This window comes from Crocuta crocuta, unplaced genomic scaffold (genome assembly GCF_008692635.1).
Source record: "Crocuta crocuta isolate KB4526 unplaced genomic scaffold, BGI_CrCroc_1.0 scaffold269, whole genome shotgun sequence".
Lineage (NCBI taxonomy): Eukaryota > Metazoa > Chordata > Mammalia > Carnivora > Hyaenidae > Crocuta > Crocuta crocuta.
Window position 1 is genome coordinate 417,820 of NW_027533257.1, and position 72,089 is coordinate 489,908.

The 72,089-nt window shown below is 35.7% G+C and overlaps 1 protein-coding gene across 1 annotated transcript; it reads left to right on the forward strand.

Moving 5' to 3' along the window:
• The first annotated feature begins 9,891 nt into the window (after positions 1-9,891).
• On the forward strand, positions 9,892-34,384 carry YIPF7 (Yip1 domain family member 7). Its single transcript, XM_077746519.1, is given in 5 exon segments — positions 9,892-10,007; positions 19,310-19,485; positions 26,894-27,039; positions 31,392-31,573; positions 34,083-34,384. Coding segments are annotated over 5 exon segments (783 nt in total). The 3' UTR covers positions 34,246-34,384.
• The last annotated feature ends 37,705 nt before the right edge of the window (positions 34,385-72,089 follow it).

A 72,089-nucleotide genomic window follows, 5' to 3' on the forward strand; every position in this document is an offset into this window, starting at 1 on the left:
TTAATCTGTTCTCTGACTTTGACTTTGAAGACATGTGTGATCTTGTGAGGAAAATTTAAGTTCTAAAAAATCTATTCCATTACTCTATTTAGTGGGCATTTATAAACCACAATATGTTGCAGTTCTACAGAAGGGAATGGATGAAAATGAGCACTACTGTCAACCTCTCTAAGTTGTGGGCTCCCACTCTTTGCCCAAGACCTTACCAACACTGCACATAAGTCCTGGAACACAGGGAAGGTTTGTATGTGAAATACTGGTAAAGCTTAATATCCAATAAGAAAAATACAAACAGTAGTTCTTCTATTGGGTTTTTATACTCCCCTGGATCATCAGATTACTCAGTGAAAGTACTGTGGGACATGAAGAGCTCTATTCCCCCAATATACATTGTCACTAAATACCTCTTGTCTTTGGTACTACCAACAGCCACATAGAGGGGAGACAGTAGTTCCTAGGATGCATCAACCATATTAGCAAGAACTTCCACCTCAGTGCTGCTGCAGCAACTCCTCTTCATGGTATTCGGCACTGAGCCTCCTTCTCACTAGACATAGCCTTCTCTAACTATGTATCATTATGTGAGCAGGTGGCCGGAGTTTTCCCCTGGCACTTAAAAAAGCAGAATCCTGGTATGCCTGGTAGCTAAGACTATTGATTTTTGGCTCACACTTAATGAGATCTAGCCCCATATCAGGCTCTGCACTGATAACATGGAGCCTGCTTGGGATTCTCTCTCCCTCTCTCTCTGCCTCTCCCCCACTCACGTAAATATTCTCTTTCTCTCTCTCTCTCAAATCCTCAAAAATAAATAAATAAACATTGCGAGGAAAAAAGCAGAATCCTTACAGTATTGGCATGGCTATTTTTTTCTTCTATTATGTATAAAACCTAAGGCTCCAAGGATCTCAGGAATCCACCTACTTCTTTTCATACAAATGACTGTTCTCCTGCATGACAGGAAGAATGTGATAGAAGTCACGTTTCTCACTGCAGACTCATCAAGTTTATCATAGAAATTCTGCCCAGATTCTGGCAGTAGGCTGATTCCAAACATCACCTTTTGGGATTGTGGAGTATTTATCTTTTTCTAAACCTACAAGAGTGTCTTTCTAGAAATCATGAGGCAACTTTCTAGCCTAGTGCCATTTTAAACTAGAGACCCAAAACATTTTTTGAAAAGAAATGAAATTGCATTCAAAATATTGCTTTGTCAATAAGTACACTAATTTCACTAGCTCAAGTTTGTGAATGAAAATATAAATACTTCAAAGCACAGAGTTGTTTGTGAAAGGACACCTTTATACCAAGACAATGCTTGACTAAATGTCTACTAAGTTAAAATTTTAAGCTGTAGGTAATTAGTGAGGTCCTAGTGCCAAAAGGTGGAGCTACTGTTTTATGAAATAGAATTTTTATGTTAAGAATTACATTTAAATACATATAATATTTCGTCATTTTTTTCAAACTGCTGCAACTCCTTTCACCCACTCAGTATGTTGGAAACCTTGAAAAAATCTAATGGTACAATTGCAAAGGTATAATTATGGCAGAACATGGGAAGGATTTTACCTTTCATTGCTGAAAGAAATATGGATAAAATATGCTTCCATCATTACTGATTGATATCTGAGAGAGTTTAATCAAACTAATAAGTGGCATATTGGCAAGAAAGTCCATTCTTAGTCTTTCTGTCATTAAAAATTTTATTTCTTTATAAAAAGTAAGAGATAAATGTTGAAGTAATCTTTCTTGTCTAATCATTATTAGTCTACATAACAGATACCCGTCACCTCTTTTTAGTGAAATGGATCTTTTTCATGTAGGTTTATGTAATAGCAAAGAGGAATTCACTAAGAAATATTTATATGGTGAGTGACTGTAAATATTGAATAGAAAGTGAATATAGATACCTGCTATTCTCCAACTTTATTTCCACTTACAAGCGTAATCATAACAGATAATATTTACTATTTACTCCACACTGTGTTAATTGTTCCTGTTACAAAAACCTATATAATATTCATGTTTTATACACAGATTTATTTATACTCACACATATATACTAATGTGTGTTGTATATATGTGTTCATTTTGATAATTTAGGTATATTATAAAACATGGAAAAATAAAATGAATTTGGTGGTATAGAGCTAAAATAAATAGTCCCTAACCGGTAGGTATAAATTCTATTCTTTTTTTTTTTTAATGTTTTATTTATTTTTGAGAGAGAGACAGAGCACATGCATGAGCGGGGTAGAGGCAGAGAGAAAGGGGGACAGAGGATTTGACTCGGGCTTCTTGCTGACAGCAGTGAGCCCAGTGCAGCACTGGACCTCACAAACTGTGAGATCATGACCTGAACTGAAGTCCAGCACTCAACCAACTGAGCCACGCCGATGTCCCTAAATTTTATTTTTATTTTACACATGAGAAAACTAAAGATCCATGTGGTTAGATACCTTGTGGAGGAATTTATGTGGAAAGATTTCCTATAAAAATTAATTTTATTGGACTGCTAAATGTATACAAATTGGATTTTGTTATTGCATTTTAAAATGATTTTATAATAGTATGGTTTCTATGAATGTATAACTCAACTACTATTCATATCAACTTTCATAATTTCAGTTGCAAATTATGTTTTTGCTAATGTTTAGTTATTACCAAACTAAAAACTTCGTGAGTTCAGTAATAATTCTGCTAGATTCCATTTTTTCTCAGACAAAAGTCGAAGCTAGCAAAAAATAGCCAAATTGGAGCACAACAATAAATTATGACAACATTAATGAGGGAAAACCTTGTAGTTCTATTGTCTTGGCATAGACCACATTGAGCTCTTTAAAATTCATGCATTGGAACAGAACTTTATGTCCATTTTCATTTGACTATGTAATATTCAGGGCTTCAGTTTCAGACTCATAAAATAGAAGCAGCATAGTCTTTAACGGGAAGATGATCAGAAACAGATCTTACGTAGTATTAACAAAAGGAGCATGTAGAGAATACTGACCAAAAATCTATTTTCTAAGAGAATAATGGAAATAAACTTTTTTTAAATGGAGGTCTGCTTGGTAGCTTTTTTAAGGGCCCAACTCTTGGTTTTTGGTTCAGGTCATGATCTCATGGTTTGTGAGCCAGCTTGGGATTCCTTCGATCTCTTTCTCTCCCTTTGCCCCTCCCTTCCCCATGCCCTCGCTCTCTCTCTCTCAAAATAAGTAAATAAACTTAAAAGAAAGTAATGGAACACAGATTGTATTGTACTGTTTTTGCCTAATAGTAGTAATTTATAGTTACAATGGAATCATTGTACATTAAATTGCAACACAGACTGCCAAAATTAAATAATTGAGAAACACTGGTAACAATCCATTTCTTTGTCCTCAAAGATAGAAAATGATGACATATTTTTCTCATCTTCCATTGGCAGCTGTGTTCGGCTGAAAAAAAATTTTTGGAAGTTGTAAATAAATGTCATTTAGTGTTTCCAAAAAGGTACATTCCTAACAACGGTATTTTAGACAGCCACAGACAGTCCTTTGGGAGAAACAGTTTGAGGAATGAAGGAAAACAGGGCTGGATGTGAGAATTTATGGTCCAAGCTAGGTTCTGTCACATATTTGGTGTGTGACTGCACAAATCACTTAGCTTTCTGAGCCTCTGTTTTTATATCAAAGGATCAGAGTAAGAATGTCATAATCTTATGTGATTCTTAGACTGATACACACCATTAGAAATACTGGACTCTAAGTATGGAAATTTAAAAGTAGTGATTGTTCATCCATCCAAGTATTTATCTTCTAATTTAACACATATATGTTTGCCTAATTGTTAGATACAGGATGAATTGTTTCAGGTAAAACTGTTGGTCAGCTCACAATCTATTTTAACACCTAACAGATCACCAGAAACAGAATAAGAAATTAGGGATGTATATTCTCCTTATTCCCACTGTTAATTGCAGTCAGAAACAACAGAAGAGGTCCCCCCACCCCAGTTTTGGCAAGTCACTGTGCCATTAAAGGTACAATTTCTATAGTCTTAATTATGTAAATTTATTACCATTTATTAATCTGCTACTTTAAAAGAGACATCTCACTTTTTCTTTTTTAATTTTTTTAATGTTTATTTATTTTTGAGAGAGAGAGACAGAGACAGAGACAAAGACAGAGATAGAGAGAGCACGAGCAGGGAAGGGGTAGAAAGAAAGGGAGTCACAGAATCCGAAGCAGGCTCCAGGCTTTGAGCTGTCAGCACAGACAGTGACATCATGACCTGAGCCAAAGTCAGACATTCAACCAACTGAGCCATCCAGGTGCCCCATTACATTTTCAAGTAATTATAAACAGAAGTCTAAGTGGGAGAACATGGTGTCTTAAACTACAGTGATAGCAGTGGACATGGAGACAATTGGTTAGTGGAAGATATATTTTAGAGGTAGAATCTGTAGTATTCGTTGAAGAATTAGATGATTTTGGATTTAAGTGAGTAAGTGGTTTGCAGTTATTTCTTGGAATGGAGAAGAAAATATTCAGTTGGGGAGTGTAGAGATTTTTTAAAAAGCCAATTTGGGTAAAATTAGTTACGGCTATGAGATAACAAATAGTTTAGGGCTGTGAATAAAGGTGAAGGCTGTGTATGGTTTCAGGAACTGTCTATTCAGAGATGGTGTATAGGGCCAGGGAAATGGATAAAATCACCTTAAGAGAGAATGTGGAGAGAGATGAGAGGAAAGGGAGGGAAGGATGGAGGGAGAGAGAATGGGAAAAGAAGAAAGGAAAGGAAAATAATTGCAAGCAGAACATAGTGATGTTTGCATCACGTGAAAACTCTTATTCATATCATCCCAGTTTTTCGATCACTCAGAACCCAGACATAATTATTTAAATAGTTGAATTAAAATAATTGATGAAACTGTGGCTATTTGTAATATTGATTTAAACATTCTTTCTGAGTACCTGGGTGGCTCAGTCAGTTAAGCATCTGACTTTGGCTCAGGTCATGATCTCACAGTTTTTGAGTTTGAGCCCCATTTTGGGCTCTCTGCTGTGAACACAGAGCCCATTTAAGATTCTCTGTCTCCCTCTCACTCTCTCCCTCTCTCTCAAAAATAAATAAACATTAAAAAAAAATAAATAAAATAAGCTTTCTTTCTATATATTGGAGACATCTATGTGTGTGTATATGCATATATATATATAGAGAGAGAGAGAGACTATATACGAACACTCTATATATTAGATGATTCATTAATGGAAAAAAATAAATGCATATTTTATGCACATACAACGTTACATGTATGAGTAGCTTCAGAGTATTCTGATGTATGTATTAATGATTCATGGATGCAGTTACCAGGAGAATGAAGTCATTTGGTTTATGAATGTTTCATAGCTTATAGTTCACTTGAAGCTTAGATTAATTTCATTTTTATATGCCATTTTTGGTCCATGTATTTCTGCAGTTCATTTAAATGATCAAGCCGGTTTTTCATGAAGGAAAACTGACTTGAAAAGCACAAAATCACAAAATAAGTTTAAAATCTAAATGGACCAAAATTGAAAATGTTATCTTTGGTAAGCTTGTCAGTGACTTTGTATGTCAGAAAAAAGAATACATTCTGAGTCCTTGTGGTTATAGGAAGGAACTTGCGTTCTCACACAAAGAACTTTGAAAGATGGAATAGAAAGTTTGATGATCTAAATTTGGCTACTATATAACAATTTGGCCTTTTCTATGACATCAATACATTAGTATGAGAAAGTTGTCAGAATTCTGATGACAGAAATCATCCTCAACTGTTATCCCTCTCTTTTCCCTCCTTTTCAGGGGAAGTTGAATTCTAACAAATCTTCTTTCCACAAATCTTTTTAACCTGTTCAGTCCTAGCTCCATGTAGAACAACTTATCATTTCCCCAGAATGAACTTCTATGCCAGCTTCAGCCTTGACCCTTCCAATTCATCCTTTCCTCAGCTGCTGAGAAGCTTCTACCAGTTCTCCCATGCCCACTGCTGCTCTAGTCCACGCCACCTGTACCTCATGCCTGTGTTACTGCCACAACATCCTCCTAAACAATTTCTGCAAAAACTGATCATATCACCCCATTGCCTAAAATCCTGCAGCGGCATCCCATTTCACATTTAATAGAATCCAGAGCCCTTACTCTGCCACTATATTTGCCCTCTGCCTCTGCCACTGACGTCCATCTCCTTCAACTTTTCTCTGATTCAAGGTCACTACCATGTGGCCTTCTTTCCAAACCCCAAACTGCAAAATTCCTTGCCATCTCAGAGAATTTGCTTTAAATCTTCTTCACATAGTCTTTCAAGTGGCTTCTTTCTCAACAACCAAGTCTCAATCCAAATGATCTTTTTAAGAAACCTTCACTGAATACCCAATCCCTCTCTGCTTTGCACTCTCCATTTTAATAGCATATGCTAACTTCTTGATAGACTTCAGTTGATTCCTGAAATTATCCTGGATAATAATGTGGGCTCTGGGCTTAGCCTACCAGGTTTCAAACTTTGGCTCTTCCACCTCTTGGCTTCCACCCGGGAAAGGTATTTAATCTCTATTTCTTTTTCTCTAAAACGGGATAATAATACTTCATAACCTTGTTGCAAAACCTAAATGATTTAAACCTGAAGTTCATAGAACAATGCCTTTCTCATCATTTTATTTATTGTAGATATAGTACAATCTATACTAAACTTTATCTCTTTGATATACAGAATCGGTTTAGTTCGTCCACTTCTGTAACTGACATCTGGAACACAGTCTGGTGCTAAATAGTAGATCCTCAATAAATGTGTGAGCTACTGTTACCCAAGTAGAGACCTAGTAAAGGGCAGCTCTGACCAGAGAAATTCAAACTCCAAATGTTTTAAAATAGTGTGGGAAAGGGGTGCCTGGGTGGCTCAGTAGGTTAAGCAGCCAACATCAGCTCACGTCATGATTTTGTGGTTCATGAGTTGGAGCCCCGCGTCAGGCTCTGTGCTGACAGCTCAGAGCCTGGAGCCTGCTTCAGATTCTGCGCCTCCCTCTCTCTGCCTCTCCCCTGCTTTTCTCTGTCTCTCTGTCTTTCAAAAATAAATAAATGTTAAAAAATTAAAAAAATAAAATAGTGTAGGAAAAATTATTTAATTTACCATTCTTGCCTTTGGCTCTAGTTGAAAATTTCTAACTGCCAAATATAGTCACCCTTGAACAGCAGATTTCAATTACTGAGATCTGAATACATGTGTCAGTCCTAAAAAAGGAAATCAGCATGAAGATGATAATAGATAGATAATGAACTTTACCTCCAACCATGAAGTTGATATTAGAAACAAAATCACCAGGTCCAGATGAGACTTGGGAGTATTAGCCAGGTTACCTGGGTCAGAACTAGGGAGAAGGCTCCTGGATATGACCCACAGATATAGAGTGAAACAACTCAAGTAGCTTCTCAGAATGGAAATGAGTCTGATGCTTTTGGGTGGTCAGGATTGGCACAAAAATGGGACAGAACATGCCCTATAAATAAGCACTACTGGATCACATTAGTATATGTGGGATCTGCTGGAGAAGTAAGAAAGAGGGAAAAAGTCAGATTATAGGTAGCTTCCTAAATGTTGTTTATATAAATTGGTTCAGATGTGGGTAAAATTGACAACACCCGATTTTCAGATTGTTGCTAAGACTGCTAGTTAAGGTATGTACCATATATTGATTTTTACTGCATATTATTAGGAAATCATGACTAGGTTAAATATATTATAGGCTATGAAGCAGAAGGAGTATTAAAGCCTCTTGTTTGTCTCAAATTAATTATCTTAAGTCAGAGTTTAATGGGACATGCACACAGGAAAGCTGAATCTACATTTTCACTTTATCAAATTGTATAGCCCTATACCATTGACTGTGTTTGTAAACTTTAACAAGTTCTATAAGATACTGGATACTTTGTTTGGCCTTTGGCAGGCTTTTTTTTTTTTTTTTTTTTTTTTTTTTTTTTGGCTTTTGCATCTTCTCAGAGTGTCAGAGTACAAATTTAGAAACTTATATATAGAGAGCCAGGAAGTCATTATTTCACGAACTGATTTGTTATAAATTTCTCGAGTAAAACCACATTGCTTGGAAGACCTCTCGACATATAAAATACAAAGGTATGTGTCTAATCCTTCTGAGAAACTTGGCATTTAAGCAGAACATGAAGCTGAGTTACGTAAGGACTCTAATACCAATAACCATGTTACATAAAGTGTTGCATATTATGAAATCTTAGTGTATCCTCCTGTGAAATTACTCTCTATGCTTTATATTAACGTGTGTTCATGGACTGAGAAAGTTATGCTATTAAATTTTAAAGGCTTTAGATATAAGTTGTTAAAAGATTTAATATTCTTGAGTCTTGATTTTGGTTTACATAATTCATAGCTACTTTTATACACATTACTAATGAAAATTTTTGATGTATTAAGTCAGATGTATGAACTGCTACATCTAATTTTAGAAAAGCTTTCTGTATATCTATCAAACTGAAAGAATTTGATATATTTGACAATCACTTCAATATTTGTGATTAATGAAGCTCTTAGAGCTAAGGCTGTTTTTACAATTTCATTCAAAACTTATTAATAACAGTATTCTATAAATTACTATATTGTGTGAATTGCTCTCATGATATTTAAATTCACTTCTTTGAAATAAAATGTTTTTTCAGAGAAAAATAAAGATTAAAATGTTGAGTTGAATAACCATATCTGTCTACTTGAAAAAAATCTTCATTCTGTAATTTTCATCCAAAGAGCCACTATTACCTTGCTATTACTTTCTTCCCCACCTTTTTCTCCTTTCAAGTCTTTCTATCTCCCTCTGGTATTTCTAGCCATTAGGCCTAAATTAAGATCACACACTCTTCTTCGCTCCCTAAGTGAGTAGAAACCATGTAGAGAGTGTGTATAGAAAGACTGATTCCTCCCGTAGCAGAACTGAGCCTTTCTCCCTCTCACTCAGTCAGCCTTGTAGCTGCAGGAAAGGCAGGAGAAAAAGAAAAATGTTCCAGATACATTTAAGGAATTGGAAAGTAGAAACTGGTTTGTAGGATTTGGGTTTTGTTTGCTTGTGTGTTTGTTTGTTTGGTGCCGGGGGTGGGGGTGGGGGTGTTGTTAGGAAAGCTGTTAACACACTTCAAAACTCTAGGGAAAATGAAATTCAGAATTATCAGCCATTTGCTTTCTGGCTTTGCAACATGTATGCATGCATTTAAAGTGAGGGACTAACATTGTTTAAGGGAAAACCTTCTAGATGTATACCATTTTTTTTAGCATTCAACGGTCAGATTTATTATTTTTTTAGTATAGTTTATTGTTAAGTTGATTTCCATATAAATACCCAGTGTTTATCCCAACAAGTGCCCTCCTTCATGCCCATCACTCATTTTCCCCTCTTCCCCACTCCCCATCAACCCTCAGTTTGTTCTCAATATTTAAGAGTCTCTTATGGTTTGCCTCCCTCCCTCTCCTTAACTTTTATTCCCCCTTCCACTCCCCTATAGTCCTCTGTTAATAGATGTATACCATTTTAAAACTTTTCTCTTTTAAACTGCTAAAATAAATAATTTGATGTCAAATGCTAGTTCTTTGACATCAAAATCAATTTGGTCAAAATCACAGTCCTAGTGAGCGAAAACCTCGGAAAAGTTCATTGAAGATTCACATTTTGTAAAAGACTTTCTAAATACATTTCCACACCCTTCTCCAATACTTAATTTAGCCCATCCAAAGAATACATTACTCTCTAATAGGAATCCAGCCATAATAACATCATCAGTTAATCCTTGTAACTATCTGAAAAGAAATTTCATTGACTCAGAATTCCCAGTAAAAAAACATTCCTATTTTTCAGGATGTCAAACTTGGGACAATTTGACTCCGATTTTTACCAATCTAATTATACTATTGATAATCAGGACCAGAGTTCTGAAGATTCTAATGCCTATGGAAATATTTATGCATCTAGAGGGTAAGTATGCTTTCATTTTAAGAAGACATAATATTTTAACAATGGAGGGCTTCCTTAGGGAAAGCCAAAGCTCTTTCCAGTATATCTTGGTAAAATACCCAAGAAGAAATGTCAGGAAAGGTCAAGGAAATTAATTCACTTCACCGCAGGTCCATTTATAGGTGGGTGGCTTGTCTCCTGTTTTCAAAATATCACTTGACAGGGAGCCTGAAGACAGGCCCTGGACAGAACAGAAAACATTGTCATTTTACATGATATTTTCTGGACACTGATCAAGAAATAGATTTTATTTAATTAATAAACATTTATCGAGTGCCTTTTTGTATCTTAGGAATTAAGAAGGATACTATGAACACAAAGATAAAAAAAGAAGTCCATAATCTTTTCCCTCATAAAATTTAGGAATTTATGTTGTAGAGAGGGTAATTATATATACAATTATAATACAGTGTGAAAGCTCTTAACTGGAATTAAAATAAACATATTTTAGATTGTTAATTATTTGAGTTGATAATTTAACTTGAGTTGAAAATAAAAAAAGACTAAGAATTTAGTATGTACCCTTCACTAACTTAAATAGGACAAAGGCATTTAGGGGAAGAAGAATTTGGTTCAAGTTCTGGCTCTAGCCTTTGTTCTTTGTGATATTGGGAAACACTTGAACTTCCCTGAGTGTCATTAACTAAATAAGGGCATTAATAATACCTACTTCATGGAATTACCATGAAGAACAGTTGTGATAATCTACAGGAAATTGTGTTGTATTATAAAACCATAAAATAAATATTAGGGTTTTTTTTTTTCTGTAACTATAGCTAGTCACATCAACGGACACTTTATTGTCTAAAGTCATTTAAACTTAACGGTATATGTTTATAGAGTTGCTTCTTAGGATGTTCTTTTGTGAGTCTAGATTAGTGAATTATAAGAAGGGTCAGGCCTTTCAGCTTTCAAGATAACTAACGGTTAGTGAACTCTTAGTGTGTGTTAGGTACTGTTGTGAGTTGTACATAAGTTAGCTCATTGGATCCCCAGACAGTCCTGAGATGAGTGCTGGTATATTTCCCCACTTTACTTATTTTTCCCCAGTTTTACTTATGAGAAAACAGGGACCCAGAGAAATTCAGGAACTTTTCCAAGTTACACAGCTAGTAAGAAATAGAGTTTGGATTTTAGTCCAAGGTTATTGATTAGACCCATAACTAAGGTGAGCATATAATTTATTATAAAATCAAGACATTTTAAGGGTAAAATCCATGCCATAAATAATAATGATGATACAATAGGATTCAAACTGGACTATCTTAGGTAAACTGGGATATGTGGTCACTATTTCATTCCAACAAGTTTAGGCCAAATATAATCACATAAGAAATATTTTTAGTTTATTAATTCTTGAGTGTATTTTTCTAAAAGCAGATAAGTACCTTGAAAGATCCAGATGAAGGAGGAAAATATAGAATAAATACAACAGGTAATGGTAACTCTTCTATTCCAACTATGCCCGGGACAGCTTGGAAATTGTTTCCCCTGGCTGGTCACTCCTGATGACATAGACAGATAGGTGCTGTTTTCTAGCTACTTCCTGCCGAACCACTACTCCAAGGCAATAGGGAAAGGTATTAGTATAAAATGTTTTTGAAACTGTAAAAGTTTAATATCTGGAGTTTTATCTCATTCACATCCCTGTTCTATGTTATCCAGCTTCAGTCAGGTTACCATAAGCATTCCTTAATATGAAAAGCAATCTATACCACTCCCTCCGTCCCTCTCTCTGAACATTATCAGGCAAATTAAGATATTTTTAAAAATATTTATTAGAAAAATAGGACAAAAGAATAGAGTTGTAGAGAATTGGCTCTATCATTGCAGAATCTACAGAAAAAGAACTTGATTTTCTTTCATTTATGATTTACACTTTGGAAGGCCAAGAAAAAGTATTTGGTGTCAGAAAGTGTTAATTAGGCAGAGGGAGTCACTTGAACATTAATTAAGGTGTTACAGGATGCTAACTCAAAATACATAATCCAAAATGAGAGCTATCTAACAGGATTTTTCTGCTCTGTTCTCCTACTTTAGTAAAAGAAACTAGTCACCTTCTGTTTATTTTCTCCCTTCTCTTCTCCAGTTGGAATAAAACACCTGGGTAGTATCTATAGTCTACATTTTCAGACTAAACTGAAAAGCCCAATAAGAGTGATATAAAGCTTTCTCCTTATGCAGGGACTCCTGGACCACAGCTTTCTTCCTGCCAACACCACCCAATTTTCTTTCTCATTTGATTACACATATCAACATTGCCCAGAAATCAAGATGACAAAGAGATGGAAATTAACATAACCAAATGAGAAAACTCAAGATTATATTATATTAGGTTGATGGCCTGGCCAGCTTCAGTTGCTTAGCATTTAAATCCAAGTCCTGATTTTGCTACAGTAACATTTAAATTCCAATCCGCACTGCAAGTCTCAGGAATTAGAAAAGGGCATATTAGCTATGGTAGTTTTATGAGGTACATAAAACATGGAGTCAAGTCAGTGACTTACTAGTGTACATCAAACTCCAGAGATTTGATCTTTTATTCATACAGTGAATAGTTCAATTAAAATACACCCCAAATCACAGTAAAGATGCTGACCATTCTGGCAAAAGACACAGGAATCCAGGGGATAGTTATAATCAGTTAGTCTCCTCTCTGTCTCTGTTCACCCCTGCCCCCATTAATGGGAGCTTGCTCACTGGAATACTCATCTGAAAGCTGGTTGACTATGCTTATTAAGACAATAAAGATATTTATATTTAAAACAAATTTTCTTATTTTATAATAAACAAGAAGGAGTTTTCTCATTAAAAAAAAAAAACTATTTACACAGGGGTGCCCACGTGGCTCATTCAGTTAAGCGTCCAACTTAACTCAGGTTAACTCACGGTTTGTGAGTTTGAGCCCTGCGTCTGGCTCTGTGCTGACAGCTCAGAGCCTGGAGCCTGGTTTGGATTCTGTGTCCCCCTTTCTCTCTGTCCCTTTCACACTTGTTTTCTCTCTCTCTCTCTCTCTCTCTCTCCCTCAAAAATAAATAAACACTAAACATTTTTTAAAACTATTTAGTCATTCAGGTAGGCATTATTTCCAGTCATCTATATCCATCTATCTAGGCTATATTTTCCAGCTATATTTTCCCACTATATTATATTTCTATTTTTTTAAATAGAAAATCTATTCAAATTATTTAGAGCAAGAAATAGATACTTATGCAGAAAAGGTGACAACAACTAGAAAACTCCCTATGAATGTTTTCGTAGGGCTTTAACAGACTGAACCCCAGCTTTTCTGAATCCCCAGACCTCATCTTCCTCTAGAGTGTCTAGCATAGTTAGCGGCACTGCCAATGGCACAAAGTCACTGGCATCCACTGGCTCAGCCAGAACCTGGGAATGTTGTATAAGTCTGCCCCTCTGCCACCATCCCCCAAACCATACTGCCATCCAACTGATCCTGTATATTTTGTACTGACCAAGATTATTTATTTATTTGTTTGTTTGTTTATTAAGGTTTGTTTATTTATTTATTTTGCAAGAGACAGAGACAGTGCAAGTGGGGGAGGGCCAGAGAGAGAGAATCCCAAGCAGGCTCCGGACTGCCAGTGCAGAGCCCAGTGTGGGGCTCAAGCCCACAAAGCCATGAGATCATAACCTGAACTGAAATCAAGAGTTGGATACTCAACCTACTGAGCCGCCCAGGTACCCCTGTTCTTACCTAGAATATTTAGAATGCTTCACTTTACTGGCTCAACGGGAGACTTACATAGATAAATTGATTCTGGGAGTACAGATCAAATGTTTTTAACCAGCAGGGTATTTTCATTATAGATCTTTCCTACTATTGTCTCAGGCTGTTTCATGTGATAGTATTGCAAATCCTGAAACCTTCATAGTCACAGTTTTTTGGAGGCATGCTGTGTCATTTGGGTCTAGGAAATATACCTATACTTGAACATTAGTTAAATGTGCAGTTAGACTTTCAATGAATTGTACATATCTGGGGATACATTTTTTTCCACCTAATTTACAATCTAACGCTCCATATGGCAGTGGGAGTCAGCTCATCATCTACATGCCTTCTGGATAAGACTGACAGAGGAAAGCTGCTCAGGAGACTGTCGTGATGGTAGTCCATACCTACAGTTTTGGAACAATGAAACTTTTAGTAAAATTTGTAGCTAGTGACTATGTAATAGGACACAGAAAACATATTACTGCAATCACAAAAATTTATCACTGAGTCTTTTTTTAATGCTTATTTATATTTGAGAAAGAGAGAAACAGAGTGCGAGCAGGGGAGGAGCAGAGAGAAAGGGAGACATGGAATCTGAAGTAGCTCCAGACTCTGAGCTGTCAGCACAGAACCTGATGCAGATTTTGATCTTACGAACCATGAGACCATGTCCTGAGCAGAAATTGGACATTCAACTGACTGAGCAACCCAGTGCCCCTTACTGAGTCTTACCGATGATCTTCTGTTTTTGTCTTGGAAGGTGAATGTTAAGTCCTGTTGCCTCAGAGGTAAAATATTTTCCCTAGCTGCAGACTGTGCCTTAACACAACATTATCCGTCTGGAGACTAATTGGAACTTTATAAACCCAGATGTAGATGGTGAAAAAAGGAAATACAAAAGAAGTGGTGAAGATACAGAGGGTTTTTAAATAAACCAGGGGTGTAGCCACTGCTTTATTGCTTAGAGACAGAAGGCCTGACATGCATGTAGTGGAGACTCTCCTGGTAGGAAAACACAAGACTGGTAGGGTGTTGTCAAAGTCAGTTTGGGTGTTTCCAGAAAACCAAAATGGTAACAAGCTAAAAATGATCAGCATAAAAAGCCTCCTGGCCTCCAATTAATGTTGTTTTCTTTGAGGAAGAGGCAACTATTTACAAATAGAGAAGAGGCTATTCCAGGATGTGTGGAAGGCATATAGAATGATGTAGTGTAAGCCTCAGGAAGAAAACTGCATACAAATACTTAGCTAATGCTTATTGATCATTTTTTGTGTGCCCAACACCATTCTAAGTGCTTTACTTATTTCAGCTAATTTAATTCACAATAACCTTATGAGTTCGATTATTATTTTATTATAGAGCACATATTTTATGACTTGGGTATATTGGTAGAACAACCTTGATCCCTGTTAAACTTTGATACTAATTGTATTTTTTAAATTGGTTCTTATTGGTTCATACTTTTTGATGATACGCAATGTTATATTAGTTTGAGGTGTATAAGGTAGTGATTAGATAATTCTATATATTAAACTATGCTCATTAGGATAAATGTAGTTACCACCTGTTACCATGTGTTATTACAAGCTTATTGACTATATTCCACATGCATTACTTGTCATCTCTGTGACTTATTAATTTTATAACTGGAAGTTTATAGGTTTTAATCCTCATCACCTATTTTCCCTATCCCCCACCTCCTCCCCTTGGGTAACCACTACTTTGTACCATGAGTTCTATTATTATCCTCATTTTACAGATGAGAAAACTGAGGCACAAATGTGATGTAATTTGCTTAAGATAAAGAAACTGGGATTTGAACACATGATTTAACTCCAGAGGCATGTTTTCTAACCCCTTGGTTTGGGATAAATTCTATCATTGGACTATTTCCTCAAGAGAAATGCAATCCCACACAGTCAGGAAGCAAAAGAAGAGTCCTATGACTGAGAATGTTGCCAGTTTTTCTAAAGGAATCTTTTGCAGTCATCTGACAGTTAAGCTTTTATTTAAGTATTTATTTTTACAGGAAGAGGAGATATCTGCTAACAAAGTTAATGTTTAAACTCTACCAGCCGGAGTCCAGTGGTTTTTTTTTTGGTCTAATTTAGTTGACATTTGTTTCATCTGGAATAATGTGCTGAGTTAGAAATCATCAAATTTCAATATGCATCTTCTCATAGAGCTAATTAAGATGCTGTGTAATCAAGGAGAAAAGGAATATTTTGTTGATACACTCTGCACAACTCCCATTGCTATATGGAATATAGATAGGATAGAACCTTACCATCTTATGTGTTGGGTACACTAATTTAACTCATGAGGTTGCCTTTAATAGGTTAATAATTCAGGGCTATGGGCTTAATAAAGCAATTAGGAAAATGTCCAGTCCATTCTCCCTGAATGACTTTCATGAAAGAATAGTGTAGGCTTAAAAAGTGTGACTGAAAATATAAGAGAACTATGTTAGCATAGTCATCAGAGTTAGCACCATCTAGTATAAAAGGATAATGCTAGAAAATGTGGGATTAAGTAAACATTCAAGATATATGGTTAAGAGTACACTTATCATGATGAGCACTGAGTAATGTATAGAGTTGTTGAGTCACTATAGGATATACTATATGGTTATGTGAAATTAATATAACACTGTGTTAACTATGGAATTAAAATAAATAAGTTAGTAAAAGAAAACAGAATGTGTGGTTAAATAAAATTATGGTCCACACCAATTTACAGGAAAAAAAAGTCCTAAAACATGAGAATTGGGTTATTTACAGAGTTTGTTGGGTAGAACTGTGGACTAATAATGCACCCATATTAATATTGCTTAGATTTTATTGAGATGTAGTGTTAAATGTCAGAGTCAACATGCACAAAGTTCAAAAAAGAGAGAATTTTAATTCACATAGTGATAGGAGGTGACCACGGTAATTTTTGTTAGATAAAATATTTTGAGGTTTCCTTTGTAGGACAAATTTTGAAATTATACTTTCTTAAATAAGTGGTGGGAAAATTTTACTATTATGCCAAGGACAAAAGAGACCAAGTTCCTGATGAAGAAATTTTCTGGATGAAGGAGCAGAGAGGGAGGAAAGAAAAAGAGGATGGGATTTAGCTGGTAATGGGCTGCTTCTTCTTCTTCTTCCTCTTCTTTTTTTTTTGGGGGGGGGCAAAAGGTTTTTCTCTTCGCAGGGATTGGGTCAAGGTAGCCAGTCACCTATGCTAAATTCCCCCATTCACAGAGATTGCTTTCCAGGGAGTAATTGTAAAAGTTATCTTTTCTCAAGCCTGGTTAATCACACCTGGGTATGGGTTTCAGTTTACAGTGAAATAGCCTTGGTTAGATGCTGGTCCATTAGGTCACTTTATTTTACCCTTTTATTCTACATTAAAAAACATATGGATCATGGGGGGCTTTTATCAACAAGCATCCCCTTCAGATTATTATAATTCATTGCTACCAGTACTTTTTTAAAAAAAATAAGTTTATTAATTTTGAGAGAGCACATACATGAGCAGGGGAGGGGCAGAGAGAGAGGAAGAGAGAATCCCAAGCAGGCACCATGTGGACACAGCTCCGATCTCACAAACTGTGAGATCATGACCTACACCAAAATCAGAGTCGATGCTTAACCCACTGAGCCAGTTAGGCACCCCTTTGCCAGTCATTTTGATAGTGGGGCTATTTTGCTGAGAAAAGAAAAAAAAATATTCAGAAGATGCCTCATGGGCAAGTGAACAATAACAGTAATCAATATATGCTGTTGGGGATTCAAGAAGTATTGCACCAGGTTCTGGCCATAACGAGCTTACAGCTGAGTTAGCAAATGATTAAATACACATATCTCTATTTTGATAGCTTTTTTTTTTTCAAGGGAAGGTTATTTTCTCTGTCAGGCTTACTTGTATAAGGGAAGTTGAATATGTTATTCTTAGATTTCATATTAAGATTAATGTTGGAAGGAAAGTACTAAAAGCCATTCTGTAAATATTTTAACATGAAGAGATCAAGGAGCTCCAAAGTTCAGAATCCTGCGCTGTATTTTTAGCTTAACTTAAGGGGCTTTGATGAAAGAAACTTAAGCATGTTAATAAGGAAAACTCGTTATGTGTTTCCCCTTTACTTCAGGTAAAAACAGTTTTAAAGATCAAATAACCTCATATACTCTCCTTTTTTCCTTCCTTCTTTTCTCTAGCTCTAGTAAGAAGTTATGTATTAAGAGTGTTGTTGGCCATGTGTAGCAACATGGATGGACCTTGAGGGTGTTATGCTGAGCGAAATAAGTCAGGCAGAGAAGGACAAATATCATATGTTTGCACGTATAGGAGGATTAGGAGGAACTTGACGGAGGAACAAGGGGGAGAAGAAGGGCGGAAATGGTGGGGGAAAGGGAGAGAGGCAAACCATGAGAGACTCTTGAATGCTGACAAAAACTGAGGACTGATGGATGTGGGGGGGAGGGGGGTGATGGGCATGGAGGAGGGCACTTGTGGGGATGAGCACTGAGTGTTATGTGGAAACTAATTTGACAATAAACTATTTGTAAAAAAAAATAAAAAAATTAAAAAATAATAAAAAAAATTAAAAAAAAAGAGCGTTGTTTTCCAGGGTGCCTGGTGGCTCAGTCGGTTGAGCGTCTGACTTCAGCTCAGGTCATGATCTCATGGTCTGTGGGTTCAAGCCCTGCATCAGGCTCTGTGCTGACAGCTCAGAGCCAGGAACCTGTTTCAGATTCTGTGTCTCCCTCTCTCTCTGACCCTCCCCAGCTCGTGCTCTCTCTCTGTCTCAAAAATAAATAAACATTAAAAAAAAGAGTGTTGTTTTCCAACTTTCTCATACAAATCATGAAATAATAAATAAAACCACGGTCAAGGAAGTATTGAAACATCATGTTTCAACAAAACTAAATTGCAAATTTTGAAAGAAGGACATTAACCCAGCCATAGAATCCTTTTAGTTAGTTACTCAAAGATAATTCAGTTGGCAGTAATTGTCCGAGAATGACCAGCACTAGAAAGTCAGTTTATGTATTTGTTTTTTCTTATAAATTGACTATACTATTAAAATTGTGATTTTTGCTTTTGCTTCCACAGATTTGTAGGGAATGTCATGTTTGGTTATTGCCCCTGAACAAAGTGAAAAAGTAACATTTTATCAATGGGGAGAGATGCTGGGACAATTTCAGTTAGGAAGCNTCTATTTCCTTATATATAAAATGGGATTAAAGCTACAATTATTACCTTAAAGAGTATTAAGTATGTGAGAATATGTGAGCAGAAAGTGTCCAGCACATTGTACATAATCAATAACTGTTAGTTGGTATGGATCCTTCTTCTAGAACCTTCTCATGACCAGTTACTTCATTTCTTTTTATTATAGTTAAATTTTAAGCAAGTTATTTCCTTCATTGGTAAGTATTCATAAAAATTAGGAGAACTCATAGAAAGAAAATTGTAGTTTCCTCCCGTGATTTGTCATGATATCCTTCTCTGAGATATTTATAAATCAGTATTTTCCTTTCTCTAGACAGCAAGCCAGTGAGCAGCCCCAGCCTGCCTTTGTCCCACAAGAGATGCTCATGTCATCAGGTTACGAGAGACAATTTTTCCAGCCAGCATCCAACCCAGATTATTATTCACAATCTTCTTACATTGACAGTTTTGATGAAGAGCCTCCTTTGCTAGAAGATAAGTTAAGGGAATGTTGTTAATATGTGTACGGCTAGAAGAATAATAGCAATAATCAGCACGTAATGTGCACTGTCAGCATGCTGCATACAGTGTTTTATGTTTGATTATTCCATGTTTAAACAAGAGTCTGCCAAACCAAGGTGCTTAAACCGCTGAAAGCTTGTCCGTGTGGCGGGGAGGGGGGCGGGGAGGAAGTAGATCTGTACTATTGCCATGCTATTACTGCTGTTTTTAAATGTTTCTTCAGAGTGTTAGAGTGCAGACTCCCGTACTGTGTGTAGACAATAGTGAACATGTCTTTTAGCAGAGTGGTTATAGCAAAGTAATGACCTTTCCACCCCAGTTGACTTGTATCATCTCCTATGATGCCTAGGAGCCAAGGGGACGATTTCTGAATGTTCTTTTATTGTCAGGGATACAAGCCAGTTTTTCTTCTTCCCTGGCTCATATGAGCCCCCTCAGCTCAGCTAAGTATGGCTAAGTGGAGAGGAATATGATTCCGGTAAATACCACTGTTGGTGGCAGAAAACCAGTGGACCCTTGCAGTTGAAGATCTCAGGAATTTCAAGGAAGGTTCCAGCCATTGATTATTATTATTTTTTAATTCAGCCACACTACATCTGCTGCTTTTGCTCTTGGAAAAATCAACATGATGCTAGAAGCATAGACACTAGAAAATTAAAACTCAAGTAGATTTAAATTTAAGAGCCAAGGAGAAATATTAACAGGTTAACTATTATGCCCTAACCCCTTTATATGTAGTCAAGTGAAAAGGGATAGATTAAAATTCCCAATATTTTACATCAAAAGGTAAGTGTCTGTCTCATATAAACACAGCCAATCACTTGGTAGTAAAGCATTCTTTCTTTGCCTTCAAAATTTAAAAAGGGTGAAAGATTTAAACCACTTAGAAAGGCACAGGGGTGCCTGGGTGGCTGAGTCAATTGGGCATCTGACTTTGGCTGAGGTCATGGTCTCACAGTTTGTGGGTTTGGGCTCTGCGTCCAGTCCTGTGCTGACAGCTCAGAGCCTGGAGCCTGCTTTGGATACTGTGTCTCCCTCTCTCTCTGCCCCTTCCGCGCTCACACTATGCCTCTGTCTTTCTCTCAAAAATAAACATTAAAATAAGTTTAAAAGAAAAGCACAGAAAATTATGTAGTAGACTTGTTGGCTCTTTAGAAGCCAGTTAGATTTGGGAATCAGTAATGTTTACGCAATTCATTCTAGTTTGCCTCTGTAATAATAATCAACACCTGCAAGTTATAAGCTATCCTCATTAAACATTTTAATTGATTCAACCAACATTACTACCTTAAAAAATGATCATTTGTTATTATTAGAAAAGTTATCTATATTCAATATAGAAATGTTAAAAATACAGAAATGTATGAATAAAATTATGAGAGCCACCTAAAATTTTGTCTGTATGACATGACTACCATTAATGATTTGAAGCATTTTCTTCCAGCCTTTATTCAATTTTTCTGAGTGTGTGTTTATAAAATGCATATATATAAATATTTTATATATGCATATATAAATTTAAGTATATATGCTCAAAAATGAAATGCTATATTTTGAATATGTATTTATGAATACTCAAAAATGAAAGATCATACAATGGCTACAAAGTTTTGTATTTTTTTTCTTAATGTTTATTTATTTTTGAGAGAGAGTGACAGAGACAGAGTGTGAACCAAGGAGAGGCAGACAAAGAGGGAGACATGGAATCTGAAGCAGGCTCCAGATTCTAAGCTGTCAGCACAGAGCCCAACACAGGGCATGAACTCACGAACCACAAGATCATGACTTGAGCCAAAGTTGGACGCTTAGCTGACTGAGCCACCCAGGCACCCAATAAAGTTTTGTACTTTTTAAAGTTACCTTTTGTCAAAAGCATTTCTATGCATACCTTCTTTAAAGTCATTGAATATTACTTGAAAATATGATATAGATTGGCTTCATGATATTTTGTCATATAAGAGTACTATAATTTAAACTCACTTAAAGTTTGCTTCTTATAGTAAGTAAGGCTTTGGTGAACACCATAGTTAACAACTTTGGCCTCTACAGAGTTGTCCTTGGGATAGATCCATAACAGTGGAATTACTGAGTCAAAAGATATTTACATTGTCAAACTGATCTAGAAAAAGGATGACCTACTACACCATCATCATAGTCATGAGATGTCTTAGTTAATTTAATGGGCAAAAAGCAGTACTCTGTAGTTAATTGTTGGTTACTAAAATAGTTAGACATTTTTTTTCATGTCTATTGACTGTTCTTCCTGTTTTTCTTATTCTTTGTCAGATTTTTTATTGGAATCTTAATATTTTCCTTTCCTTGTTTATTTATAGGGATATTTGTATGTTTTTAAAATTATTTTTATTTTTTATTATTGTTAATCTTTTAAATATATTTTTTTTAATGTTTTATTTATTTCTGGGAGAGAGAGAGACAGCGTGAGCAGGAGAGGGTCAGAGAGAGAGGGAGCCACAGACTCTGAAACAGGCTCCAGGCTCTGAGCTGGCAGTCAACACAGAGCCCGACGTGGGGCTCGAACCCATGAACCGCGAGATCATGACCTAAGTGAAAGTCGGACGCCTAACCGACTAAGCCACCCAGGCGCCCCTAAATATTTATTTTTGAGAGACAGAGACAGAGCATGAGTGGGGGAGGGGCAGAGAGATGCAGGGACACAAAATCCAAAGCTGAGCTGTCAGCACAGAGCCTGATGCAGGGCTCAAACTCATGGGCTCCAAGATCATGACCTGAGCTAAAGTCAGACACTTAACTGACTGAGAGACCCAGACACCCCTAGGGATGTTTGTATGTTAAGGATATTTAATGATTGCCTGGAATATGTGTTGCAAACATTCTTTTTTCTAGATGGTGTTGGCCATCTAATTTGCTAATAGGAAATTAAAGTATATTAGAATTTTAATATTTATGTTTTCAAGTCCACAGTATTTTTCTTGGTAAATTTTCTTTCTGGTTGTATTTTTGTTTAGAATGTATTTCTCCAGCTCTAGGTACTATTTATATCCTCTTGTATATTGTTAAAGTTTTTAATCATCTTTTTGTTTTCCACTTAAAGTTTTTATTCAATAAAAATTATTTATGTTAGTATGTAAAGTAGGATTTGACCTTATTTTTATCTTTAATGATTAACCAATTTTTCCTGTAACATTTATTGAAAATAATCTTCTCTTTTCTACTTGTCTAAATGTATCTGTTGCGGTATTCTAAACTCTAATGCATCCTTCCTTAATGTCTTCTCAAATTAAAATAGGAAATGCACTAGATTTCCCCTCCTGCCTTACGCAGCTTAGAGAAAATTCTTCAGTTTTTTTTTCTTTTTGTGATTATCCCCACCAAATTGCTAGTGTATTATAAGAGATTGCACCTAATATAATTCTGAATTTTGAATCTATGAGATTTCTAGACTCTGATTCAATATGTTCCTCAGGCTGGGTGACTGAGATCCTTTAGCCTCATCTGTCTCAAAGATATGAAAAAGCCATAGGCAGGGTTTCTAGGATAAGGTAATAAATGGTATTTGCTAGTTTTTATGGAGCATACACCAAACAGCCTATAACATTATGAAGCTATAATAATTAACATCCTTGCACAAAAATATGTTATCTGAAAATGTGCTTGTTTATTCCTTAAATACTTTGTTGTCTAAAAGACTCATTTGGTGGTTTTATGTAAGAATGATAACTTTTGCAATTTGATAATGTACAATCAATATGTTAACAAATGCATCTTGAAGAATAATAGTCAATTCAAGTCTGTCAAACCAGAAGAATTACGGTGATATTCAGTACTTATATATGTAGCGCAGCCTGATGTTTATACTTGAAAGGCCAGTGCCACAATTTGCACATAAAAACAAGGATATTAATTCATTTTTACAGCATATGTATCATATACTTTGCTACCACTAGATGACAGCAAAACAATAAATTTTACATTCAAATTTCACAATAGTTTTATCTTTTATCTTTACAACAAGGTATTTTATTAGGATATCTACAATTAATAAATACTTACAATCTCATTTGCATACCTTGCAATAAATTTGGAAACAAAATATTATGGAGATATATTTTAGTAGAAAACTCATAAACTCTTTTTTGGAATGACAGTATGTAGCAGGTCTTATGTTCATTCACTGGTTAATGACTTGATGTTGAAACATGTGCAGAAGTTAATTATGCCATCAAATAAATGTCTAAAATCAGTAGTAATGTCTCATAAAACATTTTTCATCTGAGTTTCATCAGGAGTAATTGCTATGCTTTTTGAGGAAAAAAGGTATTTTGAATTAAAGGCCACTTTGTTGTGGTAAATACTGAAAACATATTGCTAGCATAAATGTCTTAATTGAAAATAAAGTTTGAAAACAACATAAAGCTTAGGTGGAATTAATTTCAACCATAATATTTCTTAAATTTTAAAATCTGCTAACTTAAAAAATCACATTAGATATTCTAATCTCATTAGAATGTCACATTAGACATTTTATAACCTCTAAGCTCATCTTCTCCAAAGTGTGTGTTCATTAAGAAATATATAAATAACAGTATGATAATAAGAATGGAAGTTGAAATGTACATGATTTACTCACCATTAACCAGTCAAATTCTTTTTCAAACTAGGGATGGAAAGTGTCAGCCTGAATGTAAAATGAGTGAAAAAATATCTTTCTATCCCAGTGTAGACCAATGTCTGGCCAATCTTTTGAAAATGTCTAGGTCCCTGTTAGAGCAAGACCCCTCTTATGTCTTGGCAGTCATTAATAGTCCATCTGGTATTCTATATATAGAATGTCAGATATGCAAGATGTTAGGTGTTATGTGCTACTGTAAAAGAAGTTGAACTATGCCCTATATCTGACTGAAGACAGTTACTAAATCCTAGGAAGATAAGTTGAATGCCATGTACAGATGATTTGGGGGAAAATCCTTCACATGGGAGAATTGGGCTCAATTCAAAAAAAATACAGCCATTATGAAATGATGCACATTGAGACCCATAGCTATATTATTAAAAGTAAGGGGTTTTTTTGTTTTTGGTTTTTGGTTTTTGGTTTTATTCGTTTTGTGTGTGGTGTGGTGGGTGGGCAGGCACGTGCACTTGCCTTTATACCAATCTCTTCCTATTTTTCCCACCCTCAGCCCCTAGCAACCACTTTTCTACTCAGTTTCTATGCGTTTGCCTTTTTTGTCCTTCATTTAAAAATCCACATATAAGTGATTCTGTGCAGTATATGTCTGTCTTCATGCCCTCAAGATTCGTCCATGTTGTTGCAAATAGCAGGGCTTCCTTTCTCGTGAGTGAATACTCCATTATATGTATGTACCATGTATGATCATATGTATGATAGATCTATCCATTCATTCATTGACTGAAACTTAAATTGTGTCCATATCTTGGGTATCATGAAAAATGCTGCACTGATCATAAGAACGTAGATATCTCTTTGAGATCCTGTTTCCATTGCCTTGGGATATATATCCAAAAATGGGATTGCTGGGTCAAATAGTAGTTCTATTTTTTTTTTTTTTTCTTTTTTTAAACTGGCCAGGTTCAGTGCTCAGGTCAGCCTCTGGCTGCCATACATTGCTGCCCTGGGGACAGATCCACTGGGCTCCTTGCTGTAGCCACCCCTGCCAGGAGCCTGTGCCCTCCAGCTGTAGGGAGATCTGTGGCCAGCCTGGTCTGGTGAGCAGCCACAGTGGGAGCAGTGGAAATACCAGAGCCCTATTTTTTTTTTGTTTTTTGAGGAACCTCCATACTGTTTTCTATAGTGGCTGCATGAATTTACATTCCCACCAACAATGCACAAGGGTTCCCTTTTTTCCACATCCTCACAAACACTTATTATTTCTAATCTTTTTTGATAATAGCATTCTGACAGGTGTTAGGTGATATCTTATTGTGGCCTTAATTCAAATTTCACTGATGATTAGTGATATTGAGCTGATATTCATGTACCTGTTGGCCATTTGCATGCATGTCCTCTTAGGAAAAATGTCTATTCAGGTCCTCTGCCTAGTTTTTATTTGGATTGCTTTTTTAGGGAAGAAAGCATGGGTTCTTGAGTCAGATTCTTCAGTGCTGAAACATAGACTTCTGTTACTAGTTCTGTGACTTTGGAAAAATTACTATTTCAAAACCTCAGCTACCTGATGCACAAAACAGGAATAAAGTAATAGTACTAGCTTCATTACATGTCTGGAAGACCAAAGCATACAAATCTTGTACAGCTCACAGCAAAATTCAGTGCAAGCATTCAATAGAAAACATTTAAGTCTTTTTAGTTGAAATGCATGTTCTTTACAGTAGTTTGTCTCTAGTTTTTCTGGATCTCTACCTTACTCTTATTCAAATTTAAAATGATAGAAGGAGGGTAGCCAGCTTGATCGTTGGTTCTTAAATAGTAAAGTCATGTTCTTCTCCTTTTTGAATGTTTTTTTCTACTCAAGATACATCTTAAAGTTTATAGATGTGGTGAGAAAAGAAACTAATGGGACGTCAATATTTATTTCTGTATTCAGTGGATGTCAGATGCCTGGGTGGATTTGTTTTGTTTTTCAAATAAAAATGATGTAAGAGGAGCAGAATCTAGCAGACAGGTCTGTGAGGTGGCAGTCAGAATTATTTAAAAACAAGGTATTCAGGAAAAATACTTATTTCTAAATTAGTTTGGACTCATGGACACGGAGTCCCACAGATTTTGGATATTTTATTCTATCACCACCACTCATAAAAGGGAAAGGATAACTTGTCTCAAGAATTTAATCTTTGAGTACATAGACTCAACCACAATAGCACTGACCTTATTAAAATATGGGTGCTAAAAGGAGCCATTCTTGCTTTCTCCTCTGTGGGGTTTTAGGCAGTGAGTGCAGAACTACTCTTCCCATCAGGCAGGGTGGAAGTAAAATCACAGATCTGGGCTAAATATCTTCAGTTTAGGTAATACTGCTAATGGAAAAATTATATCATGTTTGATATAAGCATGATATGATTTCAGAAGTATTATCAAGGGAAAATAGGGAAAGAGGAAATATGTAAATTGGCAATAGAATAGGACCTTCAGTCTGTTAGCTACCATTTTATTTTTTTTACTGTAGAACATCTGTTTCCCAATTTTCAGACTTTAAGCTTATATTTAGTGTGAAAGGCAGGGAAATTTTTCTTTCATGTAATTATTTATCTAAAATATTTCTTTTAGCTCATTGGGAACAGAAAAAAATCTGTTTTTTTTAATTTTTGTTTTTGAATTACTCTATATCACATAGAACTTTAGACTTTGAAGACACAAAGATCAGCTTAAAGTGCTAAGTAAAAACAATATTATTCACATTTATAAAATATTTACAGTACCTCTTTTTTTTTATTTTTGCAGAACTTGGAATTAATTTTAACCACATATGGCAAAAATCCTTGACTGTGTTAAACCCCCTGAAGCCAGCAGATGGCAGCATTATGAATGAAACGGACCTCACTGGGCCCATCCTGTTTTGTGTCACTCTGGGAGCCACCTTACTTCTGGTAATAGACAGCAGCAAGCACCAGTTTTTAATGTGTGCCCTTCCAAATGTCATTTTTTAAGGACTCTTTGTTAATACAGAAGAAAGTGTGTTACTTTTTAAAGTGTAAATCTTAATTCATCACTACATTTGTTTGTTTTTGTTTTTTGGTGAGGGAGATGTAGTTAATTGAATCATGGAGACAAAGTAAAACTACCCTCAAGTATGACAACAGATAAAATACACATGTAAGCAGAATTTCAAAACTCAAATCACTGAGCAAGTTTTCAACAAAGCAGGAGATCCTTTATGTCTTTCTTGTTATCAAGATTGTCAATCTGAAAAAGTCGAAAGAACACATGGATTTGGGAAATATAGTCCCAAATTTTATTTCTTGTTTTCTGTGACATTTCTATCGTGACACCACAAAGATCCCTTCTTTTTGCTCATCATTTTCTTTGCTGAGGTGTATCTCTAGAATATTTCAAATACTCTGTAAGGTATGAGATGAGTCTCCTTGTTTCTGGTTAGGTTGTTATGAATGTATTAATTTGAAATGATAACCAATAATTTGCTTATTCAATCTGTATATTTCTTAATTATTTTAGTTTTCTGCTTTTTATGAAGACATTTTTTCCCCTGAATTTACCATTTGTCTGTTATATAGGCCTCTTTCATTCTTTAAATCTAGGAGAGATGATATTGATTCATGAGAGAAGTAAAGAAAAACATATTTCCACCTAAGATAAGTTTAGAAGCCATTCTAGCTCATAATTTAGAAAAATGTTTCATTTTTTAAAAAAAGGAAAAAAAGAGAAAATGAGAAAAGGCCTCTGATTTTAAACAAAGGAGATAATGACCATACATTAAAAACAGGATGTAAAAGATGATCAGGCCAGTCTGAAAAGTATAGTTTCATTAAGGAACAAAGAAATAAACTTGGCAGGAGAAAGAATATAGGAAATTAAAGGTACTAGGAAAAGCCTTTAAAATAACTATTTAGTCCACTTTTCCCTCTTAAAGCTATACACTTTCTGTAATTGGTTTCCTCAATGTAGCTACAATTCTCAAAATTAGATGTAAAATGTATTTGCAACTAAGTAAATTTTCACTTTGTATTTACTAATTGACTTTATGCCAATCAAAATACTGATAGAAATCTAGTTTCTGCATAATGATGTGGTTAATAGTCACATCATATTTATCCAATAGAATAGTATTACTGATAGCATCTTATTTCTTCCTTTGAACTATAGCAACTGCAAGTACTCAAGTACTCTAGAAATCAAACATTATATCAGCTAGAGTTTTAATTTAGTCTCCAACTTCCCTTCTGTCTTTGTCACAGTAATTTGATAATCTTAGCTACACTAGGTAAGACCGCATCAATTAATCAAATAGTCAGAAATAATCCATTTAATATATTAACCCATATTTTCTTTTTCAAGTGATTTATAAGTATAACAGCTGTTTGCTTTCTGTAGAAAATATTACCATTACCATCCCTCAAAGGAAAGCGTTATTCCTATTAAGATCTTTTTGGGGATACATAATGTTAGTTATAATTATTTAAATATCCTTTCTTTTTTTTTGTTTTGTTTTGTTTTAAGTACAAAGCAATATAGCCAAAAAAACTCAACTGGAAGTGAGAAAATTGTATCTACCCTTAACATAGCCTCTAGGTATGATCTTGAAACTTCTGTTCCCTTTTTCTAGGCCTTCCTTTCTTCATTTTGAAGACAAAAAAAAAAGGTTTTTAAGAGATTTCTTAAGATTCCATTCAGTTCTAAAATTTGTGGGGAATATGTGAAAATGCATATTTTCTGAAACTTTTTAGGCAGAAGTTATCAGTTTAATTTTACTATTAGATGTGGTTACTTCAGAGCTGGTTCTGATACATAGAGCCATAAGAACCAAAAACAGTATAGATCATCCAAGTATATATTAATGAAGTCAGATTCCACTCAGACTCCATTTGCTACCTAACCCTGCCCTGGATATATAGGGTTAAAAGGTAAAGGAGAATTTTGTGGGCTGGTACATGCATTACACTAGAGAAAGCAGAACTAAATCCAAAACAATATTCCATTTGTTCATTCATGGTCACATACTTATCACTTTTATAATGTATGTGGACATAAAGCATGACACAGTATCTTTTGCGGCCCTTCTTCGTGTTGTAGGAGGCAAACCAAAAAAGGCAGCTTCAAATAGTTAACATAAACTTAATTTTACTTATTCTTACTCTCAAAACTATTTTCACTCCCAAAACAAGGAAGATGAGTGGCTCATCTATGGCTCCATTTAATTTTTCTGGTAGATCTAAGAGTATGATCTGGAAAAGGAACATGCATGACCAATGTAAAAGCATAATCAGAAGAATAGTATTTCAAATCAAGATAGTAATGAGAGTGGGACAAAAAGGACCAGAAAAGTTTTAAGATTAAAAAAAGGGGGAACATTTATTTTCCATTTCAGTTACAAGCCCTTTTTAGAGAAACAAATTTTTAAAATGGCAGTGGCCCCTGCCAAATGTAATTACCACTTAAATTGGGATAAACTAACAAGAAAAGAGATGAAGAGAGAAGTCAGTAATTGATATCGAAAGGGGCAATTTTACTATCAGATTAGTTATATCCACCCTCTATTTACCCTCCCCCCCATTTATAAAAATGCTTGGGGTCAGGAAGGTATACCTCTGTGTTCTTTGCATGTGGGGAAGTTTGCTTTCACCATTACAAGTTTCCCTACCTCAGAATTATCTCCTCCAATCAAAATATCAAGTAGAATCTTTCTCTAATACATGAAAGTGATTTGAAATTGTCACTGTTTTCCAAGTGAAGCAAAGTCACCCAATAAAACAATGCATAACTGATGGGGTTTTTTAAACATGTCTACTAGCATTATCAGCATCATTTCACAAAAAAGCCATGAGAATACAAAAGTTACTCAATAAGAACTTATTATGGCTAATGCAGGAGAGAATTCTGCAAGCACAGCCCAGGGACATTTTGTGAAAGGACTTACTTTGTAGTGACCAATCTCCTCAACTGTGCAGAGGAAGAAGAACTCAAAATTGCTAGACAATTTGGAACATTAAAATGGTCAAAGCATTCTCCATTAATTAATTGCAAAGTAAATACTTCTTTACCCTGTAAATACCTTTTTACCATAAAGACATAAAGACTTTATTGATAACAGCCATGGAGAAGAAAACTAACAGTTAAAAAACTCACTCTCTGAATTTACCAGATCCTTCATTGTTTTGCATAATTCTCATGAACACCAGAGTCAACCTATTCAATATTTGTCTAGAATTTCTAATCAGCTTAATGTAAATATAAAAACTAAATGCGTTCTTTCCTGGGGCTTTGGCATCCTCAGGTAGCAAACATTAAAATATCCCCTGTTGAATCAGTAGGAGACTGTGACTTTCCCTGGGTGACTCTAATGGGAATATTTCTGCCTCACAGTCCCTAGTGTCTTGTGGGCGATGACTGTTTTTATGAGTCCTCAGAAAAATCAGTGTTGTATCCTCAGCGCTACTGACTTCCTTTAACAGTACTTAATTTATGATTCATTATCAGTTGGTTTATACAAACCAGCTTTTCATAACGTATGTTCAGTTAAACTGGTAATAGGCCTTATGAAAACAAAGGATTCTGTGGTCAAATAAGTTTGGGATATGCTAGGTTAAATAAGGGTAAGCAAGTCCCACTATTTTAAGACATGTTAGAGCTCCTCTAAATGTCCAGGATCTAGTTTTAGAGCTAGACTTCCTAGGTTGAAAGCCAACTTCCATCACTTAACATTATTTTACTTTGGGCAAGTTACTTAGCTTTTGTGCACCTTAGTTTCCTCATGTGTAAAATGAGTATAATAATGGCACCTAATAAGGTTGTTGTGAGAATTAAATAAGCTAATATACATTATATGCTTAGAATAAGTCCTAACATAGTAAATCCTATAGATATTGGCTAACACTAATAATTTGCCTGGTAAAATCTTCAAGACTAAATTGGAATTTTTTTCATTAATTTATTCATTCATTAATTATGCAACAAATGGAGAAAAATATATTCTTACTTATGTCTTGTATTTCTATTAGGTAATCAATGATTTAAAAAAAAACTAGAAAATTTTCATCTTCTCTGTGGCTTGCTTGTGCCATCCCAAGTATAGTTGGGGATGTTTGTTTTCAGGACCTGAATTCATATGATAGCCAGTTTTTTTTTTTCCAGAATGCCCAGTCTCCTGATGACATGGAACAGTGTTGAGCTGATTGATTCTAAAAGGCTCTCCACTTTGTTGATATTCCAATTTCCTCTTGGTGTTTCTTGTGTGGTTCTAATAGTTTTCTTACCATTCTTTCAGGCAGGAAAAGTTCAGTTTGGTTATGTGTATGGCATGAGTGCCATAGGCTGCCTAGGGATTTACACCTTACTGAACTTGATGAGTTCTTCAGGGGTGTCTTACGGCTGCGTGGCAAGCGTACTGGGTTACTGCCTGCTCCCCATGGTCATCCTGTCCAGCTGCGCCATCTTCTTTTCACTTCAGTAAGTGCCTGTGTGTGCCGACTGCCCCCACATGCACAGTCATCTGTGAAGCTTGCCACACCCGTGGAGTAGTTAACCTCTTTCAGGTCTGGTAGTGGCATGGGGGAACTCTTAACAGCTACACACAGATTCAGGGAAAGTAGGTCAGTTTGGACTCAGGTACTGTTCTTATTTGGATGATTTAAATAATAAATACAATCAGGTTATCTTTGAAACGCACTTTGTAAGTTGTCTCATTCTTCAATATGAACTATTGTCCGGAGTAACAGAACAACTGCAGGAAATTCACTTGTTTGGTTTTGGAAGAGTGAGTGCCTGGTGAACACTGACAAATTGCTTCAGTTCCCAGGCACTGTGCCTTCTAGGCAGGAAGCAACTGTTCTTTCTCAGCTGGGCTCCTTGCAGGGAAAAATTCCCAGGAACCCTGATGATGATATTTATGCTAGAGAACTTTATAGCATTTATATTCAGCCAATAGATTTTTTTCTCTTTTTACTTCCTGGGCAGATAGTATTTGCAATTCAAAACTGTTAATGAGGATCCAGTAGGTGTGTTTCTGTTGAGCACTTTCCCAGGGCATAGCACATCACTGAGCTGGTTGGGGAGAGAAAGTAATTACATAGTCCTTTGTCCCCTACATGCCCTGAACCCAATAAACATTTGACATTAGTGCTCATTCTTCCACATTCAAAGGAGGCACAATTTGCATTTTTTTCTTGGATGATGCACATTTTAGGTTATTAACACTATATTGGATGGTATATTACATGAAGAATTCACCAATGCCAAAGATAGGCATTTCAATTTCGCTTAGATATCTCATATAGTTTTTTTCACAATATTACTGAGAATGACTTAGTTGGGAATGCATCTTTGTTTTAATATGGTCTCATTTTTAATTTTTGTCAATGTTTAGTTTTGAGAGAGAGAGAGAGAGAGGGAGAGAGAGAGAGGGAGATGGAGTGCAAGTGGGGTAGGGGCAGAGAGAGAGAGGGAGACACAGAATCTGAAGGAGGCTCTAGGCTCTGAGCTGTCAGCACAGAGCCCAATGCAGGACCCAAACTCACAAACCATGAGATTATGACCTGAGCTGAAGTCAGATGCTCAACAAACTGAGTCACCCAGGTGCCTCAATATAGTCTCATTAAAAAATATTAATGCTTATTTACTTTTGACAGAAACAGAGTGTGAGTGGGGGAGTGGCAGAGAGGGAGACACAGAATCCAAAGCAGGCCCCAGGGCTTGAACCCATGAACTGTGAGATCATGACCTGAGCCGAAGTTGGACACTTAACCAACTGAGCCGCCCAGGGGAGCATTCTTGAGAATAACTTAGAGCAAACACTTAGTTTATCAGCAAGTACTCAACATTAAAGAAAGAGGAATATTACAGAAAACGGACACCTTGAATGTGTAAATACAATGTGAGTTACAGATATACTTACTGAGTCTTATCCATGGAAAAATGCCACTTTTTGTATATCATGTTCTTTAGCAAGCTTTCCCATTTATTAAGTTGTTTGATATAGACATTTGACAAGTTAATACAGTGTTTAGTTCTACAACTTCCATTTTGTTAAGGTTTTTTTTTTTTTTTCAAAAAATGCTATAATGATTTACCATTTAAAAATTTTAAGTTTAAAGCATTATTTCCAGCAAAGTTGAGGTTTGGGGCATCTCATATGACTTCATATTATTAGGGGAAAGAAAATAAAAATGGAAACATTTGAATTTTGAGAAACATCAGAAGTCTGGACCTTTAATCATTAGATTTTCAGTCTGAAATTATAAAGGATGATTTAGAAATCTTTTAAATTATGTTAGAGTAAACTATCTGACCTCAAAGACTATTACACTTAATTTTCGCTTTCTAGCATATTACTATATCATTCGAATCAATCCTATGTAATTTTACACTTTTGTTCATAAAAACCTGTATATTAAATCAACCTATAAATTATTCCTAATAGACGTTATTTAAACCAAGGAATATAATATTCATTAGAGTACATTTTAAATACTTTTGTTTTTATTTGTAAGGCATTATAAGCTACATTGTAATTTTTCAATTGTTTATCTTTTGTTCAGTTTTGAAAAGTAAATATTTTTGTCATTCTTACAAATAATAAACAAAATTCTCAACTTAAGATTATACCAAGATTGAGTGAGACAGTGTGAGCTGATGGTGAAAGGAGCGATGGTGCCAGTAGGAATTAGGAGATCTTGACCTAAAGTCCATTTTACTATGCAGTTTTCCTCATGTCACTTCACTGATCTAAAGCTGGGGACTACATATCTCTGGATCTTTCCTAGCTCTTATAGCTTATTTTCTAAATAATGCATTCTGTTTTGCACATAAGGAAAGAAATTCATACAGTTCCTCAGCCTCATTCTACAAATGGAGATAGTAGTTACAAATATTGTACCATGGACATTTCAGAAGCAGCTCTGATTCAATAATCTCTTTTTCTCTTGGCATAAGATGATCATCTCTTTTGTCTTTGCTGTAGGGGAAGCTTTGGAACTGTGTTGGCTCTGGTCATCATTGGCTGGTGTAGTCTCTCAGCTTCCAAAATCTTCATTTCAGCCTTGAACATGGAAGGACAACAGCTGCTCATTGCCTACCCTTGTGCTTTACTTTATGGACTTTTTGCTCTCCTCACAGTTTTCTGAGGAGTATTTGAGATGGTGGTTCAAGATTCTGTTTGTTTCCTGTTCACGTTATCCTGGAAATGTATTAGCATTTAAATTTGGTGATGTGGTTGGTTTCTGCTTTATGGCTATTGAGAGAATAATAAGCAAAGAGACAAAACAGCACTTAAGGATGGTGTTCTAATAATTTGTTTGGTTTGAATGATGTTTTTGCTTTTCGTTTTGATACATTAAAACATTTTAAAATACTTTAAAATGAAAGGGGATATAGTTGTTATTATGGATGGACCCTGCCTTTCTCAACAGATCTATTTTTAAGAAATTTTATGTACATAAAATCATTTAACGACTGCGTAAAGTAAATCAATGGTGAGCCTTTTGAGAAACATTCATGACAATTCAAGCTGTGTTCCTGTGGTGAAGATCACATTGTCCAGTACCTTTGGAGAACTGCAGGAGAGGGTTATATAGGGTTTTATTTACCTGAGAACTCAAAGAAGCTCCTGTTTTTCAATTCATTTACTGTAGCAACTGTTTTTTGGTCCCATTTGAACAATGCACTAATTCACCACTTCCGTCTTTCTTGGTTTAGATGCCATGGTCCATTATTATAATTTCTTTCTCTCATGTGTCCTCAGTAAACTTACCATTTGCTCTCTAAGTATACAAATGTGATGAGAGGAAATCCCACTTGTCTCACCTTAATTATATTTCTATATCTTAAATGGCTCCACAGTCCTGCCTTTTGAATCCTACTACATTACCCTGAGGAATTTGTTTTCACACTTTCTGAGATGATTATATCACACCATTTCTTCACTGCTCAGATCTCCTTCCTCATTTCTCACTGTTCGTTGGTGACCTTTCTTCACGTTTTGTTGAAAAATTAAAACATCCAGAAAAAAAGTGCTGCATCTTTCTACCACCAGATCTACCAGCCTACATGCAGCTTTCATATGTGTGTGTGTGTGTGTGCATGTGTGTGTGTACATACAGAGAGAGAGTGTGTGTGTACACAAACACAAGTGTATTGTACATTCTCTCCTGACACTGTCTCTTCTCACAACCAGCCTTTCCACCTATGTAACTAATGTTTTCCTCTTGTCTATTTAAATTCTAATTCTAATTCCAATGTGTAGGGGTTTATCCTACACCGCCAAACAATGCTCCAACACCAACTAGGTTCCTTCCAATCTGACTCAGTTCTGATACTTTCTGCCTGGAGTTTCAGATCCCATGGGTTACAGGCTCAGTCCCACAAGTCTGCTCTCAGCCTCCATTTCAGATGCCAACTGCAAATCCAAGTTGTCACCTCTATTTCTGACCAATTAGTTATAGATTGGAGGTTCCAATCACCTCCTCCTTGGGTATGATTAATTTTTCTGGGGCAGTTCATAGAACTCAGAGAAGCATTTTACTTACTAGATTACCAGCTTATTATAAAAGGATATAACTGAGGAACACCCAGGAGGAAGAGTTGCAAGGAACGTGGAAAGGACACAGAGCCCCTGTGCTCTCTCAAGGGGTGTCATTCTCTCAGTAACTCCACAGGTTCACCAACCCAGAAGCTCCCTGGTCCTTTTGAGTTTTATGGAGGGTTCATTACATAAGCATGATTGATTGTCATTGGCCATTGGTGTTGAATTCATTCTCCAGCCCCTCTTTCCTCCGAGGAGGCTGGGGAGTGGGAAGGACTGAAAGTTCAACTCTCTAATCATAGGCTTGGTTCCCTTGGCATCCAGCCCCCAGTCTGGGGAACTCTCCAAAAGTCACTTTATTAACATAACAAAGGAAATCTTTTTTTTTTTTAATTTTTTTTTTTAATGTTTTATTTATTTCTAGGAGAGAGAGAGAGAGACAGCATGAGCAGGGGAGGGTCAGAGAGAGAGGAAGACACAGACTCCGAAACAGGCTCCAGGCTCCGAGCTGGCAGCCAGCACAGAGCCCGACGCGGGGCTCGAACCCACCAACCGCGAGATCACGACCCAAGCGAAAGTCGGACGCTTAACCGACTAAGCCACCCAGGCGCCCCACAAAGGAAATCTTTAAGAAGTTTCATGGGTTTTAGGAGTTTTGTAAAGAAACAGGGGTAAAGAAAAATGTATATTTCATATTATAAATTACACTTTCATACCTGTCATTCATATCAGAACATAAAGGTTTCATTATCTCTTATCTTAAAAATAAAAATCCTTTGATTCACTACCACTTTCCAGTTCTGGCACATTTCTGTAATAAAAATCTTTGAAAGAAGTGTCTGTTGTCTCTCCCACCACCCATTTTCTGTCTTACAGTCTAGCCAAGATTCATTACCCTATTCATCAAGACCACCTTTGTCAAATCAACAATAACATCCATATCTCACAAATTCCAGTGGTCAATTCTCATCCATTTTATTTGAACTCTCACAGGTATTTGATTATCCTCCTCATCAATTTCCTCCTGCCCCTGTGCCAAAGCAATTCTTCACTAGACTTCTGGGACATCATTCTTTTCCCCCCCCCCCATCTCATTGGTGGCTCCTTCTCCATATTTGGGCTTTCTTCCTCTTCTAGAACTCAAATTGCTTCTCTTTATATACTCACTTACCAGATGAGCTCATTTAATTGCATAGCTTTAAAATCTAATGACTCCCAAATTTCCATCTCCCATCTAGCAATCTCCCCTAAGCTCTTGACAGGAACCACAAATCACCCAGTTGCTCAGTCTAAAAACTAGTAGTCTGTCTTCATCACCCTTATTTTTACTTCCAACATCCAATCCAGCAGAACATCCTGTTGACTCTGTAATCAAAATGTATCCCAAACTTGAACATGTTTCATGACCTCATTCACTGCCAACCCTACTTCAATCTGTTATCGTCTGTTATCTAACTGAAGCAGTCTTCTTACTGGTCTCTTAGCTTCCATACTGTCTCCACAATAGGCTTTTCTATACACAGCAGCCTTCATGGTCCTTTAAAAATGTAAATAATTTGTTTATCCCAAGCAAAAGGTCTTTTTTTGACTTTCATTCATATTTACAATAAAATCCAACCACTTTCTCATGGCTCAGAAGTTTATTATTCAAAGAGAGGTCTTCAGAACAACAGCAGTAACATCCTTTGAAGTATTGTTAGAAATTCAGAATCCCAGCCCTTGCCCCAGACTAACTGACCAGAGTCTGTGTTTTAACAAGATCCTAGATGATTTGTATGCACAACAAAGTTTGAAAAGCACAAGCACTACTGGAGAGAAGAAGGTCTTGACTGCATGATCTGACTGTGTTTTACCTTTCTGACCTCATCTCCTTCCATTCTCCCCCTTGTTCCTTGGTTTTATTGCTACTTCTTGGGCCACCAAGTTTATCCACTTGAAGATCTTTACTCTTCAGTCTACCTGCGATATTTTTTCCTCTAAATCTTTCATATTAGTCAGGTTTCTGTTCATGTTTTACCTCCTTAGAGAGGTCTTTACTGGCATTTCTTTCTGAAACAGTATACTGCCTTGCTTTGCTCAGTCTGTTTTATTGTCTTACACCTTTATATTTCTTACAATTACCTGAATTTATATTATATGTTTCTTTGCTTTCCATCTCTAAACACTTTGAGGCCAGAGACATTGTCTCCATAAATAACAGTTCCTGACAAAGAATAGCAGATTAATATAATACATATTTATTGAATGAATGAATGAATGAGACTGTGGTTTGGTATTGATTGTTGTAGTAAACAAGGCAACCAAGGTTGTTACAGCCTTGATAGAAATTACCGTGACATTGGGAGTGGGAGTGGGGAATAGACAATAAACAAGTAAACAATAAATAAACAAGATAATTAAAAAGTGTAAGAAGAATACTAAGGTAACCTTTTTCTACAAAAGAAAGCAATACTTTTGTAAATATTGCATTCTGTAGTTTATAACCAATTAATGGACTTATTAGTGAAGCATGGAGTTTTCTTCAGTTCTTGCTCTTTCTACTTTGACTGAGGTAGTCCTACTGACATTTTGTTTAAGAGATACAAAGTAAGCATGTTGTTTATTTCAGTGATTTATTTGTAAAAGCATCCTATTGCTTAGCGGTGCATTTACATTATAGACTTAAAATTTTTACCTTTCAAAAGTGCTTTTACTAAAATAAGTTATAGGTAAAAATTGTTCTAAATTCAGATGTAGGCTGACATTTTTCTAGGCATAGAAACAGTCATACACAGAAAAGGTTTGATGTTTTTACTATGACAAATTATAACCTCCATATAATTAGCCACAAAAAATACTAAATATTTCATAACAGCAAGAAATAAGAATAAATTCTATTTAATAGTTCCTAATGGCAAAATTATGAAATACAAGAATTAATGTAAAAATAAATATAGATGATTTCTATGAAAATAATTACCAAATACTAAATTCACTTTTTAAGACTAGAATATGCCGATGGATATACTGTACCTCAGGACAAGATACTGAACTTTGTATAAAAGAATATCCCCACAATAAGTATATAGGTTAATATAATTCCATTTGAAATTCTAAGCATATTTTTTTCTTGGAAGTTGGCAAAGTGATTTCAAGGTTAATCTGAAAAAATAAGTAAGTATATAGCCATGACAAGTTGGGAATTATCTAATGGAAATAATGGAAAATCTAAAAAATGGATTTTTATGTAATTTTATGAAGTGCTCTTCACCATTTTGCAAAGGAAGCTACTGAGTTACCAAAAGGCTAAATCACTTGCTCAAGGTTATTTCAACAACAACCAGGATTTGAATCAGGGAAGCCTGAGTCCAGAGTGCATAACCACAACATAACACTGCTTATCATTGATTAAAAACCCTCACTGCATCTTCATAGCTACCAACATGTCTACTATTTATTCCAGTCAGATTTGTACTTTCTCTTCAACCTTGGCCAATACTAGACAGAGCCAAAAAGCCTTATCTGATGGAGAATTACAGTACAGAAGAATCCAGAAAGTCTAAAAGGAATAAAATGTTAACTGCATGACTCCTGGGTCCATTTCTGAACTCTAGTTGAATATGCTATGCATATGCAGATCTAGTTAGCATTTAGATAAGAAAATCTCATAAAATATAGACCTCTTCCCCCATTCCAAGTAGTGAGTGTACATTATGTGGCTTTGTATGAAATGGAGATATTTTTCTTTTCTAATAAATGGTGAAATTTATTTATGTTCAGTAGAGTATATATTACAGAATAAATGATAAAGGGAAAGGAAGCACAATCAAGGTACACGACCAGAAATACAAGTTTTTAGTTTAGAAAACTCTGCGAACGCTTTCCATTTTCCTTTCTTCTTGAATGCTTTCAAATTCCTTTATCTGAAAATGTAACATTTTCCCACTTTTCTGTCTTTACTGGTTGAATAAAAGTTACAGACTATGTGCTCAGGGTAAAAGGCACATTTGGAGTCAAGAAATGGCCTTCATTTCTACCAGAATGATTGGGGACATGTGCTGAAAATAACAGTCCTGAATTACTTAGACTCAAGTGCCCCAGTTCAAAACAGTTTAACTAGGGCAGTGGCCTTTACAACATTTAAGGGCAGATGTTTTCCTTCTCTGCTCTGGTTCCCAGTGAAGAATGTCGACTGTGAAACCACGGTGACAATCTCCTCCTCCTCTTTCTCTTAGAGCACTGTACGTTCCTTATTTTTTAATTGTTTATTTTATTTATGTATTTTTAATATAATCTATTGTCAAGTTGGCTAACAGAGCACTGTATGTTCCATACCATTTCTCAGTGAAACAAACANAAAATACTTAAAAGCCAGCCAGGCTATGTCACAGAGAATCCATGATGGTGGTGACCAAATACATATTTTCAGAAAAAAATAGTTTTTTCATTAATATAGGATTCATAGGCTTTTATACTGCTAATTATCCAGGCAAAGTGGTAAAAATACATACATGGACTTTGATGTCAAAGAAAGAAGAATGAAGGAAAGAGGAAAGAAAGATAGAAGGAAAGTAGAATGNAATGGAGGGAGGAATTCTAGATTCTGGTCCTGGTTTCTGCACGTGACCAGCTTGCTGACTTTTTCACACGGAAAGTGGAGTGGATGATGCAGAGTTTGTAAGGTCCTTGTGAGGTCTAGATAAGATGTTGCATATAAATTACCTAACCTAGGGGCGCCTGGGTGGCTTAGTCGGTTAAGCGTCCGACTTTCGCTTAGGTCATGATCTCGCGGTTCGTGGGTTCGAGCCCCGCGTCAGGCTCTGTGCTGACTGCCAGCTCAGAGCCTGGAGCCTATTTCAGTCTGTGACTCCCTCTCTCTCTGACCCTCCCCTGCTCACGCTGTCTCTCTCTCTCTCTCTCTCCTAGAAATAAATAAAACATTAAAAAAAAATTAAAAAAAAATTACCTAACCTAGTGCCAGGAACATAATAATACTCAGTAAGTGGAAACTTGCGCTGATCTAACAGATCCTCCAGGATGAGTTTTTAAGATAGAATATTTGCTTTTCCATTAAATCATGAATAAAATTATGAATAAAGGACGATCTTAACTGATATACATAGTGGAAAAATTGTTTTGAAATAGTAATGTGGTTGGTGAGGGAATCATGTCAAGGCTAGCTAAACTTTTTTAAAGTGTTACTAGAAATATTAACACAATTTTATGAATTCAAAATAAACGTCTTTGTTGAAGTTGAATTATTTGTCTACCAAGCTTCTAAACCTCTCTAATACTCAGGGTATCCCCCAACCCACCACCATCTCTCAAAGCAGAAACCAAAGCAGCAGTTCTATCCTCTCTCTCGCTCTACCTCTCTCTCTCTCTTTTGGACTCCTGGCAGCTCGTGGCAAGTGAGCCAGGATCAGCCAGTTAGATCCTGTTGTTTAGCACTTGGAACCATGAGAAACTAGTCCAAGGGCAAGGGGACAATTAAGAAACAGCAGGCAAAGGCAGAGCAGGCAGAGGGGCTTCTGGGTGACCTCGTGAAAGGTGTGCAAAGCCTTGGTTGCTGCCTATAACCAGCTGCAGTGAGCTCACTGCCTAAATAGGCCCTGAGGTCTATCTTGCTTTTCAAAATATGGAAACTATGGAATTTATCATCACTTAATAAAAAGTGTGGGCCATGTAGATAAGTGGCCATTCTGAACTCCCCTCAAGGGTCATCTGTTGAACAGACAAGAATGAGAGAGAAGCCAGTACATGTACAAGCACGATTGTTCTTTTGTCAAATAGAGGGACTTTTTTGGAATCTTTCCATATTTCTTGCATTCTCTCAGAATGTGATTATCTGTAGAGGCCCCAAAATGCTGTTTAGTGTTTTTATGTTTGATAGTCTTCATTTTCCCAGAGAGAGAACTGAAAGGAGTCCAAAAAAATATATATATAATATGCAAGGATATTTTTATTGCTAGCATTATTTTGGTAAACATTGACCACAGAAGCATTTATTTTATATCTATTTGGATATGACCCCTGGTTTGTGATTCTGCAAGGAACCATAGAGGCTGTAGTAATACTCTGCACACCTATAACTTATATTTACCTTATTTACCTGCCCTGAGTCATGAGTGCTATTAAGAAACAATGCTTAATTAAAATGATAAATCAGAAATATACATAACTCCTCCCTCATATGTATTAATGCTTACTTATCTTAAAGAAATAACACTTCCAGGAAGATTTCCCAAATTAAATTCTCTTCAGCGTACTCTAATCAATAAGCTTTTTATCATGTATAAACTTAGATAAAATAGCTCCCTTCAATAGCCATTAGTATTTACTTAAACATTGTATTTTCATAGATTATTATTTTAAAATAACGAAAAAATTCTATTTACTGATCTTTGCTCTCAATCACAGTTTAAACTCACTGTGAGGAGAGTCTTCTTGAGCAGAAGGAACAAATCCGGGATACTTTAACGTTATTACCAGAAACGCCCTGGGTCATGTGCACGGCTGCACAGAACTTCAGAACCAGCGACCCTGTGGTGGGGAACCAGCTTCTCTCTTAAGTGGCCTAGAGCTGCCAATGCCAAGTCTCCATTGCAACTCACAACTTGGTGTGTGCTGCCAGTAGGAGTGGGTCAGTGGAGTTGGTTGTTTGTTTTTTCCAGATTCTTTCACTCTGGCTTTCTACTTTTTTTTTTTCCTTCCCTGGGTAGAAGAGGGAAAAAAATATTATGTATGGATAAAATAGGCTGGAAGTATCTTGAAAAATTAATATATGGTGGGCATCTGTATTATTTCAGTGTTTTATATCTGAAATATATATTTATCATCAAAAAAAGCAATGATACTTTATGCTAAAGAAAAATATAAAGTGGGAGAATGCAATGGCCATTTTATATGTTTCCATGGCATCCTGTATTTACTCCTATTGTAAGTAGTAAAGATGCCTATTTATTTGTCTATATCTTCAGTGGAGTTAAGTGTCATGAAGATGCCTATTGCATTGCTTTGCTAGGGTTGCTATCACGAAGTTCCACAGACTGGGTGTCCGAAGTCCAAGATCAACGTTTTAGCAAGTTTGGTTTCATCCGAGACGTCTCTGATTGGTTTGCAGGTGGCTGCCTTCTCCTTGTGTCCTCACGTATTCTTTCCTTGGTCTGTTTTCTATCTTAATATCCTTCTTTAAAGGACACTAATCATATTGGATTAAGGCCCGCCAGTGACTTCATTTTACCTTAAAGGCCCTGTCCACACTTACATTCATATTCTGAAGTTCTGGATTTTAGCACTTCAACGTATCAACTGGGGAGAGGGGAGCACAGTTCAGTCTACAACATTCCCCATGTCTAGCCATTTTTATACCCTTGTACCATTTTCTATGCCAGAAAGGTAGTGCTTGTTTCTATCATACCGTCTTTTTATCCAAGTAATTTTCTAATCTCTTCCTCAATCTGCTAAGAAAAACTATTTTTCCATACTCCCTATGACACACCCCTCTCCCTTCACCACCTCTCCCTTTTATAGGATCTCTCAGGAAATATGGCGACTGCCAACATTTCCTTCCCTCTCTGTACACATGTGCTATTTCCCTTCTTGAATCTGGGCTGCTTGTGACTTAAGGTGGAAAAGATCATCGTGGTTCTGAGCCCAACTTTAGGAGGACGAGCTGCTTCTGCTTCCTGGTTCTTGAAACCTTGAGCCACTGTTCAAGAAGTTCAGGCTCCTCTGTTGGCATAAGACACTGACACAGAGGAACCTTGAAGTCCAGAAATGTTAGTGATGAAGATGTCTCAGGCATATAGCTACAACCTTGAGAATATGTTCATAAGAGCTCAAACTAAAAAGCATTGTCTCTCCCTGACCACTGTCTTTTGAGGCTGTTACTGCCCCTGTGTATATTTGACTTCACTGAAGCCTCTGCCCCCATTTGACCACCTTGAAAATGGATGGATTGCCATAACCTTAGAGAATTACTTCGCACTAGCCCAGTACATAGAGGAGGCAATAAAGGCGATCTTGCCTTCTGTCCTTACCCAAGAAGTGAGTTGGCTCTGTCCAAAGGGAACTCCAATCCTCTAAACAATTTAATAAAATTAATGTATTTTTAGGACAAACTCTTGCACTTTTAACATAAAACCAATTTCACATAATTTGAAATGTATTCACTGGAGCAACCATCCACAGAATGGTTCTCAAATATTCTTGAACCTGAAATGCCTGTTAAGATACAATTGGTTCTGTCAACATTCCTTGCACAATTTTAATGAGAAAAAAAATTAAAGGCACACTTCTCTGTATAAGCAGTCATTAATCACTGTAATGATAGCTGGGAAGTAAATTAACTGATAGTATAACCTCTTCCCCTTCAGAAGCTAAGTAATCATAAAGGTACCACAGGAAAATTAGTTACATCTGAACAAATTTTTTAAGGAGTGATGATAATTAAAAATGTTAAAATAAAACTGTTTTTTAATTGTTATTTTGTGGGTTTTTTAGTTAAAAAAAAGAATTCTGAGGACTTCAAACATGGAGGTAGTACTGCAATTCTTCTCTTTTTCCCACTGTCACTTCCTGCATGCTTCTCAGACCACACCTTTACCCTCTCTCTTGTCACCTCCTCTTCCAGGGGACCCTTTTGTATCTACTGACAACTTAGGATCATTACTGTGTTCTGCTCTTTTCTCAAGGGACCTACATATTCATGCAGATGGTATGTTCTGCACTCCATCTTCTGAGGTCCTGGATCATTGCCCTAGCCTTTGTTTCTCCTCTGTCAAGTGTCTTCCACCTACAGCCCCACTCTGGACTTTGCTATTTACTACAATTGTTCTGTCTCAAAAGAAAAATTTCATTAGTGCCATCTGTTCTTCAACTCTTTCTTTTTTTATTTCAGTATTTTTTTCCCATCTCGAGACACTTCACTATGGTTTCTAGTCAAGCCAGTTATCATGGTGTCTCACACTCACCTCCCTGAGTCTTCTGCACCTTCTGCCAACTCGCTTTGCTTAACTGCATACAACCTTGGATTCATACACACCCCTGGTTTCCTAATTTCTTATTTGGTCTTGTGGGAGCAGCTAGAAAACTGGATAATCCCACAACTACATTGATTAGTTTGATTTGAAGTTTATAAACTAAAATATAAAATGAGTTCTCAAAGCAACTCAGTTTTTATAAGAGTAAAACATCTTTATTATACAACTTATAAAAATAAACCAAAAGCAAACTGTGGAGAGAAAATCAACCTATAATATAACACAGAAAAACTGCCATTAAGATTTCGGTGCTTCTCTTCCTAATCTCATTTCTATGTATGTAAAAGAAAAAAGGTGCATATTATTTTTACAAAATACCTATAAAATACACTTAGTCCATGACATGGAACTTCTTTCCAATGCCTAACTTTTAATAATATCATAATATTCTGTCTTTTAGACATGTTACAATTTATTTTTAGCATTCCCTTACTGGTGGATATGTAGGCTGCTAGTGACCAGCGACTCAAAGTTTTTTCTCTAGAATGAATTCCTAAAAATAGAACCTAGGAGCTAAAGAAAATAGCAGTTTTGAAGTTCTTGATGTACTTTGACAAATCATCTTTGAGAAAATTGAGAACAGTAGATAGCAGTAACAGTGGAAGTAACAACAATTGTCCTACATTTGGGACACTAAGTAGCATATATAAAAGTAGCACTGAGAGCATCTAAAAAGTTTTGTTAATTTAAGTGACAAAAATTTCTGTGTATTTCTTTGATTATTATTAAGACTCAACTTTTTTACTTTACACGTTTCTTGGTGTCAATGAATTACCTATTCCCATTTTCTAGATAATCGTTTGAACTATTTCTGGCCATCTTACCTTATCATCCATTTTAGTCTCTCTCAGTGGTCACTGTTGTGGTCCAGTAGCCACCCACTACAACTCCACACCTTCCCAGTTTTGCCTTTAAATTATATTGAGTTTATCTGGCAAAAATATTCCTTCCCCTTTGTCCCCATACTCTCTCTCATGTACTGTATGGATTTGTTTATTGACAGCTCAGGAACATTTTCCCCTCTGTGTGTGTTATTTTGCCATACCGTGGGCTAGAAACCTTGGAATTACATTTACTGAAATTCCACCAAGAGTATTCCAGGTAAGATTCCAATAAGTCTTTCATGTAAGATGTGGAAGGCTGAAAAGAAGCAGAAAAGATCATTTATCCTAGGCAGTGGTAGGCAAACATGGGCTTTGGCAGAAGACAAATACAGATGGTCCTCAACTTAAGAGTTTTTGACTTTAGGAAAGTGTGACAGTGATACTCACTCAGTAGAAACTCTACTTCAAATTTTGAATTTTGATCTCCCGGGCCAACAATATGCATGCAGTACAATACTGTCTGGTATTGGGCAATTGCAGCAAGATGCTTGTGATCATGAGGATAAGCAACTCTAGACTTATAACCTTCTGTACCCATAAAACTATTCTGGTTTTCACTTTCAGTACGATCTTCAATAAATTACATGAGATATTCAACACTAACTAAAATAAAATAGGCTCTGTGTTACATTATTTTACCCAACTGTAGGCTAATACAAGTGTTCCAAGCACATGTAAGGTAGGTTAGGCTGAGCTAAGATGTCAGATGGGTTAAGTATGTTAATTGCATTTTCAACCTAGGATATTTTCATCTTATGAAGGGTTTATCTGTACATATCTCCATTATAAGTTGAGGAAGATCTGCATGAGGTTTTCCCACCTTCTGGGTATTCTTTCATTGGTCATCCAGTGTGATGCTATGGGCAGTAAATATTATCACTGGCATTTTCTCACAATCCCCATCCCATATAAGTCAAACTTTTGAATACTAGAGGATTTCCTGTTATGTGTCCAGCTCCAAACCAAAATCCCATGTGGTTATTCAGGCTGGACCAGAGGTGATTAAAAAGCTTTACCAAACAGGTTTCTGATGGGGATGCAGCCCTCACCTTATCAGACTTGTTACATAGCCAGGGCACTGAAGTTCATTGGAGGGAATGATAGTCAAGGAGTCAGGCTTCTCTGGATCAGCCATGTTCATATACATATTGGAGATACGGTTATCAGGAGGTCAATGGGGATCTCTGCATTTTCCAGACCTTTTCACTGCTATCTCTTCCCTAAGTCCTGCTTACCAGCTAATGGGTCCATAAAAAGGTAGAGGGTTTTGTTTAGGACTCTTCAGTAGTGATATGATCCCTGACATCCTTACCACATCCACATAATCCCTGCCCAGTGTTAGTCCTTGGGGAAAAATAGAACACTGAGAAGACAGTGTCTCCTTTTGTCCCCGGCTGTCACTTGTGGTAGCAAATGAATAAAAGCTTGACTAATTTTTCAGTTTGACTTGTTGCCCCAATGGATCACATCACACCTGATCACTGGACCCCCAAATCTTTGCTCTCCTTGTCCTAACACCCTGTGTTAAATCCCTCCAACATCAAATACCTGGGGTTGCTTTTTTTGTTTTGACAGGATTCTTACTGATACACGTAACTACTATTTCTTCTTTCTCTCTCACTTTCCAGGAAGAAATGTTCCATTTCCTGCTTGGGGCTAATAGCTCCCTTTCTCAGTCACTTATTAACTTATTCATTTAATCATATTTATTAAGCATCTGGTACTGTGTTATTATGCCGGCACTGTGTTAGTTCCTAATATAACATGGAGATGGTCTACACCCTCAAGGAGTTCATTGTCTTGACTCTAAGACACAAATGGACAGAAGATTACAATTCAGAAGCAAACACAATGTGCTACAGAGAAATAGAGTAAGGTCACTTATTGTTGTCAGTAGTTATGTATTCACCTTGGAGGTAATATCTTGGGCCAGAAAAAAATCATATTATAAAAATTTGTTGAATAATCTGAATAGAAATTGGCATTTGTCAGAAGATATGAGGCCAAGGAAAATAGGAAGGTGAAAAGCAGAGAAAGACACCATTGCCAGAGGAGAGGGGAGGACTTTAGCCAAGAAAAGGAAAAGAGAAGCACTGTGTGTGTAGAAAACTACAAGTAGCCATGTGTTGTGTGACCATAAACTGTGAAGGAGGGTAGGGAGGAGATGACCTTGGAAATCAGGTGGTGGTCAGCAGATACAATGATTGTACCCACTGTAATGAGGTCTTTGTGCTTAATCTTAAAGGGAATAAGGAGTCTTTGAAGAATTGTATGAAGAGAAGTTGTGAACTAAAAAATGAGTTCCTTGAGAAATTTTCTGCACCCACTACAATTAAAATCTTTCTGTAACATGGTGCCAAAATCTTTCAAATTCTTGGAGGCTTCCTGGCAGCTTCCTACGAAGAAGCAGAGGCATATGTAGGCATGCAAGACCAGACACATGTAGGGTAGATAGCCAAGGAACTTGCTTTCAGATTCATTGGTAACCAAATAAATAAACTAAAATTGCAATTCTATGCTATATTCACCATTAAAATTAGCAAATATAAAAATGAATGTTAATACTTATGAGGGTATGGTAATGTGGAAACTCAACTGTAGTAGTCTTAAGTTATTACAGATTTTTCTGGAACTCAGTTTAACAACATTTCCCAAGAGCCTAAAAATGCCTATATGTTTTGACCCAGTAATTCCACTCTTGTGAATAATAATTAAAGACAAGAATTATATAACCATTGGAAAATAAAATGGCAACAACTTATTATGTTGTGAAGAATAAGTGAGATAATGCTTGTAAAACATCTGTAACACTGCCAAGACATAGAGGAGTCAGTAAATATTAGGAATCTTTCTTCCTTTACACCTTGATTTAAAAGATGCTTAGGCCGAGGGGAGGGGCAAGATGGCGGAGAAGTAGGGAACTCCGTACCTGCACTCGCACCCAGGCATCACACGGAAAAGATCTGAAGCCATAGGAAACCGTACCACACCCAAGAGCTTGGNAAAGTTAAATGAGGTCATAAATGTGGGGCCCTAATCCCATAGGACTTCTGCCTTTTAAAAAGAGGAAGAGATAACATTCTCTGTGTGTCCACAGAGAAAAGGCCATGTAGTGACACAGCAAAAAGAAGCCATCTTCAAGACGAGGAGAGTGGTCTCACCAGAAACTAACTCTGCTATTACCTTAATCTTGGACTTATAGCCCCCAGAAATGTGAGTAAATTAATTTCTTTTGCTTAAGTCTTTTGTTATGGCAGCTTGAGAAGACTAACACAAATCTGAAAGATGAGAGGAGATGGCCATGTGCAAGCTAAGAGGACAAGCATTTACAGGAAGAGGGAACCATAGACATAAAACCCAGGAGGCAGAAAAGAGCTTAATGTGCTTGAACAACCAGTAGATGAACAGTGTGACTGGGTCCTACAGATCCATTGTGAATATTTCTTTTTTTATTTTTAGTTTATTTTTATTTATTTTGAGGGAGAGACAAAGTGCAAGTGGGGGGAGAGGCAGAGAGAGAAGAAGACAGACTCCCAAGCAGGCTCCATACTGTCAGCACAGAGCCCAATGTGGGGCTCACATCCACAAACAGTGAGACCATGACCTGAGCAGAAGTCAAGAGTCAGATGCTTAACTACTGAGCCACCCAGGCAACCCCCGTCGTGAATATTTCTGAGATATCATTGGGAAATGAGGCTGACATGACATGATGACTAGTTGTGGAAATAACAAATGGATTTGAGGTCTGGTAGACCTGAGTTCCAGTTCTAAGGAGTAAAATGTGATTGATGTCAGAGGAAAGACTGAAGTTCCACATGCTGGCAGTGCCTGGGGCACTAGTAACCATTGGGTAAGTTCAACCTTTGCATGTGACAAGATGTCAAAACCAAAACACAGAGAGATGAAGAGTACCAACAGGGATTGAACAGATACACAAGATGCTAGCTAATGTCAGGCACATTTAAGAACCTAGGTCTCCTACATCCATTTCAAGTATTTTAAAACAACCTCATTACATTATAAATTTCTCACCCCAAATTGATGTCTCATAATTGGACAGTGTTACCAATCCTAGATTTCTAGAAAAGCAGTCTCCATGTTATCTGAGTAATTTTAAGGAACACAGAAACTACAAGCCAAATGCATTATCTGTTAATGCTCTTGTCAATGTATTTGCATCTATATTCTTAACAGTACTGACCAGATTCCTGTTTGAAGGGATAGGGCTGCAGGTCCTAGATGTGCTGCATATGTTGTTTATTTACATTGCGCTATAACCTCCAAAAAAATCACTTCCATAATTGTAGTAATAATAATGTAATGCATTATGTTAATATTGACTATTAAAGATATGCCTAATAGGTGGATAAATGTTTTATAAAACATATTTTGTCCATGAGGTAGGCATTTTTAGCTCCAAAATATGAAGAAAATAAAGGGATATGTGGATAAATTACTCAAGGCTATCCAGCTAAAAAATAAAGTTGCTGGAAATGAAATGGTCTGCTGATAAATGCTTAGCAATCAGGTCTCTGCTAAAAGAGGGAATCATTGATCTGTAGCATTTGTGAATTTCTGTGGTATTAATGCACTCACCACGGCTGAGTTCAAGTTGCAAGGTGATACCACTGAGTTGGGAACAGACATACGGTAGCACATCACTATACAGCACTTCCACCATATCCATCCATTCTCACAAGCCTGGGAGAGTCAGTTCCAGGACACCACTGTACAAGAGAAGTGTGACTTCTAAGAGTTTGTATATCTAAACACCTTGCTCTATTTTCTCTCTTTGACATTGGGCTTTAAAATTAGCACAACAGTCATGATGTGCCAGATATTTGTAAGAGACTGGTTTATGATTATTCTGCTTTTTTTCATGTTGCATCTCTTCTACTTTACAGCAAGGGCTCTAACTTTCTTTCTAACTGGTTGGTAGTCAAAAATTGGATCCAACTGGAAAGATATTGACTTCCTTTGTAAATCTCCATATATTCAGAGAGTAGATTGGGAAATGGACCAACGAAAGCCAATAGTCATATTTTTAGAAATGTATGGGGTCTAAAACACTAAGTATTTAGAGAAAATGTAGGTAAAACTGATACTTGCTCACTTAACACTTATTACCAATCTTCTCTCTGGGTGCAGAGCCTAAATTTCACCTTTCCTGATGTACTTTGGTATATCCTCATGAATCAAGCCAATTATCAAGTCTCATAACTTTTGTCAATGATGGAGTTTAGATTGGGCACATCACCCCTTTATGGCCAATGAGATATGAAGGGATGTCTGTGAGCTTCTGAAAAGAGTTTCTAAGTTCTTTGTTCAAAGACGAAGAAAACATAGTCACCTTTTCCACTTCATTTCAGTGGCATAAGGGTATTTGATGCCAGAAGACACTGTTGTGTGACAACAATGAGACAAACTAACTACCTGATTATGACTGTTTGGGAAGATGGCAAAAACCTGATTGTTGCAGCTAAAATAATAACTGTGGAGGGACACCTGAGTGACTCAGGCGGTTAAGTGTCCAACCCTGATTTCAGCTCAGATCATGATCTCACAGTTTGTAAATTTGAGCTCTGTGTAGGATTCTGAACTGACAGCCTGAAGCCCCCTTGGGTTTCTTCCTCTCCTCTTTCTCTGCCTCCCCCCACTCTTGCTCTCTCAAAATAAAGAAATAAACATTTAAAAAAATAAAAAGGAAAATGATAATCCTGGATTTTCCTTTCCTCAGGGTTTCTTGTTCTATAAACTAGTAATACCCCCTATTTGTCACTTGAATGGATCTTCTTTTTCTTGGACCCTTAAATCTAGCCCTGTACTATCTTTCCATCCCATTTTTTTCACTCTCTCTTTCCTCTGGCTTATTTGTTAGACCCTATATTAAATTTTTTATAATGGAGTACTTGGCTGAAATATGACCAATGATTTATGAAACTCGGAAAAAAAAAACTAAGAAAAACCAAGTTAACATAAAGATTATTGAATAAAAACTAAGAAAAAATAAAAGTCACAAATATTTTTCACTATATTTACATAAATATAGAGGCAGTAGCCACCTTTATTCTTGGGATAAACTAAAGAAACAAGTCACTTGTATGTAGCACTTTTAAACTGATAATTCTTTCTCTAACATAAATTGTTATTTTGCATGAGTCAATGCTGTGCCTACACAGATTTGTTTATTTGCTTGTTTTGTCTTAATTTGGAAGTGGGAGGATTTTCTCCTTATATTTTTCCTATGTGGGTGTTGGATGCACTTGCATGTAAAGTTACGGAGATGTGTGTGCGTGTGTGATAACCAGGTGTATAAAGATATAAGTTCAGATGCAGAGAAGTACTGGAGGACCATGTGAGCCTGAACTTCACCCCATTCTGAAGGAGGGTATATTAAAAAATTTGTCTGAAAAGACCACTTGCCTGGAATGTTCTCAAATGCCAATACCCAGAAGGACACACATACACACAAAAAGGATAAGGATCTGTCTTAGATTAATGGAGACAAATGAGACATGACTGTTAAAAGCAATGTGGAATCACCAATCACATTTTTTAAATCTATGGAGAACACTTTTGAGACAATTGACAACATTGAATACAGACTGTCAAATTTCCCAAATGCATTAAGTGCATTGTTATTATGTCAGGAAATACCTTTGTTCTTAGGAGGTACATCCCCAAATGTTTAGAGATGAAGTGTTGTTTACTGCCTGTAATCAGTTTTCAAATAGTTAAAAAAATATAGAGAGATTAAAAAATTGGCAAAATGTTAACAGGTAAATCTAGATTCAGGGTATATTGATCATCATACTATTTTCTGCAACTTTTTTGTAAGGTTTGAAGTTTTCCAATTAGAAAAGTTGAATGAAATATACATATAATAAAGGAAATTGAGTGTGTGGTCACTCACCCTGGATTAACTGCTGATATTTTATACGTGTGAATAACAGAGGATATTGAACCACTGTGTTTTGAAATGATTATCCAGTTGTGAATACAGAGGATGGACACATTACTTATGATTCTAGGGGTGGTGTTTTCTATAGGTCCTCTGTAAGTTTTCCTGGACAGAAGTGTAGGATAGGAGAAGAAATGAGAACTTGGAAGACAGACCTTCCAGTGGGAAGGAAGGATGTGGGAGGCAGGATCTGACACATTACAAAAGGTGCTAGTACAAGCAGGTGTTTGTGGGGTGAGACTATACTGGATACTTCCACAAGGAATCACCCTTCAGCCAAGCCTGGAAGGGCTGTGAACTGTGACTTATGGGTTTGAGAATATTTGCATCTAGTATTAGTATTACTTTCCTTAAAGGCCCATGAAAAGCCAGACTGAGCTCTGCTATGGAAATATATGGGTAGACCCTTCACACCTCACCCAAGCCAGGTGGTGACAGTGGTAGTGGCCTGAGGAAGATCATGTGCTCTCAGAACACTGGAGGCCATCAGGCTTAAGGCTGGCGCTTGGTTTCTGTAAAAATTCACAAAGAACAAAGGAAGGGATGACCTCCCCTAGAGGCTCACCAGAGATGAAAGTGAAGGAATCCTTGAAAGGTCAGGCTAAAGTCTGCCATTCAGCCCAGTAGGGTTTTAGGACCTTTGTGATTTGGTCCACTAATGGCAATATGATTTTAATGGTAGTCTTAGTTTTGGTTCATATCTAATGTTTCTATTTAAGCAAGTTCATATCTCCCCTACTTGAATATAAGATGCTTTAGGATAGCAATCACTACTTATTTTTCTTCTTATCTCTTACTGCTATTTTTATTATATCAAGTATACATTGACAGATGATCTCCTTGACCAAACTTTAGACATGATCCTATGAACCATCTTCTCAGCTAGGTCCTGACCTTTAGGTTTCTCTATTCCTCTTTACATCACCAAGTTTTAGCAGAAACCCTGCTAAGTCAGCTTAGCCAGAACTCACACCCTCCATATCTGATAACCTTGAGTATGTCATCATATTTCTCACTCCCCTCAACTCCTCAGGTCACCCTGGCTTGCCTTCAGCAAGAATCCCATCAGGTTGTTTAGCCAGAATCCCTCTTTACCCCTAACTTTTCTCTTAGTAATTTTCCATCCACTGACAACCACCCTGATTCCTGGCTATAAATCCTTATTTGTTCTTGTATTTGGAATTGAGCCCCATTCTATACTGAAGTCTCTTTTCCCCTATTGTGGTAGTTTCTTAATAAAATATAATACCACCTTAACTACCATCAGGCTCTGTTTTTTCTTGTTCGATAAACACTGGGTGATAAATGGAAGTGTTGAATTACTATATAGTTCACCTGAAACTAATATTACTCTGTATGTTAACTGACTGGAATTTAAATAATAATTTAAAAATTATTAAATAAATATGTGTTGAATCTACATTACAGCTCACAATAATACCACTTCCGTGATTGTAATGTTAAAGAAAGTTTATGCCAAATCTTTTTTTACAGAGAATTCTTAACATTTATAGAAAATGCTTTTTTAAAAAATCAACCTGTTAATCTCAATTTGCGTTTATGACTATCTATAAACATTATTTTAAATACCGTAAGATCGTAAGCCATCTTCATTTCTCTGAAAACACTGCCTGGGCCTCACTGCTATGTAAGTAATCATATTCTCTGATTTTTTTTTTAGGCTATAACAATGTTTTCTGAATAATGCACTCTGTAAGGATGGTTTTCTGTCATGCAGAGTCTCTACCTATATCCCTGAGTTTGCAAACTGAATGTTGATGGAAGCTTCTGAAGCCTGAATGAGAGCTGAAATGTCTGCATCGATCAGGTCGCCTTTTAGAGTGCATTTCCTGTTTCCTGATGACCTTGTTGGCAAGGTATCTTTGTGTCTGAATTATGAATAGTACTTATATGAGAAACTGCACCCTTTATTTGTGAGTTGCATTTCAGTGGGGGTATAATAAATGTAGGATTTGGCTTGGTCACGCATGGTGTTTCACTGAGAATGATGCAGACAGCCATCTACTTCCAAATTTGGGGTCAGTGTCAATACTACCCCTCTGCCAAAGGATTCTCATATCTTTTGCAAGCAATTGATACCAGATGATGCTGGTAAGAAGTACACTTGCACTAACCCACGTATTCATCAAAGTTTTAATTGCAGATGAAGCAGAGATAATAGCAAAGCCTAATCTCAGCATATATTTGGACCTTATAACTATAAACCTTTAAACAGTTTCTTTCTGTTTTAAGTACTTTCTATCTTGTTTTAAGACTGACTGAGTGGCCTTTTGATTACACATTTTAGAAAATTGGTCAATTGATATTAAGCTCTTCACTATGCCCCAAAACTGGAAGTAAAGATTCTGCTCAAATTCCAGAGTGGAGACAATGTTCAGTTGTATCTCATTCTATAATCTAGCTTTAGTTTTAATAGGATTTTGTTCTCTTTGTTAAAAGATTGTGTTTCTGTGAATTGATGGTGGAACTTGACAAAACCATGCTTATTTTCAGAAAAAGATAACCTGGATCAATTCCACCCTATAAACCTCAACTGTAAACTTCAACAACCAAGTGATTTTAATGCAGACAAAATTATACTGAGCATTTAACTTCAGAGCCTTACGTTATAAACTTCCTTATATCATGATTCTAAAAGGAGCATTCATTTGACAGGCACTGAAATGCTGATCTCTTTTCGTGTGAGGAGAGGGTTCCAGCTTGTGTATGACTAATTTTCAGTTTCTTTGTTTTTGTTAGGGGAATACTTTATCCAAATAGATTCTTTCAAGTGGCATCTGATTTAATTCATGGATAAGAACTCAACTGTTTAGATACCAAGTAAACCGTGTGTGTGTGTGTGTGTGTGTGTGTGTGTGTGTGTATCTCTGCCTGCCTATCTATCTATCTATCTATCTATCTATCTATCTATCTATCTATCATCTACCCTCTATCTTCCATCATCTCCAAGGTCAAATACTGAGTAAATAAAGTGTTATAAATAATCATGATATGAAAGCTGCATAATGTGAAATGAAGGACCAATTGTACATATATAAATATATTTATAATAAACTTGTTAACAAAAATCTGTGAATTCTAGAAAATTTTTGAAATGTTATTTATCAAGCAGAATGCCAGTGATGTACTAGATAGAACCAAGTAATTTTTGATTATGTCATTAAAAACATACTTCGAAAATGAGAGTACTGATTTGAAATAATGGTACCATTAATTTAAGAGAAAAGGTAAATATGCAAATCTTATATCTCAATTTATAATTTGTGTGTTTCTGACTCCTGAGGTGATAAGACAAGGGAAAAATGGAGAGATCACAATAAATCCATATATATATCCTATCCGATACATAGTATTATGTCTGTGTTTGAGGGCTTAAAAGGAAAAAGACATAGTTCATCCTCATAAAAGGTGTACAATCTATGTAATGGATTCTTGCCTATAAATATAGAATAGAATTATATAGTTTGTTGTGTGAAATATAATATCCTGTGAATTATTTAGCTGGTTGTATGAAATATAACATTATCTGATGACTTTGCTGCTACCTATCCCTAGGTAAAAATGAGGGAGTCTCTTCTGACGTTCCAGGCCAAATGTATATAGTTGATTACTGAGATTGATGCATTAGATAGAATTCTGCAGATGTTCTTTAGTTGAAGGATCTTTTAGTTGAAGGAGACAGAAACTCACTCACGTTGTCTCAATAATGAGAGATTTATGGTAAGGAAACATTTAGGGCAATTAGAGAAACTGAGATGGAATGAGATTCCAAGAATGGAAACCATAGTTCAGCTGGCCATCATGCAAATGGAACTTGATCCAAGGCAGCACTAATAACTTCAGCAGCTGAAATTCATGAATTGTCAGGAGCTTGACAACAGTGCTTGTTCTCTTGTATACTCTTTCCACTACTCTGTCCTAACTGGTTCCTCAAAACTCTGGCTCTCTGTGACCCTTTATGACTCGAACTCTAAACCCTGACTGGCCTCATCTAATCTTCATGACTTCATCTTATTCTTTTCAACAGCTATAAATCTTAGGGTTAATCACTTAATTTTCTTAGAATTTAACAGATAAAATTCTTGAAATATAGAATTTTATATGGCTTTCCTAATAGGATGCTTATTTTTAATTGATTTTTTAATATATCGGAGTAAACCCAGGTTTTTGGTTTAAAAATAGCTTTCCTGATTGCCTGGGTGGCTCAGTCGGTTAAGGGTCTGACTTCAGCTCAGGTCATGTTCTCATGGTTCTTGAGTTCTAGCCCTGCATGGGGCCGTCTGCTGTCAGCAGAGATTCTGCTTGGGTTCCTCTATCCTCCTCTCTCTTTGCCCCTCCCCTACTCTCTCTCAAAAACAAACATTAAAAGAATTAGAAAGAAAGAGGGGAGAGAGGGCAAGATGGCAGAGAAGTAAGGAGCTCCATACTTGCACTCGCGCCCATACATCACACAGAAAAGATCTGAAGCCATTGGAAACCTTACAAAACCTGAGAGATTGGGAGAAAAAGGACGCAGAATCCACTGAGAGAGCCTTCTAACGTGAGTGTGAACCGGGGAAGATAAAATCAGGCCGGGATCGGAGNATAAAAACAGCTTTCACAAGACAAGTACCATGTGATTTCACAAACAAGCAAAGGGTAAAGATAGAGAAAGAGAGAGAGAGAGAGAGAAATGAACCAAGAAACAGACTCTTAACTACAGAGAACAAACTGATAGTTACCAGAAGGCAGGTACTTTAGTTTTAAAATTTTGTCAAATATAACCACCTCTTCTTAGATTCTGCTTTGCTATAAGACTCAGAAAAGTCTCCCCTTCTACAGCATAAAGTCATTATTCTCCATCATCAGTGTTTTTTGAATTGTGGTCTCTGGACAATCTCAGCAGAATCACCTGAGTTTGCTAATTTTACCGTGCAATCCTGGTCTTCTACCGCAGACGTATAAGGTTTCTTTTCAAAGATTTATCCTTTTCCGCATTAGTTGAAATATTTTTCTAATACTTCATTAAGACTACTAATTACTTTTAAAAATTATAAAGGGATGTTGTTTGGAAAAGTTCTACAAAACAGGAGTATATTTAAAACAATGTGGAAGTTCTCTTCCAGTCTGTTCTTAGGGGATATTAACAAGTTTGCTTTGAATGTTCCAGGACATGTTGTCTGTCCCAGCGAAATTCTGATTATGTTTTATAATTGAGACTATCTGATCTTGCATATCAGTACTTTGTAAACTTACATAAATTAGTTTTTACTTGGACAGAAAAATCTAACAAAAATTGAAATATGGATTCTTTAATATAGTGTAAGTTTTCCTCTAGAAATAATATGATGTTCTAAAGCTAATAATAAGGTTATTTAGATATATTGCATGATATTTATGTAGGTTGCTTTATTTTATTTAAAAATAATATTTTTACAAAGAAAATACTGCAGATTATTCATTATAACATGAACTGAAACTTAGTAGTAAAGTTTACCATATTTTATTTTCTGTCATGCCAAGTTCTTTGCAAATCGTTGTAGGATATAAATTGCTTTTTAAAATTCTGGTATTGTGTAGTTTGATGCTGTCGATAAAATTTTCAAAAGACATTGGATATCCTCAGAAGTGGTGGCTTTATGTCAAGTGCAAAATACATGTTAATCTTGGATGACATTTTGTCTTTTTTTTTTTCTAATTGGGTATGTATTTTCTTTTATTTATTTTTAATAGTTTATTGTCAAGTTGGTTTCCATATAACACCCAGTGCTCATCCCCACAAATGCCCTCCTCCATGCCCATCACCTCCCTTCCCCTCTCTCCCACGCCCATCAGCCCTCAGTTTGTTCTCAGCATTCAAGAGTCTCTCATGGTTATGTTTGCACATATAGAAGGATTAGGAAGAACTTAATGGAGGACCATGGGAGAGAAGAAGTGGAAAAATAGTTGGGGAGAGGGAGGGAGGCAAACCATGAGACAGTTTGTCTTTTATCATGGCTTTCCATATATTATTGAAGTTGATTTTGAAGATGAGCAGCTGTCTTATGTTATTTTTTGGCTAGGAAGAAATTTACAGTCATTAAGTACAGGGCAGTAATTTTTTTGTTAAAATTTAATGTAGGCTTTTGTTTAACATATTTAGTACTATTGCAATTATAGTATTGGATTCTGTGATATTTATTTTCCCGTGATGTATTATCCACTAATTGAAATAATTTCTTCATTTTTAAAAATGTAATATCTTGGACCTAACCTCTGCATATGTTAGAATACATGTTTTAATTCAGGGCCTTCTGGCTAGTCACTGAGACTGTGGAATTTATAGAAAAGAGCCCATGATTATTGTCCTATACCAAATATTTATCTACAGATCTTTCTCTTCTTACCATCAGGTTACATCCTGATAAATCCATTATAAATTGAAAATATCAAGTCGAAAATGCATGTAATATGCCTAATCTACTGAATGTCATAGCTTAGCCTAGCTTAGCTTAAATGTACTCAAAACACTTAATACCAGCCTACAGTTGGGTAAAGTCGTCTAACACAAAACTTATTTTATAATAAAGTGTTGAATATCTCACATAATTTATTGACTACTATGCTGAAGATAAAAACTGGAATGGTGGGGCAAGTACTCACCCTTGTGATCTCTGCTGACTGGGAACCATGGCTCCCTACCCCTGCCCAGCATCACAGAAGATCATCATCAGGACACATTGCTAGCCCTGGGAAAGATCCCAATTCAAGACTCCACATGTGGTTTCTACTGAATGCGTACTACTTTTGCACCCTTCTAAAGTTAAAAAATTGTAAGTTGGGCAATCTTAAGTTGGGGATCATCTGTAGTTACAAGTCTACTTGTGTGACCTCGAGTTCATTCTTTAGATTTTCCTCCTCTCTAGGTAATAATCAATCACATGCAGTCCCAGGGGTTTAGATTCAGCTTTACACCAATGACTCCCAAATTTCCCAGACAATTAAGGACTGAGTAATCAATGCTCCATTCCACTCTTCCCCCTCCCTGGTTAAAATACCCAGTGAGAGCCCTTCGTGAGAGTATTGCTTGAAGAGGCAGAAACTTTCCATTGGAGTTGCTAAGTCAAAAGTAAACGAAAAGCTTCTGGGGATTTCCCCCGTCCTCTTGTGGGGAGAACTGACTGAGAATGAAACCAGCACAGGGAAAATCACTGCGGACAGGTGGATAAAGATGGATTTTCGATTAATTCATTTGAGCACATAAGCCCAAACAAGCTTACTCCTGGCCTTTTCAGTAACTTTTTATTCATACAACCCCAAATTTACCTTTATTTGCTTAAGCCTCTTTTAATTGGTTCTCAGTTCTTTGCAAATAAATCAATGACACAGAAAATACTTAAATAATAGTAACAAATGGTAAAAACCCACAGTTTTAAAATTTCTAATATTTCAGTAGTAAAACATGCAAAGAAAAATTTTATAAATGTAATTCTCTTTGAGAAATATAATTATGAGTGCTTTTATTTAGTGCCTTGTTTCTTCTTCAAACTTTCTACAACAAGCATCTATTATATTTATAATTGGAAAAATGTAAATCTACTTTTACAAAAACTAGGCTTACCGTTTTTATGGATAGTGTTATTTCCTCAATATTATTACTGACTTAATATTCTCTGTGCTTAAATATGGATTTTCTTGAGAATTTAATTGAATAGATTTATTTTTATTGGATTCATGATTTGAGTTCATTTTAAAAGAATGTAACCTTGGTGAATAGCTTTATCTCAATTCATAAAGATTTTTGTTTCCTATTTTAACTGTGTACTATGAAAATATACAATTCTTACCTCTAAATTTCTAATTTTCTCCTCCTTTAGTTGCCTATAGATTTTCTTTCACTGTTTGTTTAGGGACGTTCTAGTGCATATGTTTTGTATTTCTCTTTGCCTTTTAGAATACGACACGAATGTGCTATCTTTTAACTGTAGCTTTAAGTGCATTGAAAGCAATATCTTGTGAATATCCACATGAATACTTGTGATGGAAGTGGACAGTAATTGCGATTTTAAGTGCTCCTACTACTGTCTGTGTAAAAAAAAAAAAAAGGTTTTCAAGCCTTTGTGTTTTGAAAAGATTGCAGAAGACCCAAGCATGATATGAGCTGGCTCTTTTTTAGCTGATAGCTACAATTTACTTAAAATTATCATATTAAAATGTAATCTAATATTGAATAAATTTTTATATCTAAATAGATGGAGACTGTATGATTCCTTGTAAATGAGTTTTGTACACTATATAGGTATTGGAAATTTCAGTAAGTATTTAGTTAATACATAAATGTCCATGAACCATTAATAAACATGAGGCATTTTGATGTTAAAATACCATGCAACAACAGAATTGTTTTCCTTTCTAATATTGGGAAAGGAGTTATATTTAGCTTGCGAGTTATATTTTTCTCCCAAACACCAGAGTGGCCTACCACACTTACAAAAGGAACTATCTCTGGGTATTCTCAGGCAGCTGCTCAGGAATATTTGGCCAAGGTGGAATCAGAACAGAATAGCATCTGTGGAGAATTTGCCAATCTACATATCTATGTTAGGGTTGCAGGAATGCAGCTGAGAAGGTTTCCAGAGTAAAGTCAGCTTGGATCAATTATAGAAGCAACTGAGATTCCTCTGAAATTTGTACAGAAGTTCTTATAAAAGGAAATAATTAGCGTGACATGAACCAGTTTGGGAACAGAACAGGGTTAGTGGGTGGTTAGGGAAAAAAAAAAAGATAAAAATAGCAGAAGCAAGTCTGGACCAGACCTGGGACAGAATGATTTGGTTGAGGGCTCTTAGTTAAGAGTTTCACTATGTCTTATAGTGGGCTGATCATTCACACTAGAACCATATACTAATCTTAACTGCTTTGATGTTATTTATTATCATCGTCATGCTTAAAACTACATAGTTTGTTCTATAACATTTGTACAATTCTTCTCAACTCCCCCACCCCCACCAGTTAACAGAGCGTCAGAGATTGCTACCTGAACCGAAAGAACTTAAATTCCATTTAGTTTAGTAGAACTGATATTTAAGAGCCTAGTAAATGTCAGGCACAGTACTCAGTGAAGAAGGTGAATAAGATCACGTCTCACCTAGAGAACCCAACAGCATAATGCAGTAAACGAAGAAGATGAAAATGAGCACTACAAGGTCGCCCCAATCCTGTCTTTTTATAAGCTCACCTGGGTTCCACTATGTTTTATTTATTTCTGAGAGAGAGAGTGAGAGACAGCGTGAGTAGGGGAGGGTCAGAGAGAGAGACAGACACAGAATCTGAAACAGGCTCCAGGCTCTGAGCTGGCTGTCAGCACAGAGCCCGACGTGGGGCTCGAACCCACGAACCCCGAGATCATGACCTGAACTGAAGTTGGACGCTTAAACGATTGAGCTACCCAAGCGCCCCAAAGTTTTGCTCTCTTTGCAAATACACGTATTTCTTACATATTGGAAACCTGGGTTCAATATAATGTTAATGGTTTATAATCACTTGGTCATAAAATCACCTGAAGTTGGAGATTTCTGATTAATGTTTTTCTTATTTTCTTGAAGCATCAGCTATTTTTGTAATTTTGTATCTTTTTAAGTTGTGCTTTATATATCTTAGCCCATTTTGTTGTAATGTCTAAAGGTCTTTGTAAATCAAAGTGTATATATGTTTTAAAATCTTGTCTTTGGGGGCACCTGGGTGGTTCAGTCGGCAAAGCATCCAGCTTTGGCCCAGGTCATGATCTCAGCATTGGTGAGTTCCAGACCTGCGTCAGGGTGTCTGCTGTCAGCACAGAGCCTGCTTCGGATCCTCTATCCCTCTCTCTCTCTCTCTCTGCCCATTCCCTGTTCACATGCTTTCTCTTTCTCTCTCTTTGTCTCAAAAATAATAAATAAAAAATGTTAAATCTTTTTTAAATAAAACTGTTGGTTAAAATTTCACAACAGACACATTTGCAGAGTGCTAGGAGCTTAACAGATAAACCAATTGCCCAATAATTATAAGCATTTATCTGTTTGAAATATAATTTTGTACCTTCAAAAATGTGGAAATATACTCTTGATACATATAATGTATTATCAAAAGCAAGTAGACCTGACTTATTACAATAGAGAGGGAGATACAGCAAAAAGAGTTGGAGTAAAAGTCTATAACCTGGGCTTTTTTGTAATGCTAGTGAGCCAGAAATGTCCAGAAAATATTACATACTTCTGAGTTTTCCCAAAGTAACAAATCTTGCAATCCCAGTTTGTCTTTTGCTCGGCTCTGTTTGTTTCTTTTTCTTTGTTCTCATTTTATAGCCAGCACACAGGAGACAGAACCTTAGCTGTTTCAGAATTTCACAGCTTTCTGTGGATCTCTTTACAGATAAAAATAATTTTCTCTGAGAAACACTGTGGAAAAAGAAATCCTCTATGGCACTTACAAATTAGAATCCACCAGAATGTTGGCTACTGCTTTTTGTTCAACCATTTCTCTTAAGGCCTCAAGTTCTATTTGCTGAAATACTATAACTTAATTATTTTGATACTACAAAAATCTCCATTGATTAGCATTTGGTCTGTGATTCTTGTGACTCTTTGAAAATATATTGAACTTAATTACAAATAGATAAATAAATTCTCTTTGTAATGTGTTGGCATCAGGACTTGCTGTCTTCAGCAATGAAGAGTTACAGTAATAGATTCCACAATAGTGCCTAGATTTTTTATTCTCTTGTTCTTCCTATCTGAAAATAGAAAAAATTAATTTATATAGTTTTATAGTTTCCCATCTTTAAGGTTAAATTTGGTCTCTTCCTAAGCCACTTACCATAACTCCATTTCTTTATTCATCTTTGCTCTAGCCAAAATCTCTGAGTGTTTTATTTTCTTAGTTTAAATGGATTGGGTGGCTTTCAGTGACAATAGGTTAGCTTTATTGACTATATTGCTTAAATTATGATAATTCTCCTACTGTGTCTTCCATGAACTTGCCATAGTTGTATGCAAAGGGAGAAAATAACTATATTTACTTCAAAAAGAATAAGATTCTTTTGAGTATTTTATTATGGCAGTATTCCTTCTGAGTTTTATATGGTTGCTTTTCTCTTTTAGAATTATTTAACTTTGTGTTTTTCAAAAACTGAAGACCCTGGCACAGAATGTTTTTCGACTACAGTATTACAACTATATTATTCAGCTTGAATCATTTTACCCACCCCCACTCTTTGAGAGAAAATTCCATCTATAACTGAATAAAAATGAAAATTTTATGTTGCTAGGGTTGCTAGGGCTAGATTATTTCTGATAGCACCTTTGTAATGGTGTTTACATTTAAAAAAATGAAGCAGAATACATTTTGACTTGTAATAATTTAAGGATGAAGAGGTCAGAGGCATAGGACGAGGGAAAGTGATGAGGAAAGGAGATCATGCAAGATGGTGCTGAAAGATTCAGATGGTTTTTGAACCAGAACAAGAAGGATCATTCTATACTCATAAATGGTGGGTATAAAAATGGAACCTGTATTCCTGGAGAAGAACAAATGAAGGATAATGTTTTCCTATACTTTGTTCTAGTCAAGTACTTTGAAATAGTGTTACAAAAAAGGCCAGCTCTAACACCAAGGCTTGGATCAATCTGTCTGGACAAACTGTTGATCATATTATTGAAGTATATTGTCCTGGCCATGTCTTAATAACTAACTCAGCCTTCTTCAATCAGTGGGTGCATCAGCATCTTACTACTGACTTAAGCTCTCCAAAACTAACTTTTGGAATGTCTCATGTATACATGAGAGGCATTTTAATTGTCTATTTTGTTTGTCACTCTATGCCTATTGCCAAGCTTAATGCATTGAACAGTGCAGGTGTTTATTAAACAGTGCAGGTTGTTGAATGAGTGAATGAATGATGAATGAGTGGCCCTTTGGATGTCTTGATTGGTGGGAGAAGGCAGAAGATCTCCTAATTATAGTTTAATTTGAGCCCTTTCCTTACCCATAACACATACACACATCCTTTTACATCTCTCTGTTTCCACTACTGATTGGCACAGTCTCCTGCAACTTCATGGCTGGACCTTTCCAGAATCACCCTCTGGCCCATATCACTCTCTTCAGTTGTCTATTTAATTAAAATTAGCAAAATATTATTACTGAAAGTCATAAACTAACTTACATCAACATAAAATGAGGTTAATATGCTATCTTATGTAGGTGTAGGAGGGATTAAATTAAAATTTAAAAAAGATGAATTTTAAGACAAATTTGAGAGCTCTGAGAAAAATACTCAAGTAAGAAGTATATTCCAAAATCTTTAAAATGTATTAATTTGTTAATTTATAAGAATATGATGTGTCTTCCAGTATTGTATTACTGTGTACAAAGTCACCCAAAAATATAAAGGCTTAAAATAAAATGTTATTATTATTTCTCATGGTTTTATGGGTTGACTGGGTCCAGCTGGGCAGTTCCTACTGAGGGTTTCTCACACGGTAAAACTGGAATCATTAAAGTCTTGACTAAGCTAAATATTCAAGATGGTTCACTCACAAAACTGGCAGGTGATACTGTCTGTCAGCTAGGAGCTCAACACTAGAGCTTCTACACATGGGTGCCTCTTATAGTATGGGCTTCTCACAGCATAATAGCTCAATTCCAAAAGGGAAAGCCCCAAGAGTGAGCATTCCAAGAAGCACAGAAAGAAATGGCCTCAGGAGTTTCCAAACATCACTTCTATAGAATTTTACTAGTAGCGCAATAGAATCTAGCTTGATTCAAGGAAAAGGGAAATAGACTCATGTGAGTATGGGGAGAAATGAAATTTATCGTGGCTGTATTTGGAGACAACATACAACCAGGGGACATCAGGTATAAATAAACTTAAGTTTTTACTAATTCATCACTTCCATTAATGATTATTAAAGTTTGGCAGTGGTTAGAATTACCCATTTAATGATAAATAAATTTCTTAAAAATCAAAGGCTGCCATTTATTTATTAATTTATCCTCTTAACAAGTATTTATTGTAACATAAAATTTGAGACCCTAGCCTCTTAACATTCATAATATGTGGTAAAAAGAACAAAAAGCTCACTCTAAAGTATTCACTTATACCATTTGGTGAACATTCTTCTAGACCTAGCTATCTCATTTTTCTTGTAAAATATATATAAAAATATATCCATGTTATCTATATAATATTAATATTTTTATATAACCAATGTATTTTGTAACATATTTTAGAGGAAATTATGGATGTAGAATATATTTCCATGTCAATAAAACTATAGTGTATTCGTTGGATTTCTGGTCATCCCACAGGCAGCTTGGCATTTGTGGGAGAAAAATAAATAAAATTAATTTGTTTTCAAACATATCATAAATTTGAACTCTAAGATTGATTATGATTTTCATAAAAACCTTATTATGTCCTTAATAAAAACTAATACTTAGGACTGTGTTGTCATTGTTTCAGCTTACATTAAATTGAGTGTAATTCCTAGAGAAATTATTTTCATAGCATTTGCATATTAATATTTACATTTATTAAGTTTGCAAGATTCATTGGTTACAACAGACCAATCAGTCAAAAGTGTTCATTGATGGGTAAATGAAATTTTGAAAATAGGAACAAAAAACCTATAATTTAGAATGATATAATAATTTTAACCCCAGTTATTCAGTGTACTGTTGTTTTCTAACTTGGTCTGCCTCTTTATGGTTGCAGGGAATATACTTGAACAAGAGAGTGGGAAANAGGTCATGATCTCAAGGTTTGTGAGTTCAAGCACTGCTTCAGGCTTCATGCTGACAGCTTGGAGCATGGAGCCTACTTGGGATTCTGTGTCTCTGTCTCTTTCTGCCTCTCCCCCACTCACCCTCTGTCTCTTTCTCTCTCTCTCTCTCTCAAAAATAAATAAATGTAAAAAAAAAAGATAATATAGACTGTTTTAGGAATAGGTATGAAATATTAATGTATGTACTTTCAAGATGCAGTATCACTCTGTCAGCAGTTTGGAAAATGAATTAGGGTAAGAATGGATATGGAAAGACTCAAATTTGTTGGAAGTGTGTAGGAAAAACTAGACAGTGATACTGAAGATAGACAGAATTGATTATTATATTTGTATAATTTCTAGTTTGAATCATATTTCTGCTACTAGAATGAAGGGAAGTTTTTAATGGGGATTTATTTGTTTAATATACTGTTGTAATTTATTTATGAATGTTTATTTTGAAATTGTGCATATATACAGAATTAAGTAATTTGTACTTAGTTTGTATTATCTTTGTGAGATTTTAATATTAGAAGTATATCACCTTTATTGACATATTTTTTAAAATTATTTTATTTTATTTATTTTATTTTTTATTTTTTAAAATTTTTTAATCTTTTACTCATTTTTTGAGAGAGACAGAGTGTGAGTGGGGGAGGGGCAGAGAGAGAGGGAGACACAGACTCTGAAGCAGACTCCAGGCTGTGAGCTGTCAGCACAGATCCCAACATGGGAGTGGAGCTCATGGACTTTGAGATCGTGACCTGGGCCAAAGTCAGACACTTAACCGTCTGAGCCACCCAGGCATCCCTTTATTGATATTTTTAAAAGGAAACATAGCTATCATCAGAAACTATTTAAATGCTAAGAAAATACTTTTGAAAGGTTTGAAATAGTCCTTTAAGCACTGTTTTCAAAGGTAGCTATTTGCCCACATTTCAAAGTCTTTTATGTATTTTGGCATATTTAACTTTTGCCCTTTTAAGTAAGGTTGCCAAATAAAATACAGACTGTCCAATTAAATTTGAATTTCAGATAAACAATGAATAATGTTTTGGTATAAATGTGTCCCAAGTATTGAATGGGACATATTTTAATAAAAATTGTTTATTATTTGAAATTCAAATTTAACTTTGCATCCTCTATTTTTATTTGCTAATTCTGTCAATTCTATTCTTAGATCAATTTTGCTATCAATTGAGGCCATAATCTACTTCATCTACATCTCAAAATTTATCATAAATAAATGATAAAAATCATTTAATCATAAATCATTAAAAAGAATTCTCAGACAAACATTTCAAATTTTTTTCATCTGTGGTTATTTATACATGGCTCTTTCATAGTTATACTTCCAGCTTTCTAGTTAGTGTGCCTAGTATTTTATCTTTTGCCCTCTTCCCCAAAACTACCACATCAATTTTTTTTCACTTTTCAGACTTCTAACTTATTCATTCACTTTTATCATTTGAATTTCTCTCGTATTTGCTTAATTTTATTTCCTTTTTTATGAGAAATAAATAAATTCTATATTGCATATAGGATTTGGGGAATATCAGAAGCATGTTTCTTTAAAAATAGTCTGATTAAACTCTTTTGTAAAAGGAAAATGATAGATGGTAGTCATCTTTAAAATTTAAGGAGTTTAGGTAAGGAAGAAGTAAAACTTTCACTATTTACAGAAGGCATGATACCATATATAAGAAACCTAAAGTTTTCCACCAAAAAAACTGCTAGAACTGATGTATGAATTCACTAAAGTTGCAGGATACAAAATCAATATACAGAAATACATTGCATTTCTAAACACTAATAATGAAGTAGCTGAAAAAGAAGCTAAGAAAATAAGCCCATTTGCAATTGCACCCAAAAAAATAAAATGCCTAGGGATAAACTTAACCAAGGAGGTGAAAGACCTGCACTCTCAAAACAATAAAACATCGATGATACAAATTTAAGATGACACAAACAAATGGAAATATATTCCATGCTCCTGGATTGGAGGAACAAATGTTGTCAAAATGTCCATACTACCCTAGGCAATCTTCAGATTTAATGCACTTTCTTTGAAATACCAACAGCATTTTTCACAGAACTAGAACAAATAATACTGAAATTTGTATGGAACCTCAATAGACCCTGAATAGCCAAAACAATCTTGAAAAAGAAGAACAAAACTAGAGGTATCACAATTCCAGATTTCAAGATACACTACAAACCTGTAGGGCTGAAGACAGTATGGTACTGGCACAAAAACAGGCACATAGATCAATGGAACAAAGTAGAAAGCCCAGAAATAAACCTGCAAATACATAGTCAATTGACCTTTAACTAAAGAAGCAAGAATATGCAATGTGAGAAAGGCAGTCTCTTCAAAAATGGTGCTGGAAAAACTGGACAGCAAAACAGTGAAACTGGACCATTTTCTTACACGCACAAAAATAAACTCACGATGGATTAAGGATCTAACTGTGAAACTTGAAACCATAAAAATCCTAGAAGAGAATACAGGCAGTAATTTCTCTGACATTGGCCACAGCAACATTTTTCTAAATATGTTTCCTGAGGTAGGAGAAATAAGCAAAAATAAACTATTAAGATAACATCAAATAAAAACTTCTGCACAACAAAGGAAACAATCAATAAAACTAAAAGACAACCTACTGAATCGAAGAAGATATTTACAAATGACATATCTAATAATGGGTTAGTGTTAGTGTCCAATATATATAAAGAACTTCTACAACTCAACAATAAAAAACAAAGAATTCAATTAAAAATGGGCAGAAAATATGAACAGATATTTCTCCAAAAATGGACAAGCATATGGCCAACAGACACATAAAAAGATGCTCGACTGATCATTGGGGAAATGCAAACCGAAATGAGATATCACCTCACACTTGTCGGAATGGCTAAAATAAAAAACACAAAAGACAGTAAGTATTAGAGAGGATGTGGAAGAAAAGGAACCCACTTGTACTGTTAGAAATGCAAACTGGTGCAGCCATTCTGGAAAACAGTATGGAGTTGCCTCCAAATTACAGATATAATTACCATATGATCCAGTAATTCCACTATTGGACACGTGCCCAAAGAATATGAAATACAAAACATTAATTTGAAAAGATATATGCACCCCTATATTTATTGCAGTGTTATTTACAATAGCCAAATTATGGAAGTAGCCCAAGTGTCCATCAGTAGGTGCATGGATAAGGAAGAAGTGGTGTGTGTGTGTATTGGAATATATTTATTGTGATATATACATGGCTACAAAAAAAGAATGTAATCTTGTGATTTGCAACCACATGGATGGATTTAGAGAGTGCTAAATAATGGTAAAAGAAATAAGTCAATCAGAGAAAGACAACACCGTACAATTTCACTCATATATGGAATTTAAGAAACAAAATTGACCAACAAAGAAAAAAAAAAAGAGAGAGATACCAAAAACAGACTCTTAATCTATATAGAACTACTGACGGTGCCAGAGGGGAGGTGGGGGGGGGGGCTTGGATTGAAAAGAGAGGACACTTACCATGATGAGCACTGAGTAATGTATAGAATTGTTGGTTCATTATACTGTATACCTGAAACTTATATAACAGTATATGCTAACTATACTGGAATTAAAATTTAAAAAAACATAAAATATAAGGAATTTAGTTAGTAACAATTTGAAAATAAAATTTGTCAAGATGCCTGGGTGGCTCAGTCGGTTAAGCATCCGACTTTGGCTCAGGTCATGCATGATCTTACAGTTTGTGAATTCGAGCCCCACATCGGGCTCTGTGCTGACAGCTCAGAGCCTGGAGCCTGGAGCCTGGAGCTCTGCTCTTCCCCCCTCTCATGCTCTGTCTCTCTCTCCTTCAAAGATAAATAAACATTAAAAATTTTTTTTCTAAAGAAAATAAGATTTATCTCCTTATATTGAATGATGGGGAAATTATACTCCCAGACACACACACATACATACGAAGGTTTTCTCTTGCTATATCAGGTAATGATATAGTTAAATGTAGTCTTACAGTGAAATTTCTTTGATTAAGCAATTATTTTACCTTTTTTGTTTTGTATCAACTTGTTCATAACTCACATAAAGCTTAAACGAAGCCTTATAAATCACAGAAACATTGAAAAAGTATTTGTAAATCCATGGTAGAAATCTTTGCCTTAATTGATTTCCAATAATCAAAGCTGGGTAAAAATATTGCATCATTTATTTGACTAAAGAGAGAATTATGTTTTTAAATTCTGTAAGTTTACACTATCTCAGAAGTGTTCACCTCATTATTTTTGTCTTGTTAATGAAACTTTCTATAATTATAAATTATGTATAGAATTCTTGGCTCCAATATTATTTTAAGGAAATACATTTTTTCTTAACATTTCTAAGTGGTTTCTTTGGGTTGTTTATGTCTTTTTTATATGTAGATTAATTGCACTGTCATCAGCAAATATAGTGTGCAAAAAAAAAAAGAAAATGTAGTTTGCATTCTATTTGGTGAATAACTTGATATTTTCTTTGTGTCCTATTATAGCATCAATGTTTGAAATTTTCTATAAACAATTTTAAAAGTATTTTTTATGTGATACAAACTTTTCTCTCTGCAGAGCTCTTTGAACAAACTGTTATTCAGATTTCTATTATTTCTTGGATTATTTTGCTCACTTGTTTTATCAAAGACTGAAAGAGATGTCACCCTAGCAGTAATACACTTTTCTGTGTTCCTTTTTATTTCTAGCAGTTTTTATTCATATATTTCAATTGCAAAGTAATTTTATCCACTTCAATTACTAGATTTTACTTGCTTTAGTATAAAAATAGATACATTTCCAATACAAGATCATAAACACTTCCAGAGAGGCACGTGACTTATTTACCTTTTCATCTCTGGTACTATTATGACTTGAAAACAATAAATAGGAAAAGTTTAAATACTTGGTGAATGGCAGTATTTTAGGGTCTAAGGTTACAGAGGATGAAAACTGGTGCCCTTGGAGCTTTGATCTAAGAAGACATAAGGCACAAAACATGTTTGCTAAGCGATTAATTCTCTTCTTACTTGTAGTACCAGCCATTAGGTCACAAGCATCTTGCATCTATGCCACCTCTTTAGAACTTTCTTTTTAAATGATATTCACAAAATATCTTATTTCATGAAAATAAGGATATAGACTTACAGTAAACTCAACTGTGAGTAAACTGCCCTCTAAGATGGAAAGATGTCCCATTTTAGGAGCTGTAACATCAGGATCTATATTCACGCAGTCTATTTTTATCTATAGTATAAACTGTTCTTTTGGAAACTGTTTAAAACAGTTGATATATTGCCACTACTGTAATCATTATTCAATATTTACTTACCATGTGCCAGCATCTGCTCAAAAATTCTATATCCTAAGCATACTAAACAGAGAAAACAGCAGAGCTCAGCCAAATATTAGCTGCTATTCCCCTTTCCTGGGAATCTTACCAAGGCTTTGGGAAAAGTCATAATTTGTCGTTAGTAATATATCTGTACTGTTTAACTAAAACCTGCTTAAATTATTTATCGATGATGTAGAAACAGTAAGTTAGGTTCTCCTTGGTAATTAATGATGAAACTTTCAAACTGGATGAATATCATATGCAATAAATACTCTGGATATGAAAACTAGCAAAAAGCTCTCTCACACATCTTTTCCAAGGTTAGAGGCCAGATTGGCATGCCAGTTAAGGAGGGCTTTTGGCTACATGGGACAATAGTCAGTATACAGTGGCTTAATAAAAATGTTTACTCTTTGTACACAAC